General features: G+C 40.9%; 1 protein-coding gene across 1 annotated transcript; it reads right to left on the bottom strand.

Moving 5' to 3' along the window:
• Positions 1–36607: 36607 nt before the first annotated feature.
• On the bottom strand, positions 36608–66382 carry LOC129186218 (SLIT and NTRK-like protein 5). Its single transcript, XM_054784250.1, has 2 exons — positions 65585–66382; positions 36608–64237 (listed from the first exon to the last, which is right to left on the bottom strand). Exon 2 carries the CDS (start codon positions 64177–64179, stop codon positions 61552–61554), a length of 2628 nt encoding a protein of 875 aa, XP_054640225.1. The 5' UTR covers positions 64180–64237; positions 65585–66382; the 3' UTR covers positions 36608–61551.
• Between the last annotated feature and the right edge of the window lie 5707 nt (positions 66383–72089).

The raw sequence follows: 72089 nt of genomic DNA, 5'->3' as shown, positions 1-72089 counted from the left end.
GGCAGAACCGCTGCTTCTTTAAATTGAGAGGGGCCAAATGAGGTGGCTTGGGCATCTGGACAGGATGCCTCCCGGACGCCTCCCTGGGGAGGTGTTCAGGGCACGTCCAACTGGTAGAAGGCGTCGGGGAAGGCCTAGGACATGTTGGAGAGAGTCATGTGTCTCAAGTGGCCTGGGAACGCCTCAGGGCCCGCTTGGAGGAGCTGGACGAAGTGGCTGAGGTGAGGGAAGTCTGGTCTTCCTGCTTAGGCTGCTGTCCCCACGACCCAACCTCTGATAAGTGGTAAAAGATAGATGGATAGTTCATGTTGTAAATCCCAAATCCTTTGTACGCGTACATCCTGGGTCTTATTAATTGAAAACCCATCAAATTAATTTCCATTTTTTGAGGTTGTCTGTTATGATAGCCATTAAAACACTTTTAGCATGCACTGATACAGTAATTCCGTGTTTAGTGCGGTTAATTACTTCCTGACCTGACCATGATAAGTGAATTCCCGCAAAACAGAATTCCTTATCTATAAATGGAATATTTTCGTAGATAGCGCATCGAAAATCTGTTTACGATCTTTCAAATATGGTTTTTATAACATTTTTTATTGTTAAAGCCCTGTAAACATGAAATAACACCCCTATAGTCACCTTTACACTCATAAGAGAATATAAGCCATTTAAGACATAAATAGGACTTGTGCTTGTGTGTGTGTGTGTGTGTGTGTGTGTGTGTGTGTGTGCGTGAAATGTTTCTGGGATGTGCGGACAGGAAGTGATGTCGGGGGTTGAGTTTAAGCTCAATGACGTCCACAACAGCAGCCCGTTTTATTTTTCCTGTTATGATTATGATTATTATGTTATTATTGGGCATGTTCTGAAATAATTAAAAACTGCAATTAAAGCCTGTTGTGCCGGCGACCAAATCTGGTGCGTGTGTTAGTAGTGACCATTGTATAATACTACATTTCATCAATGAATGCCTTATATTTTTATTTTAGTTAATGTAGCCATTTCTATGCTTGAAAATGCTCAATTTAGTCCAGGAAGATTGACCCTCAGTACGCAGAGACGGAAGCAAGGTGCAGGAAAGAGTGTGTTACGGGTGCTGGCACAGGTGCCAGGAGTTTGGACCCCAGAGCAGAGACAAAAAGAAGTTGTATCAAAAAGGGTAATTTAATGACAGCAAAAAAAGCTCACAGATGAGAAAAACAAAGTACAACAAACCTTTTGTCACCAGGAAGCTAACAAAGTACAAACAAAAAGACAAAGTAGCAAATAAGGAAAAAAAGACTTGAAATGCAATTTACTGGTAACAGTTGGCAGCAAGAAAAAACGGCAAAAGATAAATACTAGCAAACGATGCATGAAGGAACAGAGCATGCACAACGCTAGTGAACAACAATCAGGCGAAGGAACTGGCTAGACGGCATGGCTTAAGAAGGCTTGAATAATGATGAGATGCAGCTGCGCCAAACGGGCAGGAGTGAGGGTTACTCTGCAGAGGGCAGCAGACCAAGCAGAGTACAAATCATCCATCCATCTTCTATGCCGCTTATCCTCACTAGGGTCGCAGGTATGCTGGGCGAGAGGCGGAGTACACCCTGAACTGATCGCCAGCCAATCACAGGGCACATATAGACAAACAACCATTCACACTCACATTCATACCTATGGACAATTTCGAGTCGCCAATTAACCGACTCTGGAGTCCACGGAGAAAACGCACTCACAGGGGAAACATGCAAACTCCACACAGCCCAGAGGAGATTCAATCCCAGATCTTCCTGGTCTCCTGACTGTGTGGCCAACATGCTAACCACTAGGCCACCGTGCGGCCGAGTACAAATCATCACAGTACAGGTATTTAATAAAGCATGAACAGATACTTACAGGCATCCTCCATCCATTTTCTATACCGCTTCTCCTCTTTATGGTCGCGGGGGCATGCTGCAGCCTATCCTGGCTGTGAATTGGAAAATGGCAACAAAAGGTAAAGGTGCAAAAAGGCACTGTGGAAAAACATAAAAAAAGATAAGTAACAATGGAAATGTAGCAGGTACGCAGAATGAAGTGACAGCAGGCATGAAATGAAACAACAATGAATCAGCAACGTTCTAACGACTATGCTGGGTTTAAGAATACCACTGAACGTAGATTGCCACCAGCTGCTGCACACTGCCACACCAGTGTCAAGTAGCTGCACATTACATTGATCAGGAAGCAATTCCAAAATAACAGCGCAGAACAGGAACTCAGCCAAAACCCTGTTCTGTGACTCAGGACAGCCCTCCCCCCTCCCATTTTTTCTTTTTGCTACTACATAGAACCTCCTTAAAATCTAACAGTGCAAAGTCTAAATTCTTGCAATTTTTCAATTGGTCTTAAAATTTTGAGTATATTCACAAATTCAACAGAGAGAGAGAGAGAGAGAAAGAGAGAGCAAGAGAGAGAGAAAGGGAAACTACTGGAGTAAGCCAAGATGTCAAGTTCGGCCCATTTAGAAGAATTAATCACTGTGGAGAAATACTTGAGAACAAAGTTACCAACGCATGTCCCGCTGTTGCAGCACCCCTTCAGAGATTCATCAAACTCATGGAATTTGCATTTCATTAAAAATTTGGAAAGTAACAAGGAGGCACCATCCCGCCAAGCCTTCAGCTGATAAATTTCATCTTCCATTTGCCTCCTCTTGTCGCTCTGCTGAGTCGCATAAGTTTTTATAATTGCTGACTGGTAATTGTTTTTTCCCCTCTCTCTCTACTTGCTGTTTAGGAATGAGATAATTATTGTAATAAAATGTTTTTTTGTCACGTATTCCTTTTTTGTTTGCTATGCAAGCTCAATATGTTCCACTTAGGAGAGTTGGGAGTAATTCCAAAACTTTCAGTCTTTGCCTGGGTTCAAATTCTGCCGGATCATTACGATGGCTTGAGTAGGTTCACTTATGGCATGTTTGCCTATGGCAAATAGTTACTTTTCATACAGTGCATCATGGGCATGCTATAGCTTATAAACCAGATCACAATGTTTTATTTTTTCCTGCCCCAGCTGCACACATACAGTAACAGCTGCAGGTTGTGTTGTGAACGATGCACACAGATGGGGCCGTATCCTCATCTCTTTTAACTGGCCACATGCATCCCATGTCCCAGGCATCTGGGCCACATCAAACATGCCACAGTTGTGTCCTCTTGGATGATTGCCTTGAGATAAAGATGGAAAGCCCTAGTCAATGCTTCACCCTACAGGGCATCTAAAGGCACTTCATACAATTTCAATGTGCTTTAATTCTCTCACTGCGCTACTTCATTATGATGCCATTTTGCAGCCCAGAGACTGTAATGCATTTCCCATTGCAGAGCAAATTACTTTAAATTACAATTAGCAAAAAAGGCCCAATTGTGCAGAATCATTTGGGTTAAAACACAACAATTATTTCCAGAGCTGAAGACATGAATAATGTCTGCTCAGTATTCAATATCCAGTGTGGTGCATTAGTGCATGCGCTTACTGGTGAAAATGTTTTTCTACCACAGACTCCTACAATAGATCATTATCATTTTTTTTCTTATCATTTATTTTCTTTTTGCAGAGTATTGTTATATTCCACAGCAAGACTGCCTATAAAAAGTAACATTTGACCCAAGAAGATTGAGTAGAAGGGTTTCATTATCAAGTGATTTTGAAAAGTAAAATCCTTATTGATTTGTATTGATGTTGGAAGTTGGGGTCAAGGGAAGTACAATACAAATTCCAGGTCACCAGGTTTTCTGTCTGATATCAATCCAAAACAATTGCAGGCATTCATCGGCTAACGTCATTCTGAGTTTTGCCGTTTCGTTGTTACGTATGCATTCCCAGCCATCCATCCATTTTCTATACCGCTTCTTCCTCTCCAGGGTTGCGGGGGCATGCTGGAGCCTATACGTATGCATTCCCATACTATATATATATGTATATATCTATTAATTACTTAGTTTTCATCCATAAACACTGGACTCGCTCGAACACGGATACAGAGTGTCTCATTCACAGCTACATGGAGTGGATAACATCACTGATTAATTACCTTTTTGCACTTCATTATGTCTACCAAGCGTAAGGAAGGCTCTTCTGGCAGAAGAGAAAAAGAAAAGCCATCACCAGAGAAGTGAAAATAAACATCAGACACTCTGACAGAGGAGAAACGCTCACCAATATTGGCCGCTCATTTGATCTTAGCCATTCAACTGTAATATCTATCATTAAGGATAAAGATTTCATCCATGACCATGTTAAAGGATCTGCTCCTATGAAAGTGACAGTGATAACTAATCAACATATTCATCTTACTATTGAGGTGGAAAGGTTGCTTGTGCTCTGAGTGAAAGACCAGACACTGTATCCCAACGAGCCTTATGTTGATTCAGGAAGTGATCCTCTACCTTCTACCTCAGCACCTCTGCAGATGTTCCTACAGCTTCTCCTGCCTCTTTTACTTCTTCCTCTGCTGGGGAAATACCAGTTTGTTTCCAGAGATATTTGACACCGATACCAGTCAAGTATGAGTGTCAGTTTTCAGTCAGTCAATCTTCAGAAGACATTTAGCGATCATTGCTGTTTATCAAAGCAATCTTGCTTTGACCCTAAAGATTTTTAAATATATCTGACCCACAATGGTCAAGACTTCCAAGGTCAAATGTGTTATTGATCGCACTGATAAAACTCCCTGTGAACCAGCCATCATGTTGCAGAAGAAGATGTGTAATGTACTGCATATCTCTTATCATACAACCTCATATCAACCAGAGGCCCAGGGAGGGAATGTTCTCACTTAAAACAATAACTACTGTCAAACCACATAGATTATTTAGGAGACAGTTAGACTGTCTGATCAAAGCTATTTAATCCACTTCCCTTGCAAGGACACAATGCCCAGTTCAACTCTAGCTAATCTTAAACATGCTGTACTCAATGTCAGATCTTTAAATAATAAATCATTTTTAATTAATCATTTTATTTCCTTTTACAATCTTGATTTTATATTTTTCCACTGAGACATGGCTCGACAAAAGCACAGCTAACGCTGTCCTGATTGAGTCTAGTCCTCCTCATTTAAACTTTATATCTGAAACACGACAAAACCAGAAGGGTGGGGGTGTTTGTTCCTTATTCAGGGTCAATATACTGACCCCATTATATTACCATTTACAAACCACCACGCATTTCTTTTATTGATGATTTTACTTAATTACTTTCAGTTGTGTGCACCAAATTTGACTGTTTGGTCATTACAGGGGACTTGAATGTGATCATTACTAAGGGTGTTGCTATTTCAAATGTGAATGTTGTGGATGTTGCTTTGTCTGATCACTTTTGTGTTTCTGTGACCTGTGTATTACACTCAAACCAGAAGTTGGATCTGCAGTTATTCAGGGAAGACACAGGGACACAGTTTATGGCAACAATTAAGTTTGAAAACATCCCGTGTTCTAATGTTAATGATCTGTTGAGCTCTTATACATAAAGTGTGGTTAATGTTTTGGATACCATTGCTCCTGTCAAGGTTAGAATGGTTAAGCGTTAGCAAAAGGAACCATGGAGAAAATAAGAGTCTGTCACGGCACAGAAAAGGGAGTGCTGGAGAGCCGAATGGAAATGGTGCAAGTCAAAGCTTCAGATTCAGATGTGTTTTCAACCAAACATTGCGTAGAACAAGGGAGAGTTATTCGACTGAAATCATCACCGACTGTAGTAATTGTTTGCCACAGTTAACAGATTAACAAACTGTCCAGTTTCGCTGCCCTTCTAACTCATTCCTAAATCTAAGTGAAATGAGTTTGCAACATTCTTTCATAACAAAGTTCAAAGTATAAAAAATGCAATCATTTCCACAAAAAAATAACGATTCTGCAGCCAGCTGGACACCTAGAGCTGTCACTTTTCACATGTGCCATTGACAAAATAGTTGAAGAGATCATCTCCAGTCTGAGTCCATCAACTTGCTGCCTTGATGAGTTACCCACTAGATTTTTAAAGTCTGCTAAGCAGTTTGCTACCACAGCTCACTCATCTAGTTAACATCTCATTTCAGACTGGAACATTTCCAAAGGCCCATATCAAACCTGCCATTCTTGGGGAAAGTCTGAAAGGGTTGTATACCAACAGCTTCCTGACTTTCTCCTCTCTAACAATCTGTTTGAAACTGTCCAGTCAGGCTTTAGGCCCCACCACAGCACTGAGACAGCTCTGATCAAGGTGCCAAATGATATCAGTCTGAACACAGACTGCAGGCAAAGTATAATTTTTAGTTCTGCTTGACCTGAGCGCTGCCTTTGACACAGTTGACCATGTGATCTTATTACAAAAGTTAGACAACTGGTGGGAATCTCTGGTACTGCCCAAACTGGTTTGAGTCCTGTCTGCAGGACAGGAAGTACTTTGTTGGATTTGGTAACTGTGTCTCAGACCAAATGGCCATGACCTGTGGTGTTCCCCAGGGGTCAATCCTAGGACCCTAATTGTTCAATCTGTACTGTACATGCTTCCTTTATGGAAGCTAATATGCGGCTGAAATGTGTCCTACCACAACTATGCAGACAAAACTCACACCTACGTGTCACTGATCAAACATATCCGTGAGTGGATGCAAAACTACTTTCTTCAGTTAAACTAAGATGAAACTGAAATCATTGTCTTTGGCCCACAGAAACAAAGAGAAAGTGTTGTCAGTCACCTTGAGACTCTTTCTCTGAAACTTTCTCTTTCTCTAAAACTAACCATCAGGTTAGAAATCTAGGGGTAATAATGGGCTCAGATTTGAACTTTAACAGCCACGTTAAATCAATTACAACTTCAGCTTTTTGCCACCTAAAAACATTGCCAAAATCAAGGGAATGGTGTCTAAGCCAGATTTAGAGAGAGTAATCCATGCCTTTGTCTCCAGCAGGCTCGACTACTGTAACAGCCTTCTCACCGGGCTCATTGAACAAGATGTAAAACAGCTGCAGTACATCCAGAATGTTGCTGCTCGAGTCCTGACTTGAACCAGGAAATATGAGCATATTAGTCCAGTGCTCAGGTCTCTGCACTGGCTTCCTGTCACTCAGAGAGTAGACTTTAAAACAGCTCTGCTTGTGTACAAGTCTCTTCATGAGCCAAAGTACATCTCTGACATGTTAGAGCCACATAAACCATCTCGAGCTCTGAGAAGCTCAGGGAGTGGTCTCCTGTGGGTGCCCAGAGTTAAGACTAAACACGGTGGGGCTGCGTTTCAGTTTTATGCTGCCAAAATGTGGAACAGCCTTCCAAAAGATGTGCGACAATCCTCAGCTTTGGCAATGTTCAAATCCAGGCTGAAAACACTTCTATTCAACCGTACATATCACAACTGAAAGTATCTTATGTGCACTCTTCTTTTTTTAACTTTTTTGTTTTATGGAACAATTTATGGAAATTTATGTAATGATATAAGAATGATTTTATGTTTTTATAAAATGATCATTATGAAGTGATTTTACCCTTCTTTTCTGTAAAGCACTTTTAATTACCTTGTGTATGAATTGTGCACTATAAATAAACTTGCGTTGCCTTGCCTTACTTCATATGATGATTGTCACCAAGCCTTGTACAGGACTTCACTGGCATCGTCCAGCACTACTAGATAGCGACAAAATTGAAAATCTATTTTGTTATCAATGACACTGCTGGAGCTAATCAATTTCAATGAACCCACACTAGGATGTACAATTCACATTTGCATTTTTGCAATCAGTATCATGGTATGGCCATATCAAGGCTCCCAGGCTGCACATCAGTGGAAGGCATTTCAACACATTACCGTCTTGCACTACAGGAAAGAACACTTGGAAAGTATCCCAAATGAGAATTACAACACAGCCGTGTCGGATAAGTACAACCATCAGCTGTGTTTGAGGCAGACTGAAACATGCGAACATAGTTCTTCCTGCCAATACTTCACATTCTGGCACCCGGAGTATATTTGCTTCCACTCACGAGCAAATCACCCAGATAAAATGAAGAGTTTTGTTCTGGCCGTAGCTAAGAATCCACATAGATAAACCTTGTTATATGCAATTAAATGAGGATTGACAAGATTCAAATAAATGCCGGCTTGAGTAAGAAAACGTTTGCTGCCTTAATAAACACTCCCATTGGTGTTTCTCAGTGTCATTGAATTGATTTTTACAACTCAACTAATTTGTAATTTCTGATGAGAAGAGTCAGAACATTAATGACTATGGATTTCCAGAGTGGAACTTGTCAGAGGTTACGTTTTTTTTTTTAAATAAACATACAGCATGCATGCACATGTACTGTGATGAACACTCACTGCTAACACAAAATGAAATATTGTTTTTAAAACTCAAGCTCGGACCATAGCCAGTACTCTGAGACTGATATATTTTGTGCAAATGAGCTCTCCATATGTTATCGATTACAGAAACAAAGTCTCTTAGATTTGTGAGGATTATTTCCTACACAGAGGAAACCCAATCATAATCACAATCTACATCCCTTGCATACAAATAGCAAACCTAGCATACGAGTGTGTACTATTCTCATTTCTGTTAAAACATAGGTTTCTTTCGGAACTGAGCACTTAAATTGCGAATGTAGTGGTATCAATTGGTCAGTTCTCCTTGCTTTAAAAGACGATTAAAGCATGAGATAAAATAGAAACTGAACATAGTTTTGAGTTGTTTTTAGCTTCATTTTTTAAACACCATGCTCAGGGGCATCATCTCTGAGTGCTATATAAATAACCCCCCACTGCCTCTCATCTCCGCCTAAAAGGCCACTTGAAATTTTCAGCAAACACTTCAAGTCACAAGCCTTCTCTACTTAAACAGCGACGCCTCCAAGCCCCACTCTCACAGTGCTTTTGTGTAGCAATTTGAGGTTAGGAGTTCACAAAGTCATTAAATGCTTTTCTAATTATTATTGATTGAGCGCCAAAGGATCGATGCAAATCCAGAGTGCCTGAGAGAAATGGAGACAGCGGTGACGAATGGTGCTCAAGCTTACATGAAGAGGAACTTCTCAGAGTGGTGACAGATAGAGGTAAAGGAAGAGTTGGCCGTCTGTGCTGAAACCTCTCTGTCCTAATGCTTTGTGGGGGGAAAAAAATATCGTGGAACCTCTAATGTCAAATGCATCATACAATGTTGAACTCCTAATTTGAGCACAAATAAAAAGCAAAAGCAAAGAGGGTCGCACGGTGGCCTAGTGGTTAGCATGTTGGACAAACAGCCTGGGGATCTGGAAGATCTGGGTTCAAATCTTTGTTGGGCATACCTGTGTGGAGTTTGCATGTTCAGTGAGAAATTACATCACCTTAATACTGCACAGAGTCAGATGTGTTTTTAGACGAGTATTCGTTACGGATAATGCATTTTTGCTGAGTACGAGCATGTAACGAGTACAGCTCGTCAATATCGGTAATTGTGATGAAGGAAAATCCTCATTGGGTAACTACTTATGTATTTACTTGTCAAGCTCTGTGATGGTCCAGTCACACACAGCGACCGCCCCTCCCTAGACAGACTCACGACAGCCAGAGAGAGGAGTCATGCCTGTCACTCTTTCACACAGACACAATAAAGACAGTGACTCTCTGCTTACTTGGTTTGACTCCAGCTCACTTTCTCTATTTCTCTCTATTTTGGTTTGTAAATTGAAAGTGAGTTGGTAGACTGGTTTCGATACTTACGCGGTGCATTTGACAAGACAGAGTTGAAAATGTCTCGTGTCGCGTTGGTCACTGCCTTCACTCCAGACAGGTTTTTTTTGGGGGGTTTTCCTCAGCTCCTCTCGTATCTAAAGTTACTTGGTAAATTTGTTTCGTTACGTACGCAGTGCATTTGACAAGACAGAGCTGAAGTCAGTTGGAAAACTTTGCTTGAAGTTCTGAATGTGGTGCTTTTGAAAAAACTATAGTGAACAAGGCTGACAGATTATTTCCCTGTTTGCCATCACTGGATGTTTGCATGAATCACCAACTTCACACAAATCATTAAAAAAAATCATTAAATATTAGAGTCTTACATATCACTTATACACATATACAGTATACATATAGCTGAATAATAAACAATAAATATAGCAACTTACGATCAATCCATGTCAATTTCAGACTCAAAATAATGTACCAATTTAAGCCCCACCCATGTCTGGTTAAACCACGCCCACTTCCAGTTTATGTCCCGCCTACTCGGAGTACAGATAGAGATACACATACAGATAGTGGTGTACTCGCTCATCTTTTCTAACTAGTTAGCTCCCTGCAGGGATCCCATAGCTTGTTATGTAAAGGAATAATAGGAATGTACAGGTGATCATCTGGGTGTTGTTTCATATCTACGGGGCTCTAATGATGGTAAATACTGTATTTACAAAGTCATAAACAGGATTTCCATGCACTAACTACTTACCTAATTATCAGAGGAAGGGTTGGTGGGATGGTGCATGTAACCAATTAATCGCAATAAACGAGGGATGATGGTAAATCTAAAAATCTGCAAAGGCCAGCAACAAAAGAGTGTAAGAAAAAGACAACTAACACAGCAATAATGTAGAAAACACAAAAAACAAAGAAGAAACTAACCTGAGTCACAGTAGAGCGTGACAATCCATCTCTAAAGACTGAGTGGTGCTGATAGAAAAAAAAAAATGCTTCAGAAACAATGCATTTTTATTTACAATTAATACTGGTGTTTATAACACCGTTTTAAAATAAAAAATGCAACGACTCACTTTTCTTTTCCATGGCCAACATTTACAAACAGCTTCTAAGCTGTGAAGGTCTATCATTTTAAATAACAACATTGAGTGTACCATGACAATGATATACTTCCTATTTCGAAATGTATAACTACCGTATATATTTTTTGGAGCACAATATGCTCTGTTTGTGGCTTGCAGTCAAAGACACAGAGGGGCACTGGCTAGAGTAGCCTTTGCAGCAGGGGGATTCTTGGCAATCAGCTATTTCATAATCAGAATCGCTCCGTAAAATGGTTTTGTTGTCAAGAAAACGGTTCATCGAATATGCAGCATGGATCAATTGTGCGAGAGGCCAAGATCGGATAAAGTATAAAAAGTATAGAGAAAGGTTAGGCAGTGAGAGCAGTAAGTCTTCTTGGACCTATGAAGCTACTTAATTATCCCTTGTGTATGGTCATTTTGTTTTGAATCCATCCAGAGAGCGCCAAATGCCACATTAGCAACACAGCAAAACAACATTCAGTGTGAGAGGGCTGCAGTACGAGAGAGTAGGCCATCACATCTGCAAACGTCTACAACAGTCAAGTAGGTGTTCAAGCCAGGACTTCTTCACCCCCATGACTAAGGCTTATTTTGCATAAATCTACAAGGTAGTCCTGCAATTAAAGTAATATTTCTGTAGTGGGATATGACAAATATATCCCCAAAGCTAAGGATGCAAGTGTCACCATCACATTTTGACTTCACGGCCTTCTCGAGCTTGATGACCATCACTACAACAAACTGGACACTACGTTGCAGAATTTGTTACTAAAACAGTCCAGCTGGATCTTAAAAGTGGCAAATTTTTAAATCAACCCACCCCAGATACCAGATCCCCCAATGCAAACTTCCAAAACATCACTACTGTGTACAAAACCAGACCGCATCTTACGGTTTCCTCTGGGACATTAACATGTGTTTTGAATTCTTCTCAGCTCCAACATAGGGATATCATTCTCTGAAGTATTTGCTTATGCATGCCAATCTCAATCTGTCAATCAACCAGGTGCTGCTCTGGCTTTCAGGAGCTGTCACTTTGAGCTGCTTGTGCTCATAATGTTAGTGGTGTAGCCCCAACTATTCCTTTCCTGCAGAATTCTATGGTACGTTAAACTTTCTTTCCAACAGATGTGCAACTTTATAATTGTTTTTGACTTTTATCTGTCAAACAGATGCATCAAGGTTTATTTCTTTTGATGAAAGTCTAAACAGTCTATTAAATCATGATAATGAGCTCCTGTTTAAATGCTAATACATTTGGGCATTTGGGATCTCTTTGTCTGCAGAGTCTTGATTGGGTTTGTCTGTCCCTCGCAGACGAAAAGCGTACTCCATCACTCCACATGACTGAGCTTTGCAGAGCATGCCATCATGGTCACACAACTAGCATGTAATTCACATTGGGTTGCCTCCTTAGTGATTCAACCTCTGGTCCCTTTGCATCCAGGAAGGTTTGAACACAACTTAGCCAGGCAACCCTGATGAGCATTTGAACACAAGACTCAATTTATGAAGCATAACATACCACACTCTCCATCTCCTGAAGCCTGATAATCCCCTATATCCTCAAAATATGTAAATACTAAGAACAGTTCAGTACATTATCATAGGGCAGGGGTCACCAACTAGTTCGCCCCCAGAATAACATGACAAAACATACTATATATGTTTAAAATGTATGTAAATATGTATTCTGGCTCTTGGACAAATCAATTGGATTTAGATTAGGGGAACACGCAGGATGGTCCAAAAGAGTGACGTAATTCCTCTGGAATAAGTCCTTTGTCAGTCGGGCATTGTGAACTGCAGCATTGTCTTGTTGAAAAACTCAGTCATTACCACACAGACTTCAGTCATGAGGGATGCTCCCTGCAACATCTCCATATAGCCAGCTGCTGTTTGACGCCCCTGTACAAACTTAACCTCTGTTGTCCATTGAATGAAAAAGCACCCCAGATCATGATTGCACCCCCTCCATTGTGCCCTGTGGAAAACATCTCAGGTGGGATCTCCTTGTCATGCCAGTAATGCTGGAAGCCATCAGGACAGTAAAGGTTACATTTTTTCTCATCAGAGAATAAATCTTTCTTTCTCTTTTCAATGGTCCATGTTTGGTGCTCTTGTGCAAATTCCAAACGGGCAATTTTGTGGCATTGGAAAAGACAGGCCTTTGAGGACATGTTTATTTGTTCTTTAATTGAAAAAATGGCATTGAATGTACATTTTTGCCAAGATTTTGGCTTTTAAAAACGGGGGTCTTAAACTTTTGATCAGCTGAAGAACAGCCTATTTCAGTTTATGGTTGTTTGCAATGTTTGCAATTGTCTCACTCCCATTTCTTCTTTTTGCATTTTGAAGCTCTACTTAGAACTTCCTTAAGGTTTAACAGTCCGAAATGAAAATTCCTGCAACGTTTCAACTGGTGTTAAAATTTTCATCAGGAGTGCATAACATATTGCAGATATATCAGCATATACTGCACAGAGTAACAAATGACAAAGAAAACACAGGGCATGGAACACATTAACCAAACTGCCAAGAATGTTTGTGCCGGTTTGATGATGAATAGAAGAATTTAAACAATTTTACTGTAATTGCTAATAGCTAATATATGCAGTAAGAAAGCCTATGTTGCAAATGTGTTCCACCTTTCATTCTTGACGTCCACGCTATACCGTTTGTTGTTCATAACGGGAGTCTGGGGTTGGTTGTCAGCAACAATACGCAGGTTCCCCCTCAGGATGCCTGTGCACTAAAGCAGCAAAGCTTAAATCATAAAAGTTATAGTGGCCTTCTCTGGGAATGAAGTCACCTTTTACCCTTGCACCACTTAGTCCATTTCAGCACGCCTAGGGAAATATACCTCCGCTCAAACGCATGATTTCAGATTGTTGGTCATAATCACAATCCATAATGATGGATTGTTTGCAAAGCTTGAAGGCATTTAGCCATGCTCCTCTTGTTCAGGGCCTTCAGAACACATAGCACCTCAGAACGCCTCATCAAATACATACCGAATGTTTGATCATTGCCGTCCTTTGCATTTTAAGTGGAAATAACAATACTTGTAAAGGGTGTAGCTCAACCAGCATCAATGTTTGTGTAAGTTAAATATGTACTTGAATGCATGTGTGCAGTGTGTATCTGTTTTCAGGGAAAGTCTTCAGTGTTGGACAAAAAGGGATATTGAGAGAATCATAATTTTGCATAATTGGCATGTCCTTCATACGCATATCATTGCATAAACAGCCCAACACTTGGCAAGTTTACATTCCAGAAATTGCTTCAGATTTTTGTTTGAGGCTCTGTATTGTGAAGAAAGCCTCAAGCTTCACTTTACCTTGCATGTTGTGCTCTTGGAATTATATTACAGTGAAATATTTTAAGACTCTTGTCATTGCTTGATCCTTCAATCACAGTTATATGCTGTTGTTTGCTTTAACCACTTAATTTGATCATTTTATCCGGATTTCCTGACATCTTAAAGGCAAAGGCCCCTACCACTCTGTTTCGCATTTACTTGTCGCCTTCATGAATATGGAGAGCCCCTTTTACCCTTGTTTTCACATGTGGCCTGCTCCTGACCCAGACTGCATCATGCTGATCTTCCAAAAGGCAGAACAACAGGTCACAATGTTAACGCAAAGACTTCTAACCATGATGCACATTGTACGGCACATGACATTGATTCAGAGTCATATTTTTAAGTAAGGCTCGGAAGTATCCAGACCTCATGTTGTGAAGAGTAGAGCTGGATCATTGCTGAGTCATTGAGCTCTTTCAGAAAATGACTACAACATTGCATAGTTGTAGAATTAGTCAGCACACCTAAAATGATAGGTGAAATGAGTAATCTTCCATCATAAAGTTGTGCTTTAATTATAATTTGCAATTATTCATCATCACCATACTCAGGAGTGACAATCAAACGGTTTTCACCAGACCACAAGTACAGTGTAGGCACTTGTACTTGCGTTTGTGTTTATATCAATACATGTTGGGAAGAACTGCATGAAGCCGTCCCCCCACCCCACGCAAAACTCTGGTAAAATAGTTGCAACGGTTTGTGCTTGGTTTGTGTTGTTTTGTGCCGATTAAATGTTTTTGTTGAAATGATTACAGATTATTTCATAGGTCAATCAAAGTTCACCCAGCCCGCCGCTTTCTCCAAATTAAACAAAAAATAGTGACAATCGTTTTGTGCTGGTTTTGTGCTGTATTGCGTCATTAAAAATACCACTTGTGCTGACATACTTTTTTATTTATTAAACATTTTAAGTGTCCATCAATGAAGTAATCACCCCCCAAAATTGTCTAATTCTTTTCTCCATTTATGCTATGTTATGTCGTAAAATGTATTGATTGTGTTATTTTTGTTTTTGGTTTATTGAACATATTAAACCAAATTAGTCAGGATTGTTTGTGCCGTTAAAATGGTCGTTTGTCCTGTCTTGTTTTTTGAGTTATTACAGATTATTTTATTGGTCAATAGAAGTTCACCATTTGATCCAAAACAAACAAAAAAAAAGCAGACAACACAACCAGCACAAAATGAGCCCAAAAATGAGCACGAAATTGCGACTCTTTTTGTTTATGTTGGAGAAAATGGGGCGCTGGGTGAACTTTAATTACCTCTGCCAAGGCGATTATGTTTTTGCCGGTTTTTATCTGTTTATTTGTTTGTTGTCAATGGATTTGGATGAAATTTTCAGGAACTGTCGGAAATGGGATATGGAAGCACTAATTACATTTTTTGGGTGATCTGGATCATTTTTAAAAATATCAAAGACTGATCCAGATAATGGAATAACTCCGGATAATGTGATCCCAAAATAGAGGACCTTTTGGAATTTTCATCACACACCATTACATATCGCCAAGACACTGTGGAATCTGGAGTGTGCCAACGGATTTGTTGTATTTGTTGCAAGAAATGCGATTTTTGTGAATAACTACTGAACTAATATTGATAGCGTTGTGAATCCAATTGCTAACGGCATGCTTTCATGTCCAAGGAATCTAAATATGTAGATAAAATAAATGTAGGATTAATATTTATGATGTAAACCACAATATGGGGGGAACTATGGCGCTTGGTGGAGGTCTGCGCTCCCTGAACCCTTTTCTAGTTGACTTATAAAATAATCCTTAACAACTCAAAAACGAAAACATTTTAATGGCACAAAACAGCACAAACCAAGCACAAATGATTGTGACTATCTTACAAGATTTTTGCATGGCATGGGTGGCAAAATTTATGCAGGTGTTCAGAACACCAACATGTTCTTGACCTGTTCTTTCAAACGGAATTTGTGTCATTCATCAACACTAAAATGACTTCGAAAAACTTCGTAAACTAATACAGAGAAAATTTGGGGTTTTGGTTAGCATTCACAAGAAGAATTAACTGATTCTTGATTCTATGGAATTTAAATGTCTTCAAGTTCACTGCAAGTACAAAAAATAAGATGACGTGTTTGGATTTGGATCCTCTGTTCACATATAATCCAGTTATTTCCTTTCTGTGAGTTAACTTTCAAATTGCTTTAACTCAATTTCAGAAATGTGAAAAAAAAATCACGTCCAAAGCACTTTCATCACAGATTTGCAAGAGACGCAGAGCTGGTGGACAAGTGTTTGCTGCCTTGACAATGTCACTGCTGCGCTCCCATCTGGCCGCGGCGGAACAGTCATATGCTCGGTGTTTTCTACCCGTCGTCTCATTTCACTGTACTTCGCCTTTCATTCTGTCAAACTGTCTCATCCTATACATCGCTGAGGTCTAGTTCAAGAACAACTTGACATCTTTTTATAGGTTCAACACATTTTAATAGTTAAAAAATATATATTTGCTGGGTGGAAGGGAGGACATCCGGCATTTCACTTTAGCAATGTTGGCCTTTAATAAATAATAATAATAATAATAATGCCAAACAACAGATTGCAAATAAGAAAACCTTAATATCCATAACTTATTCGATTTACTTTTCATTGAACCTTTTTTTTTTCAGAACATCTAAAAATAAAATGACACATATCTTGTAAATGCACCTGCTGATGTGAAACGATGGACATGCTGAGGGACAAATGGTCGTCTGAAGACTGATACAAGCAGTTAGTGGTGCTGTGTTGTTGGTCTCAAAATTGAGACCACTTTGGGAAAAACAGGACATTTGTTCACCCTTTCAAATACCTTACAGCAGGGGTCCTCCTGATACTCATGCTTTTTTTTTTTAATAGTTCTGGAAATTGAATTTAATGTAAAAAAAAAAATAATAATAAATAAGGCTTTTTTAATTTGATAAATAATAAACAAAGACATTTCTTTTACTCTGACGTCACATTGGGGTCACGTTGCTTACGCTCCATGCACATGAGCCAAACCACTTATGTGTTTGTGGTGTGCCGGGAGAAGCTGGTTGTTTCATCTTTCACATTAAAATAAAAAGCACCGTAACTAACCAGAACTTTCCAGAATGGTTTTCCCGGCCCGTCTGGGGTTTGACAAAACACAAACCGGTCCGTGGGCTCAGAAAGGTTGGGGGCTGCTGCCTTGCAGGTTTCTAACACAATGCCTCTGGTGTGACAAGTATAGGAGTTGAAGCGGTAAGGTAAACAACCGCAATGGAATAGTTGTTGGAACTCCATTTCCCACAGCACTGTCTACTTCTGTATATTTAATGCTGCCATTGGATGTTTACAAGGGCCCTCGTGGTTTTGTGTAAATAAAGTCCAGAGATTCTCTACTGAGCTTATTTCGTCATGTGATGCATTGTCGTTCTTAAAGACATACTGTCTCCGCATGACACTTTGTCATTAGTAACGGCACCAGTCCCACGTAGTCATTAAAATATCTTTACGCGGAAAAAAGCTTTGAATCTCCCGCTAGTATGTTCCTTCTTTACATCCATTTACGCCACATTCATGTAGCGCACCCCCACGCGACACATGAACAATAAAAGATATGCGCATGTACAGTAGAGGCGCACTCATGATTGAGGGGAACACGTGTTTGTTACCTCCTTATTTGCAATAACTTAATTATATTTGATTCAAACTGGCCCTCCAAAGACCAATAGTTGGTGCTCACCCCCTAGTGGCGGACCCCTATGAGGTCATTTCCTTTCTAAAATGCGCTTGTGCCAAAAAATAGACATCCTACTCGAAATTTACATTTGAACAAGCCTCTCCTTCAGATGAATAGTAAAGTAATAAACAGTAATAGTGATGTCACCCAGCGACAACCCCCCGCAGCTGCTCTGCAGACAGTGGATAATGGAACAACTGCTGCACATCCCGGCAGCAGACACTGGCTCGATGCTCGTACATGGGCTTTATTGTTGTACACAGCTGGAAGGCTTTACGTCCACATAAAAAGGAAAGAAAAACTGCAGATGAGCCACCGGAGCAGGTCAGTATGCTAGCATATTTTCAAAAGGCATATTTCTCTATGCGTTTTGGCCTCGCGTCCACATGCAAACATAGGGTTTTTGTCTTTAAACGGGGAGCTTTTTGAAAACTTTGGCCAGAATTTAGATTTTCAAAAAGTCCGGTTTCAGCGTAAAACTGAGCTTTTTGGTTTGTGTTGTTAGATATTAATATTACACCTTTAGATTCAGTCTCATAGCTTAGTGCATTTTCAGTCTAATAGCTTCTCATAGAAGGCCTTCTTGTCACACACTCACATAGCACAATCAGAGTTGCGCAACAGGCACATATGACTGATGGAAAAATACTCTCATATGAAAAACTTTTAAGTTGTGTCATCATTGACTCACCGATAGCAACACGATCTGAGGAATCAGGAAGAAAGGCTGAAGAGAAGAAGCAGCCGTTAAGTTATTGAATTTCATTTCATGCAGCGGTAGACTTCCTTATAATGCACACGGGTGATTAAAAAAACAAACATTCATTATGTTTCCTGGGCTGCAGGCAAGTATGCGCTGATTTTCTAGATAAAGCACAGTCTTTCTACAGCTAATATCTCATTACACTCGTCCCTTGCTACGGTTCGAATATCGCTCCCTCCATCGTTGGTTGTTTCGCAATTTATTTTTTAGTAACACTGTTACAGGCTGAGCCTGGTCCTTTAAGGATAATTGCACTGTGGGAAGTTGAGTGTTGTAGTTCTGTGCTTTAGCACGAGGTTGCTGTGTCTCTCTCGCTTCCTTCTCTTCTGTCTGCATCGCCCATTCTCTTCTGACCATTGTCCATCAATCTCTTTTGTTCTGTTTCCTGTTTGGTCATCGGTAGCAAACTTGCTAACCGTGTGAGCTGCTTGCTAACCGCCAATAAACAACGGAAGAAGAAGAAGAAGAAGTTAACCGGCTATAGGGCGCCATTATGGAATAAATTAATCTTCGGTTCAAGGAGGAAAATATGACGACAGGAGCAATATGTTTTAACACGGATACAAAAACACAACAGCAAAACGGCGCCAGGATGAAGAGGAACGGTCAGAGGAGTGAAATACGTGGGAGTCACTTAATCATTTCTTGTGTTCAGTCTAGTAGGTTCATCATTCAAATTAAAACAAAATGTGAACTTTGCGAGTGTTTAAACAACAAGAGAAAAACAAGAAAAAATGTTAATGCCCGTCTGAGAAAAGCGTGTAAAGTGTATGGTGAGGGGCTTTACAGCTTTAAAACATATATAATAAGTGTAGATTTCACTTATTGCTAAATAAACGAGGGAACACTGTATTTGTGTATTGAGGGTGATTTTTTTTTCATTGTTTTTTCCGTACATCAATCACACGGCATGCGATCACCTTTGAATTTGGTAGGAACTTCCAGTTTGCAAAAAACGAAAAAAACGCCAAACATGTTTTGAAGGTGAGCTAAGTACAATGATCCAAATCACAACCTACCGGTCTCATTTGGTCCCAGAGACCTGGCAAGTTGTGAAAACGTAATTACAACAGCTCGTTATTAATATGAATCAGTCGGAGGCTCTTGGTAGATGATTATTCATTACCTCTTGCCGCCACGCTCACACAGCTGCCCAAGCAGTGTGTCACTGTCAGTGCCGGCCCATCTGTTTGCCACCGGTGCTTACGGCTACCCAATAAATGACTGAGTGGTAACACGAGGGCTTTCACAAAGGTCAATATGAAGACAAGATTGTCACGTTTATTGGAGGAAATAATTTTCAAAATGATGTTGAAGTGTCGTCGTGTGCAGTAAGAAGGCTGAAAAACACAGGAAAGCAGACACTTCCCAAAAGCGTGGCATGTTTATTAACAGTGTACAGCCTCAAACACGTGTAACACTGGCAACAATTGAAGTAATTGTCACGTCTACAAAAAGGAAGAGACGGTCCCTCTCTAAAGTCTGGTGCTACCTTATCACAGTTCTATACAATATTGTCGATGCCCCACTGTAGGCCAGAGCAGGCACGTGCACAGATGCATAAGCAGCATCACACTAGTATTATACCACAATGTACGTCACCAAACAGACCTGCCCTGCCTCCCTCTCTCCCTTTGTTGAACACGACAAACATCACTAAAGAGCGACGCAAGGCTTTGAGTTTTTTTATTTTTATTTTTAGTAAGCGTTGGATCAGTAGCGACATAATGTTTTCAGCCTCACTAATGTTGTGGTTAATTTAGCACCAAACAATGCAGACAAGGCTTTGAAGTCACAGGTTTCAGGAGTTTTTTTTGCTTTGTTTTGTTTGTTCATTTGTTTTAGGACACATCGGACCAGTAGCGACATAATGTTTTGAGGGGCACTGATGCTGTGGTTAATTTAGCACCAAACAGCGTCAGGGGATTGCACAAACACAGTTACCGCCTGTCCGTCTGATGCGGCGGGTCACAGGAGACTGTAGGCTGCAGCCGGTCGGCAGTCAGCGCTGCATGGCGAGGGGCGGGGCTTGTGAGGTCGGGAAGAAGAGCTCAAATAGAGTAAATGCCCTGTCAGAAATCAAAACATATATGGGGACAAGTGATGACAGAGAAAATAATTGTGTTATTATTATTATTATTATTATTATTATTATTATTATTATTATTATTATTATTCTTAAATGAATAGAAAAAAAATTGTTCCAGCAGAAAGGGCACTTTTCTCATGCAGGGCAAAAGGGGCAGGGGGTCAACCTGTGCATGTGCCTGGGCCAGAGGTTGGCCGACAAATCCCACCTGACATAATAAACCACCCACACAGCCGGATCTCTACATGACAAGAAATAATGATGCTGTCCTTACGATCATCTCCACGTAATCACTTGGGCTCCTTTAGTAAACCAATTAAAGAGCTATTATTGGTTTGGTGAATAATGAATATCATTTAGTACATCTGACAGCTTCATGTCATACACACTCAATCTTCAAAATCACATGTTAATATTTGCTTTATTTATGCAATAAAACATCCGTTCATCTTGGAATAAACATCCATTTATTGCTGCATTCTGAGTGATGTGGGAAACTTTCAATTTAGGGCGTCTGCATTGCTAGTTTGGTGTTTTGCCCCAAAGTATTTGTGAGACGTGTTATTCTGTGTCATGCGTTGTCGGCCTTTTTTTGGGTGGGGGATCATTGAAGAAAAAAAAAAAAAAAAGGCGCAAAAAAAGAGACAGCATCATTTCCACTTCAAGTTCACTTCATTTGTTCACTTGTTGTAGTATTTTGCACCTTTACACCTTGCAGGCAAGCAACATCATTTGTAGTCACTACTGGGAGAGAAACAAAAAAGCAATGCTCAACAGACGACTATACTAACTAGTGAGATAAATATTGCATAAACTTGTTCCTCCTTGGAGGATGCGTAGGAGAACAAATTTGAAAAAAAAAACACTAAGTGAGAAAATGCTGCTTTGGCACGACAATGCTGCATGACTGCATAAGGAGCTCCCACCATACATTCATACGCGTGCCACAGAGAAATTGTCCAAAAATCCAAAATAGCTAACACATACATTACAGATAAAAAGTGAGCATGCGCATGCAATATTAGATGTAAATGTTAGTCAGCTGGTTGGTTGGTCCAGACAGCAATCCATAACAACCAGGTACAGCGCTACCTCGAGTTAAGAACTTAAATGGAAAAGTTTGTATCTGATAAAATAAAAAATTTAAATCCCTGTAAGAAATAAATTAAACATCCATAATTGGTCCCGGCCTTGACAAAAGTCCCTATCTTAGTAAATGGTTGTAAGCTGTGTACACTTTGAATAAAGTATAAAGCTACATAAACATAATAATTAAGCATGAAATAGGATTATAAAGTAAAAAAAAAAACAATAAAATCCACTTTACCTTGTCTGTGAGTCTTCTTTGCGTGCAGCGGACAGTGAGGGATGAGAGGAGAGGATGGATTACTGTTTGGAAGGAGATTTCTCTGGCTACGTTCACACTGCATTGTACGATGCCCAATTTGTAGTTTTTGTTAAAATCCCATTTTTCATGTAGTCCTTGTCGTTACCAAAAAATACCAACTTGTTTCTGTATGTACTGTAATGTGGATGCAATGTAACCGTCAAAGTGACGCGCATGCGCACTCAATTCTGGTGCATTTGTGGCAATTTCAAGGATTTTTTGCAACCAGAGTCAACATTTTCATAACCAATTTATTTTGCGTAGCAGATTAAGAAGGAAGAGGGCAAGATTTTTGGCTATGGCAGTGTGTGGGGCACGCAGAGGAGCGTGTGAATGAGGAGTGGTGGAACATTGGCGTCTGTAATCAGTTCCAAAACATCTTTTTGCCATTGCCACTGTTTTCTGCTCCTTTGTGTGTCAACTCTCTTCGCGTCTCTCTATTCTGGCGGCGAATTGTGACGTTTGTTGCTTTTCAATGACTTATAGGTCGGATATATGCAACCCGAATGTTCAGACGGCAGTAGCATCGGAAACATAGATTTATAGCCACATACAGAAGCAGGCCGAGGTCACATTTGAAAACAATGGAATTGCTCTGTTTACTGACATGAAAAAAAATCACATACAGGTCACAAATGAATTTTAAAAATCAGACTGACCTGCAGTGTGAAGATTCTCTCTGCACCAAGAATCTATCCATACCTGGCAGCGCTTTAGGATTTGTCTATAATGACATATTACGTCATCCTTAAAAAGATTAAGGGACCTACTGGTCACTGCTTTGTCTGGGAAGGAGCTCAGTAGAAAACTCTGAATGTTCTCCCTCCAACCACACGTTTCCTTGATAGTACTTTATTTAAAAATTGAAAAAGAGCGTCAGCCCATGTGTGCCTTGGTGGGGCACTACAATATCATTTGCTGCCTCATCTTCCACCCCTGACGACAGCTCCTTTACTACCGCTAAGCAACACTGAGGCTGTACAAATCTGCTGCTGGGCATACTGCATAGACAAGTGCTTATCCGAGGACTAGGTTTGTATGTGGAGTATTATTTTTGTTCGGGCAGTGGTTTGTACTCTGAAAGTTTGCATGGGAGGTGGGGCGTCGTAACTTGAGGTACCACTGTATCCTAAATGGAGTACAAGGCTAGATTATTTTCTGTCATCCTGTGACTAAGTCAGGATTTTGCAGGATTTTGCAGGATTTTGGCGAACCTTACAAGACCATCCTTCAGTAAGCATCAAATGATTGATTCTGCATTTGTTTGGCTTTTGTCATTTTTTTGGCTTTCTTCCAGCATTTGTTCCAAAAGAAGGACCAATCTCAACAATGGGTACTAAGAAAAGAAAAACATGACAACCACACCTTTATCAGTTTGCATTTAGGTTAAGGCTGTGTTCCACTGCTGTAGATTTGACTGAAAATCCAATGAGTACACACACGGGAATAGGTTATGTGTGACATGAAGACCATGCGATAGCTGGTCTTTCACAGATCACATCAATGATCACATCAATGCGGTGGACACCAATATCAAATTTACTCGCGAGGACACTAAAGAAAACCAACTAGCCTTCTTAGACTGCAAGGTAATTATAGGAAAGGACAGACAGCTACTTACAGAGGTCTTTAGAAAGGCCACACACACTGACCAATACCTGCTTTTTCAATCAAACCATCCACTACAACATAAACTAGGGGTTATTAGGACCCTCCAACATAGAGCGGAACAAATACCAACTAGTGCTGAGGGAAAGAAAAAGGAGACACAACATGTCCAGAGAGCGCTCTCAACCTGTGGGTACCCACGGTGGGCTTTTAACAAATGTCAAAAGAAGAGAGTAGGGAAAGAAACCCAAAAGCCCACAGAAGCAAAAAGGAGAGGAGTGGTAGTCCCTTATGTAGCGGGGGTCTCCGAAAAACTCCAGAGGATCTTATGGCAACACAAAATTCCTACCTATTTCAAACCAGTAAATACCCTGAGACAAAAATTAGTGCATCCTAAAGACAAGGCTCCAAACCAGAAACAGAGCAATGTGGTCTATTCCATCCACTGTAAAGATGAGGAATGCAAAGAGCACTACATTGGGGAAACTAAGCAAATGCTCCAAAAAAGGCTTTATCAACATCGCAGGGACAATGCTAGTGGTCCTCAATCAGCAGTACATCTACACCTGAAAGCTACCAATCACTCCTTTCAGGACAGCGAGGTAAAGATTTTGGCCAAAGAAAACAGATGGTTTGAAAGAGGAGTAAAGGAAGCTATTTTTGTCAAACAACAGAACCCATCATTGAATCGGAATGGTGGTTTGAGGTTTAATTTGGACCCTGTGTTCAGCAGGTTACTGAGACCAAAACCCACAGCTCTTAGTCTTGCAAATGAGGTGAAGGCAGGGCCGAGCCAGAACAATAGAAGCTAACAAGCCAGTATCAGAGTCGTTCATACCCAATTCAGGGAGCGACACTTCCCTTTTATCGTAGGTGTGAATAACAGGATAGGATTATACCACTGCTCCGCCCAGGCTTAGTGTAACGAACCAATAGGAGGAGGGTGTTGGCACACCAATTTCGCCCACTCTTACTGTATTTAAGGCCTAAGCTACCAGCACTTATTAGTTTGCTGACGAAGCTCTTCGGATGAGGAGCGAAACGTCCGACACCTTCTACACAGAAGTACAGATGACGTCTCAAGAAGCCTTTTCCTCGATGGACAACTCCTGTACGACTGAGAGCCTACACAGACGCATGCGATAGCTGGTTGACAGTTTACGACTCGCACTCACCCCCCCTCAACTACCACCACCACCACCATGCATCCGCCTCCACCCATGGTTTCCCCTATTGTCAGAAGTGATCTTGTCTCTTGTTGACTTGCCGTTGTGAGCTGGCAGCTTCTGGTTGAAGGCTGTGACGGGATTTGGAGGAATAGCTGTTATTCCAGATTAAGGATCGAGATACAGATGACAAGTGAATGACAAAGAAGACTTGTGAGAGGGCTTACTTGCAATGTCAAGGTCAAACCGTGTTGGGGAAGACATGCTATTAGTAAAAACTTGTCAAAATGTTTAACGTCATACAGACAAGCTCAGGCACTCACACACACGATGTATTTGTTCAATGATTTATATAATTGCAATATAAAACCCGTATTGCCTGAGCCACCTGAAAGCAAAGTAGACACAGCTTCATCCATTTGAAACCCCACCACTCTCCCAACCAACCCACCAGCACACCCTTCCACACACACGCATCCCACCCGCTACCCCCACCCCCGCCCCTTTCGCACTGAGAGAATATTTTGGGGTGAAGTTCTAAATATGAGCCAAGGATGAGCAAAACACCATATGTTTACCGCGTATTCTAACACTTTCAAAATGCCCTATGTTAGTTTTTAACTTTCATTTATTTTTTCCACAAGATGTTGATGCTATATTACTATTACTAATTACTATTACTAATCCTTACATAAACAAGGGACACATTTATGTTACATTTATGAGGCTCTGCGTTGCATATCAATGCTCATATTAGATGTACAATAAGCCTCAATTGCTGCTATGAGCACACCTGCAACTTTGCTCTGAACAACCGACCAACTTGACCGAGAGGATGCCGCTACTCGGAAATAATCTACTCTAAATACGTTTTTTGCAAAAATGTGACAAGCTATTTATACTATTAAGATCGCTCATTATTTTGTGCAGCTTTTTCCCATGTTGAATGTGTTAGAATGTAAAGCAACTTCTCATTAATTCAAGTTCATGCTGAAAGAATAACACTGGATATCCCAGTCTTTTGACAAAATTGCTACATCTGCACAAATATTTGTTTTCAATTGGCAATTGGGCACCATGGATGGATGAGGTCCTCAAGGCCCTGGATGCTGTGGGCTGTCCTGGTTGACACGACTCTGCAGCATTACATGGACATCGGGGACGGTGCCTCTGGATTAGCAGACTGAAAGAAAAAGCTCTCAATTTACCAGTAGAATTTACTACATTCCTACCCTTACATATGGTCATGAGTTTTGGGTAGTGACCGGAAGGACAAGATTGTGGGTACAAGCAGCTGGGCTCTTTCTTCTTAGTGATATGATGAGAAGCTCCACCATATGGGAGGATCTTGGAGTAGAGCCGCTGCTCCTCCACATTGGGGCGAGCCGGACGAGGTGGCTCAAACATCTCCCAGACAAGTTGGAGTAACAATGTTTCTCAACTGGAGACTAGATCCTGGATAAGAACGGGAAGATGGGTGGATTGATCAATTTGCTTTCACTGGTTTTGTTCCTGTTGTTGTTGTGAATAATTAGTTTCAGAGGAGCAAGGTCTTCATGGAAGGTTAGTGACTCGGGCAATTGAATTCTCCAGTTCAATCTTATCCGCGACAAGCTTAAGAGAGCAGGCGATAACTGATTAGCTGAATGACCGGGTCAGCACATAGAGCGAGTGTGCTCAGAGTGGCAGAGGGTACAGTAGTGAGCTTAAATGAAAGCATGGTTGTGTATATCCATGAGCTCGGTTGCATGTAAAATGCTATGCTTTCATAGAGTTTGACTTGCACTTCTGGGAGGACTATAAGGAACAAAGTGAAAATACGGAAACTGAAATTGTGTTTATGTTCAAAAGTAGCTCACAATTTCGAAAAGGAGCAAGGTTTATATTCACAGAGTTCTAATAACACTCTTTGAGCTTTACAGTCAGCCAGACAGCTATTCCTATTAGCAGTGACCTAACATAAACTTTGAACTTCGAAAGAAGAGGAAGCGCCAACGCATCAAACTTACAGTAAGTATGAAGCCATTCCCGCACTCAAATAATTCCTTGTTGGGAAACAGCAGAAAGAAGACTGGCCTCTTGCAGGGACGTTCTGAAGAGATTGCCTTTCAAAAAGCAACTGCACGGCTGCATGTTGAAGTAATTACACGCTGCTGAGGTGCGTCCACGCATTGCTTGGGAGAACACGGGAGATGATTGTGTGCTCTTGAAGTATTATACTCCTCTGAGCACTCAATTTAAATAATAATAATTCATTATTTACTTTTTTCCCCCATTCCGGAGTGGTTTGACTTCAAAGGGATGAATTGTTCCTCGAGCAGCCAGGTTTCTCCATCTAATTAGCGATTCAATGGGTGCTGCCTATTGAAACGGTGTGCTTTTGTAAACAATCAATATTTCCCTGCTAGAAATAGATATTTAAGAAGAGGACGGAGCTTAAAATCCCAAGCACCATCATCAGTAACAGACTGGCTGAAGTGAAAAACAACATAAAACACAAAGGCAATAAATAATAAAATAACTTCTAAGTATGTTTATTTTGTTATTTTTTGCCACATATAGGGTTTGCCGAGAAACAACCAATCTCAACAATACTTTGTTACACTTCCCATGTGAAATACAACGTGTACCAAATAACTGATTCGAATCAAACATTAACTGTAATTATTTTTAACGTTAATTTGAGGGGGACACTGCATGTTAATGAATATTTCTCCACGTAGTGCATTGAAACAGATTCTAGCCAGAGGCTAATTCCCATACGTAGTCCCTTTACGTATAAACAAACAATATTAAAACACAGCAAGACATAGTAATACATAATAAAACTTACAGTAAACGTACATGTGCAGCACATGAGCAGTATCTTCCATATAACCATCACATTCAATAACATCTATGTATGCATTCATACGCAATCATGCCCACCCATCCCTGGTATCATACACTACCTTTTACCTCATTAAAAGGTTACATGAGGACACGTGAACGTGAACTGTCATGACAAGTCAGAAGAGTACAAAGTAGTCAAAATCATCATCTGTTGCAATGTGACCGTCCATTGGAAAAATGTACATTTATAAGGCTTATTTTGAAGGACGTGATTGAGCATTGCAAAATGCAAAAGTCTATTGCCTTGTAAATTCTGTAAAAGCCATTTCTTTTCCTTAGCCCAGTTCTTGGGACCACGTTGCTATTGGAGAAGTAGTCAGTGATCACACAATTTCAAAAGGTTTTCATATTGCTTTAAAAATCAAGAGCAATATATTTGGTTACAGCACTGAACTCTACATCCACAAGGAAAGTACACAGAGTCTATATAGCAGTTGCCCCCTAGAAAGTGAAAGTTAAGTTTGTGTGATTGAGAACAATGCATCTGTTGTGTATTTCCCAGTATTTGTCCATCAGTTGTATGCAACTGTGCGTGTGTCTAAAGTTATTAGACTTAGGTGTGAAATGACAATAATACACTGTTGGTATAAAAATTAATCCCAATTTCATGGAACGAATACTATAATTTTTTGTTGTAAATGTACGTCAGTGCTTCTGATAGTGTTTAGGCCAGCAGAGAAGGATTTGCTGGCCCTGACTACACACCACAGTAACACTGTAACAAACAACCAAAAAAACGGTCGAAGAATAAGCTTTCATTTTCACTCATGCTTGGTGATTTGTGTCTTGACAATGAACTGTCTGATGCACTACCTGTGGCTATTACATACTAAAGAAACCCTGTGATCTGCTCTGACAAAGTAAAGCTATAATAGTATTTGGAAACCTTCTTGACCTTCTACAAATCTTTGCTGTTCAAAGCTTTATCACAATTTCCAAATGTTATCCATCATTAATGCCCTCAGCCTTTTTAGATTAAATAACTAAAAAATCCTGAAAGTGGACCTTCAATGGACGTTTACCAACCCGCCGCTATGGGAAATGAAGGAAAAAAGTTTGTTTGCCCCTTGGAGTATGTCACATTGTGTTGTGGCATCACCAGAAGCGAATAAAAATAAAAATTATTCCATAAATGCCATTAGCAGCATTGTTTTCTTCTATTGTCCTATTTGTAATATTCCTATTGTACATAAAATGCAATCAAAGGTGATGCATTGTTAATAATATGTCATAATAAATCCACTCAAGCTCGCTTTAACATGGAATGGAAGGCAAACAAAGCCTTGATTATTTAAATGTGTATGCAAATAGTTTTCATGAAGCCAGGATTTGAGGGTTTTTTTTTCCTATTAATGCTGTATTGTCTTATTTGCACCCTTGTCGTTGATGGAAGTAAAAACTTGTGACAAAGGTCTTTGAATGTTTTTTGCTCTGCGTCCCCCCCACCAAAATCTTATCTGCAGATTTCACACGAGTTTCAGCTTCCTTAAGTGACTGAAAAAGGCACAAAAGAGAAGTGACAGTAAACACATTCATGCCTAGTTCGACTCGACTGCTTTGTTATCGTCCTATTTTGCCTCTGAGACTCAGGAAACCTTTGCCGCCAACCTCCACATCACACTGAGGACGGAGGGAAGCTGCCACCAAACACGGCACCCGGCGTGACAAGCAAGACTTTCTGTCAGGTGGATCAAGGGCGTCCAGGAATTTGAGCTAAAGGTGCTTACCAGAAAAGGCATTTTTGAAGGTATGCTGTCGGGGAAAGTGAGGGAGTCAACATTGTTTTCAGAATCAAGTCTATGATTTGAGAACTTACTCAAAAAATATTAGTTAAATAAAATGTATTGTTTTGTTTTTTTACCCCAGCCAAGCTAGTTTTCTGATTGTGTATTTTAGTTCAGTTTATTTGTGTGTTTAAAGGAAACTTTATGGATGAGTTGGGCAAAAGCTAAGTAAAGAACCTGAAGATATTTATATTTCCAAGTAGGAATTCCTATGTCCTTTTCTTCCTTTGTTTATGAGTTGGAGACTAATTATTGCCACTTTTAGGGTCCGAGTGGAGTAGTATCACATTGCTAAACTAGGGGAGAAGAAATCTATTATTACGGTGTAATGTGCGGATAATATGTCTGGAAATGGATAATAGTCTAATAGAACATTATTGTACAGTTGAGCCTTCGTCATTAACACTTTCCAGAAGGTCCCACTCTTAGCAAAACATACAACCACTATGGGTGTCACAAGAGCTTGTGTCATAACATCTCGCGAGATTAAAATGCGACAAGATTTCTCATTCAGAAAAAACTTATCGTGGGCATTAGGCCGGGGATGATAATAAATGAATTCATTCACATCAATGAATGAAAATGAACTGAACAATTTTACCAGCATTGATACGGTATAGTATACGGCCACATAAACAGTGCCGAATAGTGCGTGTAACATAAATAACAGTAGTAAAGTCATTTATCGCTGTCGTCTTGGGAACTAATACCACTAAAGTCTTCCTCTTCCGTGTCAGAATTGAACAGTATCATAATTCCTTCGTCACACATGTCGCTGATCCCTCTCTCTGTCTCTCTAGCTCTCCCATGGAACTCTCAGCTTTCTTTGTTTGAGTTTATATCTGGAAGTTTCTAACTGTTTCCTCGTAGTTGGAAAGGGGTTGTTGACACAAAGCCGTGCGTGCCCTGATGGACGGTCCTTTTCGTCTTATAAATCTGAGACACCACGATGGTCCACCTATAAAATCTTCAATCTTCAATCTTTGCTTTGGCTTTTAGTGTACTGATCTGTACAGTGCAAACACCTCGGCTGTCTGTTCTCTGTGTATGTATCCAGTCTTCAAGCACGTCCTCTAGTTCAGGCCATCTGCTTTTCTTACCTCTAAAATATTTTACTGTTATTTTGCTTTGCGTCAGCTTTTCAACATCTCACCATACAATCACTTATGCTAAGCTTACACAGAGCAGCCCTGTTTCCAACACTGACAGCCAAATCGCTCGCCTTTAACTTGAAAGCGGCATTATATGCGTTTTGTCACGTGTTTTCCATGACGGAAGAGTGGGAATACCGGGTTGTCACTGCGCATGTGCAGAACGTGTCTACATTCGGGCACCGCGTCTACATTCCAGTACAGTACGTGGCGGTATACACCTAAACATTGGCAGCAGCCTGCCATAAAGAAAAAGAAGAAGAACGTCTACATCTGGTTGCTCTTTTCGGCAGTCAGTGTTAGATGGATATATAGATACTTTATTCATGTCCTACGGTATTTTATGTTTTGTTTTATATGCTTTATGGTATCTACTATCTACTATGTTGGACACAAGAAATTATAAGTGACTCACGCATATTCAATCCTCTGACCGTGCTTCGTCCTGGCGCCGTTCCGCTGTAGCGTTTTTATATCCTTGTCAAAACATATTGCTCTGCTCTCCTGCAGTTGTCCTCGTCCTCTTGAACCGAAGCCGATTAGCTGCTTCTTCTTCTTCTATTGTTTATTGGCACTTGGCAAGCAGCTTACACAGTTAGCTATTTTACTAGCGACGGCACGAAGGAGATTGATTGACAATGATCCGCAGCCAATAAGAACGCAGAACACAATGGGCAGGTTCTCCCTTAGCCAATAAGGACTGTTGTGGCTCTATATTTGGCCGGCTATTGTCTACTGTGGGTTCCCAATATGCTTGTAGAGGCACATAAACACTCTGAGCTGAGGTGGGGCTCCACACGTCTTCGACATACAACACCCTCTACTTGTAGCAGTAGTAAATACAATAACAAACACATACAACAGAGCACCGATAGATTTCCCCCTTCAGACGCTAAATTGCACTTAAAAATATCTGCAAATATTCAATTTGGTAAGAAATTATTATGCAGATTTAAACCACAGCCATCGTTAGCTGACAAAAAGTGATGCTCAAATTCAAGCCATTCAAACAGAAGAATGCCAACATCAGACTGGAATAAAAGATATGTAGTATGATTACTTATCTATTTATCAGTGTTCATGTGAAACTTTATCAAAATGTAACCATAATAAATACACATTTTGACCCAGAATTACTGTAAAATGAATTAACCAATTAACTATGTTCAGTATTTGTAAAAGATATGTTGGATGATTACTTATCTATTTATTGGTGCTCACGTGAAATGTTATCCAAAATGTGACCATTCAAAATACACAATTTTGACCCCAAATTACTATAAAATTAATACTAATACTAATTGATTGTGTTCAATATTTCAAGTTAAGTAATATCATAATATGTGTTTTTTAAGTGTGCAGGAGTAGGGGGTACATGGCTTCAGGTCAAATGTCTGAAGGGGTACGCCACTGTAGTTTGGGACCCACTGCTGTTTAGCATATGTGAGCGGATATAACGTGTACACCTGTGGCGCTATGTACATCGCGTGAGTTTTATGCAAGGTCTTTTGGGAAATTGCTGGATGTTTCACGCTATTTCTGCTGGCGTTCCTCTGGAGTTCATGAGAACCACGGTACAGTGGCACCTTTGTGGCCGCCATTGAGTCATAGTGCGTGAGTCCCCCCGGCTACGCCCGCTCTTTTTTACTATACTAACTATAAGATACGGTGTGCTCTTCCTTATGATGGACTATCTTAAAAGCCTTTTCCGAAATACATACAGTATTTAAACTGTTAGTAGTAGTTCTGAAGTAACAAGCTTAGAAAATGATCACACCAAGCTTCATGGCAAATGTAGTTTTTAGCCATAAATTAGCCGCCCCGATGTATAAGCCGCAGGGTTCAAGGTTTGACAAGAAAGTAGCGGCTTATACACTGGAATTTACGGTATATTGTGCATGCGTGTCTGTCCAACCAGGCAGGAAAAGGGTTCACTCTGTGCATTAGTTTTAGCGCCTTGGTTCCATAGAACAACAGCATGAACGGAGTGAGCCCTTTCCCCAGTTATACAGTCTCTTTGTCTCGGTGGGTGGAGGCGGGGCCAGTAACATACAGAGAGAGTGCCGATGAGTGTAACGTTGTAGAAATTAAATTAGTAGATTTCAAAATATTGCCATATGTTTTATTTTCTTTGTCCTTAAAAAAAGTTAAAAGTTCTCGTCTCGTGCTTGTAGACACAATCTCGGGTATCATCTTGCTTCATTAACTGAGTGTTTGGTGACATCCCTAAATATAGTTTTACAATGATAGTTTTACATGCACAAAACAATTCACAATGCATATCTATACATATAAGTGATGAATGAATGGATAAATGAACGTTTAAGGTTACTTTTACCTTCACTGAAGATGTGATTGTTTCTGCCAGGTGGCAGCGAGGTCAGATCAGACACCACCTTCTTGTTTTCCCCTGAGTTATTTCTTGAATTCAACTGTGTTTATCACCCCAAGTCTCTGCTTTGCTTTTGATCACGGCTGCAAAATAACCCAAAATGGAGCAAAATAAAATTGTACATGCCAGGATTTTGATAAAGAAGGCCAGAAACACTATTGAATTCAAGAAATAACTCATGGCAAAACAAGAAGGTGGTGTCCGTGTTGATCTTGGCACATCATGTTTTTGTCCACAATCGCGTCTTCGTTGAAGGTAAACGTAACCTTAAATATGCACGAATCCCTTTCATTCGTCATTTATATGCATTTAGAATTGTTTTTTGCATGTAAAACGAGAATTGCAAAACTTTAAAACCGTATTTTGTGTTAACATTTTTGAGGCTTGTGGCTCAGCTGTGTTAGTTAGCAAAGAACTACAGCGTCAACTGCCGATGACATTAAAGACGGGCGATGGAGCTGACTTCCGGTTCCTGTTTTCATGTATTAGCAAACTGCTAACACGGACATTTTGTGATAAAAGTACATTGAGAACACAGTTGCACTCATGTGTAAGTGTGTAAGTGTGTAAGTGTGTTAATAAGACAACAAGACGTGTGCCATATTATACGCTAACCGGAAAATATACGCAAAACGAGGCAAACATTTCACAAAATTACTGTAAGAACACATTGTATACAATACGAGCGCTTTGGCATGCTCCCGAGTGGCGCATCAGAACATGACCACGCAGAACTGTAAAAGGTATGAGTGTGCATCTGAAATACGGCTAAAACATGGAAAATAACACGAGCTTGGCGAAAGATGCACTTTGAAGCCCTCTCGTACTGAGCCATCAAACACCGCAAACATTTTAGCTCCTTGTATGCTGGCACATGCTTGTCTATCTTATCCTTCAAAGCCCTTCCTCAAAGCTAGGGCGATGGATTAACTACCATTCCTCCTCCAGGAAAGGAGGCTGAGCAGAGGGAAAAATTGACAACTCGACTGTAAATTAGCTGTTTTCGACTTGGGCTCTGGGCTGTTGGTTTCTGATTGTTTTTTTGGTTGTTTTGTTATTATTATTATTTGTCTATCTGTCGTCAGTTCCCTCAAACTCAACAATACCCTACTCAGCATCACTGTTGGAGATCACAGGATCAGAGAGTAATGAGATCCTAGCTCCTGCCACTGCATCCTCATCTGTCTGTCATTCCTCTCTCTATCCCGTGCTTTCTCTCCCCCCGCACAAGCCTCCCCCCCTCTCTCTCTGTCTCTTCCACACCCCCTCGCCGCTGCCTGGTGTGAGACAGGGTGTAATTCATTAGTGCGCTAGCCAAGAAAGGTTTTTTTCTCCTACTGAGAAAAAAGGTGACTGAATCAAAACACAGACCAATACTGTGGTCAAGCCCCCCTATTCACTGCATTGTCCCAGCACTCCACCCACTCAGAAGCCATTGAGGAAGGTCTGACTCAGCTGGGCTCCAAAGCCCCCTGATGGCCTCTGTTCATGGTATGAATGTTGTGCATTGCCTGATAAAGCTCTAAAAAACGGCCATGCAAAAAAGCTCAGCTAATGAATGAGGTGAACATCAATGTCAGGTTACCTCAATGGAGGCTTCATGGCAATCGAGTCTGATGCTGTTGCGCAAATAAATGAGGCACAGATCGGCAATGACTGCAAATCACATGCATCACAAGCAGGAGGCCACACACACACACACCAGCACATATTAATACGCACGGCGCACAGAGAGAGAGCTAATTCTGCCAAGCGGGAGGACGACGACATGGCAACAGGATTGCGTCACAGGCTGATGGCTGGAGGACGAAGTAAAAAGGAGAGGAGGGAGACAGTGTGTTGGCACAGTGGCAAAGGAATTGTAAAGGTAAAAACGATTGTGGTGAGGCAGAAGATATAAAATGTTCTGTGTTCATGAGCACAATCACAGAAAATGTCAAGGATCAAACTGGTCGTGATGCCAGAGTCCAGCTCACACTGAACAAGATAAGCAGTAGAAAATGAATGAATGAACCAACACTATCCACTACAAGGTTGGACAACTGCTGAAGTTCCACGCCCCTGAGATCCTGCAGGTTGGAACTGAAGCCAATATTGGCAGAAAATACATGTCTCAGGTCACACAAAAATTATGAGGTCAAACAAAGGAAAATATATAAAATATTTTCAGGATCGACTGGCAAAGTTCCAAAGAGCAACTGGTCAATCGCGATCGACCGATTGGCATACAGTATGTGCTATATGATTGCCAAGCGTCAATCCTAGACAAGGGTGTCGTCCATCATTCGATAGATTGACCTGGGATAGACTCTAGCTGACCCTGAACAGAAAAGAAAGAGTGGGTGGACTTCACAACAGTGTGAGACGTCCATGCTGGGCTTTAGAAACACTAGAACTCAGGTGGGTCCAAGCTAGCTGTGTTTTGAAGACAAACAGTAGAAAGGAATTCCGCAGCAACCATTGCTGTCATAGTTATTTAGATCATTTGGGCTCAGCGGGGAGTAGTGGATTGTATCTGAGGATCTTCATTGACAAGTTCCTAAGTTTAAACTGTGACAATACTTGATTTGTGTAGCAGCGTGTCTGTGTCCTGTCACTTCTGCTTGCTTATCGGTTGACACCGATTAGCTGTGATGTCAGAGGATTTTATTTCAGGTAGAAAGAGGCAAGTGGGAAAATACAACAGATGATGACATTCCACCAACTGTGATGGCAAAACATAGATCACCAGGAGCACAGGCTGTCTCCTCATGAGAAGTGTGTAACGAATATGACTTTTCTGTGCTGATGCCTTTAAAAATGTCACTTTCTGTCTTTGTCACAACAGGAATAGCCTACCCCAAGAACTGAAAAAAACACAGAAGAAACACAGCTGCCGTCACATTACCTTTCTTTTACTGCAGAATCTCTAAACTGCAAAGACAACTTGTTTGTGTTGCCATAAAAATAAAATATGTACGGTAGTTTCTGCTTACCTAAAGGTGGGAAGTGTCACCCTGAGCTTATAATAAAGGAGTTTAACCAATCCAGAGAGGCCAAAAACCTCCTGCTAAGACAAGGTGTGCAACATCTAACTAAGCAGAAGAGACAGTCATTCAACAGGTGCATAACATACAGAATAACAAAAGGTCAAGTTTTAACTCTCTTTATTTACATCTGTGCCTTCAAATGTCCCTGCAAACAAAAGATCCTGGCTGGTTCCACTTATACGGGTCAGCTAATTGTGCAGAAAGTCCAAAGTTGTCCGCTTCAGTGAGTAGTTCTCTTCTTTTGAATGCACTGACATTAATAGGCAGCATTCAACCCCAACACCAAAGAATGAGCTGTGCTGTTAGTACATTTGTGTATACAGTAACACAATGCTGCTTTGAAAGCAACTTTGAAAATATTTGGTCCAAAGACACTTGCCTTTAACTGGAAGGAAACTTGCAGTGACACCCGTGAAATAATATTTTTTTATTATTCGAGAGTGTGTATACATATATATATATATATATATGCGTCTGTTTAAGTCAGGGCTGTCCAACACTGAGGGTAGCATACTAAATGCAGAGGCCACGTTGATATTTATAATTTTCTAAAAAGGCCAAAAAAAGTTGTACATATATTTAAAGACAAATGTTTTTGTTATTATTAGTGTTGACATTTCAGCTTTTTCCCTTTACATTATGCCTTTTACTGTATTTTTAAATGTTTGCTATTTTTGCTGCGGTCCGCGGTCCTGGAAATTTCTGGAGGTCATTATATAACAGTCTGTCTCAAGGTGTTATTTTAATGAGAACACTAAACTCATCACATAGCAATTTAACACTCAAAAGGTATACCTAATACATATACAAACATCTACCAATACGAGTTTAAAATAAAAAAAACAACTATTTTCAAGTTTCCCATAATGCATCGCAGCTGAGTAAAACATTCATTGGGGTGCTGCAATAATGTCAGCCACCCTCTGGGCTGCAGGCTCTTCTGGTGGACATTTTCTATGCTGCTTGTCCCCCAATGAAATGCTTTGCTCAAACGAAATGATTATGGGAAAAATTATTAATATTATTTTTTTCATTTTAAACTCTTAAACCCTTTGCAATTTCCAATGGGTTGACAATGGGTTCGTTTTTTCATAGCCCATGGTTGACTACAGTCAAATAAAGAGCTACCTGGTCCTCACTGACTCATGCGTGCCACAGTATGCCATTTTATGATGTGGACATGTGCGGCTTATAGTCTGGTGCGGCTTATATATGTACAAACTTATATATGTACAATTTTTCCTCTAAATTTAGTGGGTGCGGCTTATACACCAGTGCAGATTATACACCAGAATTTACGATAATCACAGAAAAATAATTTAATAATAATGATAATGGATTTATTTTATATAGCACCTTTTTATAAGGTACCCAAAGCGCTTCACAGTGAATTTAACTCATTATTCATTCACTTCTCAGTCACACACTGGTGGTGTTAGTCTACATCTGTTCCCGCAGCTGTCCTGGGGTAGACTGATGGAAACGTGGCTGCCAATTTTCACCTACGGCCACTTCGACCACCACCAAACATTCATTCACATTCACACACCAGTGTGAGCAGCACTGGGGGCAAAGTGGGTTCTTGCCGACCTGCTCTACCTCCTGAGCCACCATTTAGTCAGTAAACAGAAATGTAATCCACGCACGCATCCGTTGTTTGTTCTTAAACCTGCCTGGACATTACTAGATGCATTCAATGAGGCAGATTCGAAGGGAAAATGTGTCGTGTACCTGGAAATGACATAATAACAATCACGTTAGTTGAATACTTTGAATGGGAACACGTTTAGTCAACACAATACACATTTCAGTTAAAGAGATCCCAGGTTGGAAGCAGATAACAATTCAGTATATCTTGAAATATGTACCTCTGATTCAATTAGTAATCAATCATTTTCATGTACAAACTGAAATTGGGTTATTGTTTCCTGGTAACTGGTAATGATTCTCCATGCCGAGCAGGTGAGGCATCACGCTCACTCCTGGCTGACAGCATGTGCAGAGAGACAAGCTGGAATATATCAAATGTGCTGAAGTGTCACAGCCAGCAAGTCACAGAGTGGTTCACTTTCCCCGCTGCCACCGCGCTATATGGCGTGTTATCCAGTTTGGGCTCTGACAAGTAGGGACAGTGTGACCGGCAGCATGTCGAAAAGAGTCATCGAAGAAATGCTGCTGCCTGTGGCAGAAATGAGTATTAGTTGAGTATGCACTGCCTTGCAAGACCCTTTTTACCCCATGGAGACAAAAAGCCACATTGAAGTCAGTACTTATTGCACATCTGACACAAATTATAAGCAAAAGGGTGCAGCTACGCGTCATTCTCGTCCTCATTCTCAGTTGCCCTCACCTAAACTGGCACACTGAAGTGAGAAGAGTGTGAGGAGGTGTGATGAGGGAGAGCCACAGATGGTTGTTTCTTCCTCCTGATCATTGTATGAATGTGGGAGGACTGAGGTTTTTTTTTTTTTTTTTTTTTACATACAGTATAATTGAGAGCTCAAGTGGATGGATGGGTGTGTTGTAGCTGTGCAGTCACACGTTTGTGCCTTCAGATAGAATAGAATCTGTATTCATGTAAATTATCATTCTGACTAAATTTTACATTTCACAATGAGCAAATATTAAGGCGGTATTGCTCTTGTGGGTCCATCAGATTCATCGAGTGGAGGATAAAAGCATTTAATGGGAGTCACTGCCAATATGTAGGTGGGGCTAGGAAATGACGGACAATAGTAGAAACAGTAATCCCTCGTCACTTCACACTTGGAATTTTTTGGCTTCACTCGTAGTTTATCACAGTTTTTAAAAATATATCTATTAATTAATAAATCATGATGTTTTGTGGTTGCATCCGGTTTATTATTGGTACAAATTTTACTTATTTTTCCCTTAAATTAAGTATTTTCAAGCATAAATAAATGAACTAAAATACAAATATAAGGCATTCAAAAGATGATCCATATATAGTGTTCTACACCAGTCCGTAGGTAATGTTACTGTAATGTTCACGGAGACACTCAAGCGCCAGGATTGATTGCCGGACAGGCGTTTATTGCAGGTTTGAATAATCTTGCTACAAGCACAATAATCGCTTATAAAAAACACAAGCTACTGTTGCGGCCGTAGGTCACGCCAAGGAAAAATTCAACTCGGCGCTCTGCTTCCCATAGCGCCAAAACACATTGATAGTAACACTCACGGGCGCAAGAGGGCTTTAATAATGTTAAAATCCATACACTGCGTGTACAATTATTAAGCAACTTGTAATACTGATGATTAGTTTTATTATTTAACAATAACAGTGCTCTCGGTCAATCCAAAAGGTTAATAAACCTCAAACTTGAATATTTTAGGAAGTGAGAATATCCCTGTGTGCACAATTATTAGGCAAATATTGGTGTGCAGAATTTTTAGGCAACTCAAAGAAATATGAAAATATTCCCCTCAGAATGATAAACAAACAACACAAACTTTACAAACAAATGTTTCTGACATTTCCCCAAATAAGTCCTTGACCAATATAGCCACCCTTCTTTTCAATAACACGGAAAAGCCTTCCATCCATGGAGTCGGTTTCTTGATCATTTGACCATCAACTCTTTCTGCAGCAGCAACCAAACCCAGAGACTGTTCAGAGAGGTGGACCTTTTTCTTCACTGTAAATCTTACGTTTAAAGGCCCACAAGTACTCAGTAGGATTTAGGTCAGGTGAGCAAGGAGGGCATGTCATTATTTTCGAAGATCTTTTTAAGACCTTTACTAGCTAGCCACGCAGTGCAGTACTTGGATGCATTTGCCAACATAAAAATCAGAGTCTTCTTGAAAGATGCACACTGTTTCCCGTACCACTATGTGGAAAAAAGTGGCAATAGGTTTGGGAGTTGAGTCTGAGTCCATCTCCAACCTGAAAAGGCCCAACAAGCTCATCTTTGAATAATTCCAGCCCTTAACAGTACCCCACCCCCACCTTGCTGGCATCTGAGTTGGAGTGGAGCTCTCTGCCATTGCTGATGCAGCCACGGGTCCATCCCTCTGGTCCATCAAGAGTCGCTCTCATCTCATCAGTCCATAAAACGTTTGAAAAATCTGTCTTCAGATATTTCTTGGCCAAATCATAGCCTTTCAACTTGTGTGTCTTATTCAGTGGGGGTCGGGTTTCAGCCTTTCTTACCTTGGCCATGTCTCTGAGCACTGATCGGCATGTGCCGTACGTATGGACACTCCAGGTAGATGACAGTTCTGGAATATGACAGCATTGGAGGATAATGGGTTCCTGGGAGCTTCACGTTTAATTTTTCTCAAATATTTGGCAGTTAATTTGCATGCTTTTCTTTTGACACGTTTCTTGCGACCCTTTTGTGCACTTGCAACAAAACATTGAATGGTTCTGTGGTCGAGGCCAAATATCTTGGCAATTTCAGCTGCATGCCAATGAAAGATGTTGACTCTTCAGAGTCTGTTAAATCTTGTTTTGGCCCATTTTGCCAGAGGAAAAGAAGCTGCCTAATAACTCTGCACACCTAATAAATGATGGTGATGTCCTAAGGCCACACCCTCACTGAGTACACACATGCACATCACCTGGTATGCTTAAACCCAAAAGGCATTCAAGTTTATTCAGCTTGGGGTTGGAAAATATGCATACAAATACTGACTTGCCTAATAATTGTGCACACAGTCTATTTAGGAGGTTGTAAACAAGTTTTCAATGCTACGAAAATGTGGTACTTATAAATGAGGAATCCTACTCGGCGGAAATGTACTTATCACGGTCGGGTCTGGAACCAATTAAGCGCGATCAACCAGGTATTACTGTATTTGATAATTTACTGCCAAAATATAACACGATGAGATATTGCACAATCCTGCATATAAGTACACACTTCTCCCATAAAGTCTTCTCAATTCTGACGAGGAGTTGATGTGCATATGCTGCAGGGAAAACAATATATACCATCAGAGGCAAACGCTGTGTCCGCTCAAAAACATGTGATGGCTCTCCTGTTTCCAAAAAATATGTGGTGTCTGGTGACGAGCATGACATTGACATCGGTGGCTCCAAATGGTCACATACACACGTCCAATGAAGGCACAAAAAAGGCACTCGCCCTCTTGGCAGGAGATCAGACGTGGGAGGACTGTAATCCCGTGTGGAGCCTCAGAGAGTAGAAGGCAGTAAGCATCCCTTGACAACACAGGAGAAACTGTCAGAAAAAAAACAAAAAACAAAACAAAGGCCGGCGATGGAGCACTAGCGGGAAACAAATTCTGCCAGGAACAAGCTCTTGGAGGCCTTCAGTTGGGGTAAAAATACATACGGAATAAAGATACATAGGGAACTTTATAAAGGATGAAGGTGACAGAGAGAGCAAAGAGAGGGTTGAGGATTAGTGGAATGAGATGGGAATTGTAGATGAAGTCAAATACGATATTATGTTGTTATATTGCAGGTAATCAATAATAAATAAAACACTCCTTACCATTAATGCGTACTCCTCATCTTTCTTTCTTTTTGCCATCTTCTTCATCAAAAGGATTTGTTCTGTGGAATTAGCTAGCTGGCAACTTGATTAAAGGAAGGAAGTTTACTTCTTGACCTCTCAATGACCCAGGTAGGCTACCTAATTATTCAATAATGCTCACGTGTTGGTGTCTAATCCGGAAAATATCAGAAGGACAGCTGGCAGTGGCTCTGGCCAACCACATCGGATGGATGGATTGGTGGTGGCTTTTGGAGGTTTTTTCTGAAGACTTTATAGGTGCATCTCATTACATGCATTCTTAGCTGCCTGTTTTTATCTGTTTTTATATCTTCAGAACACACGGCAAAGAGAAAGACGTGTGTTCATGCCCCACATAAGGATTGTGGATCACGTGCAAAAAAAAAAAAAAAAAGTGCAGCTTTCCTTAACGAGGTTGGACAAGGAAGAATGAAGGAAGAACACATTTTGGCTTTCCCTTCAGTTTGGCTGACATTATGAAATTGGCCTTCTTTGATATTTTATTAATGAATAATACATTCATTCATTCACTCATTTTCTACCACTTATCCTGTTCAAGGTCACCAGTGAGCTGGAACCTGTCCCATGACTTTAAGTGAGAGGCGGCCAGTGACGTGCGGTCAGAGGAGGCATAATGAAAAAGAACAACAACAAAATAATAATATACAAAATACAATAGGGCCTTCACACGGCCGATGGGTCTTAGCGCTCGGGCTCTAATAATTGTTCATATTTGTCCATTTAGAACTGTGTTATAAATGTCTATTCTGTAGGAATCCAACAGTTTTTTTTAACATTTACTTACGTAAAAATGGGTGAATTTACACATTTCCTGATCAAATACAGGACAGAACGCTGGCTTAAGTGCACGAGCTGAGCCTGAGCATCTGAGTGCACTGGATGGGACATGCCCATTTGTGTTTGTCAGCATGTTGACAACATAGTGTTACTGGAAACATTTATTATACACCACGACTTTCTACAGCCTTTTTTGTTATCTTTAATGTAAGCGTGACATCATTAACATACAGAGAAATGTCATACGTGGAGACGCTTGCAGTAATCCCTTCATCCTGAAGAAATGGGGGTGTACGTCAGCTGGAAGGTGCTTGTCGCTGCTGTCCTTCCAGAGAGAGGAAAACATGGCGTCTTTTTATTTTTTATTTTTACAGCAGCACAAGCTGGAACTTTAGCAACAAGTCAAATGCATTCATTATATTTGTATGCTTTGCTGAATGAATTCACTTGACCTCAAAGATGGATGATTATATATTCAAGAGCTCAGCAGTGGGTGACTTTTACAACAAAGTAACGGAGCTTTTCCTGGGGAAGGATAGGCTGCATGCACTTCATAAAAAAATAAGTATTGGAAAACAACATTTTTATTGACTGAAATATTCTCATTCTTTTCTTTTTCTTGTTATCCTGAGCAAAAAAGAAATAAAACTCCAAAGGAGTCAGTGCGGGTGTGAGGAAGGGTACACGTACCAGCCAATGACAGGGCACACATGAACACATTGAAATTCAGCTGTATGTTGGTGTATGCAGTATTACCTTTTTTTCAAGTAAGACACAATTCACATGCAAGGGAATATGCCGACTTCACATGACTTACTAAACCATCAACATGCAACTTTGGAGTCACTCACCGTCCGGCATGCTGAGCAGTTTCCATGTGAACAGCTTCAGTATGGGCAAGTTGTGTGTGTGCAAGTTGTGGGGGGGTGTCAAGGCAGCCAATGATGGCACTGAGAGCGTACATGATTATACCGTGCTCCGTTGTGTGAGTGTGTGTCAAAATGGGTGATGTCTGCACAAGGTGTGAACAGTTAATGATATGTCTCTTATTCGGAACACAGTGTTCTGGTTTGAGTCCATATCAAGTAAATGAACAAAAAATTCCAATTTTTAAACCACAACAGAATCCAGGGATGTGTGTGTGTGTGTGTGTGTGTTGTTTTTTTGTCTTCTTCCCAGCCAATCAAGATAGATGTGTTTCAAGGCTAAATGTGACATTTCCCCAAGGAGACCACTTTTAGAAGAGTAATCCATTTTTGTCACAAACCACTGAGACCAAACACAATGAAAAGCACTCACTCATTGTCTTTCATCTTAATTAAGTCATCCATCACTGCCTGTGTGATGCGAGGGAAGAGTCACGGGCAAAGGCATAATGAGACACTGGGAGACGTCTCCCACCAAGCTGGAGAATCACTTAAAAAAAAGTTAAATGGATTGCTCTCAGGTTTGTCCAACAAATATCTAAAACAAGCTCTCAAACTTGAGTGGCAAGAAAAAGAGCACATATCCTCCCTCCCCAGGCTGGACAATCCAAATTTGGATCTGCACCAAATTGCGCACATTGAGAGATACCCACCTTGTGCCAATACCTGAATGAAAAGTGGAAAGAAAAATACTGGCTCTTTTCATGCATCTCGAGCGTCTCATGAATGTAATTGATTCTTTACCTATGCCCGTGTGGTTAGCATGTTGGCCACACAGTCAGGAGATCGGGAAGACCTGGGTCCGAATCGCCGTTGGGCATCTGTGTGTGGCGTTTGCATGTTCTCCCAGTGCGTGCGTGGGTTTTCTCCAGATACTCTGGTTTCCTCCCAAAAAAGGTTATTTGCAACTCTAAATCGTCCATAGACATGAATGTGAGTGTGAATGTTTGTTTGTCTGCATGTGTCCTGCGAGTCCAGAGTGTACCCCGCCTCTCACCCGAAGTCATCCGGGATAGGCTCCAGTATACCTCCGTGACCCTACTGAGGATAGCGGCATAGAAAATGGATGGATGGATGGTCCATGCCCATGCTTTGACATCGCCGTTTTTCACTTGCACACAATTGTCTATTTATTTTGACATTTTATATTTTTTCTTGACATCATCATTACCAAAGTATATCTGGTACATCCTTGAAAGAATACATACCTATCATGGACAAATCCAGGTTCATTTGTCCAAGTACACATCCATGAGGTTCCACACAGCCAGTTGAATAAATCGTCAAACCATTGGAGGTGAAAACATCACCGCTTCTTGGCAGCACAAACAAAGTGGGTTGGAAAGGAAGCCGGAGGCTTGTGACATTGCTTGTTTGGCAATGCATTCAAGGCTGCAATAAAACCCGATGGACACACCTGGGACACATTTTTTTCACCAGAGCTTTTCTGCGCTGCTGTCACAGGGGAGACAGGCCCCGACTGTCCATCAACAATCCCTTCAAAAGGAAACCGGAGGAGATTTTATTGCATAGAAGGTCTCATGATTGTCACCATTCCCAAACATTCTACCTAGTAGCCATGTTGAAATGTCAAATGTCACTCCCTTTTTCCCTTAGTGAGATCACAAGGTGACGCATGGACCAAGCTAGTCAAGGTCTGAGTCACAATACAGTGACCATTCAGTCTCTCGCTTAATTATAATTGCTATTATTGGTGCACGTGACGTCATTGTGCTGTTCGCTGAAGATCATCGGTGGCAACTGAAGATAGCACGTAAAAAGCGTTAGATCATTTTGTCAGAACACAAAATCAAACATGATTTGATCAGGAAATGTGAAAGCGGCTCTGATAAATTGATTACCTTTTATCATGAGCAAGTTGTTTAACAGCAGAAGAAGTGGACTTGCCAACATTCAGCGCAACGTTAGATGACAACTCCTAAGGGTCAAAGGTGTCTGACTCTCCTTGTAGCACCAGCTGACCTTGAAATGTGTCAATGGAGAGTGTCAAAGAAGCGTCTTCATAAGAGGCAAGTGTTCGTGGACATGCAGAAAGTGTTAGCTGCGAGGACGTGTATGTCCTTTATTTTCTCCCCTTATCGGTGTGCCGTGTAAGTGACATCAAGGCTACATGCATATGAAGTCAAAAAGACACGATCGTAAGCTGAAGAAGTCAAACCAATGGGTGTACAGTATATGCTAAACACAACAAAGTTCATCTTGTTTTTGGAACCTAGGCCTTCAGTGACTGACGTAATCGACCTCTTAATACCACCACTATTACGTTTGGAATTATAGATACAAAAACACAATGTAGCACGCCGTGGCCTTACAGAGCGAGAGAAAATACCATTATTACTGAAGCACAAAACCCAGTTAACCTTTTATCTTCGAATACATCGTCGCTGCTACACTTTGGTTATTTTTCTGCTATTAACGTCGAGCATTACGTAACTTCCAACAGAAATCACTGGTGAAAGTTTCCTGTGAATTTGGCGTTCAGCCTCTACATTACGACATCAATCTAGAGCAGTTCCGGATCAATATTTGTCTAATAACGTCACAAAAACTTTTAAAAATGTAATAAAATACATTATACCCACCAGAGATGCTGATTATTTAAAACAAAAATGCATCCTTTCCAGATTGCTACAGACTGTTTGTCAACCGGTTTTGCTCTTATCGACCAATCAGAAGACGAAAGAAATGCTGATGTTATTGTGGCTGGCCCTGTGAGGCCAATCTGAAATCGGATCGGTGAAAGAAACAGCTTCTTTACTAATACTGTTTAAGTGACATGGGCCAGCACTCCTGATTCTGAAGGCACTGAGCAGATTACACATACAGGAAAAGCTGAAATCTGATTGGCCAAAAACGCATACACGTACTGGGAGCAGTGCAGCCAAGAGACGCACTACGAAATGAAGATAATAGACTTTTGTGAATAAATTAATACAATTTCATGGAACAAAAACTATAATTGAATGTAAATGTCTTCTTCTGATAAGTGTTTAGGCCAGCAGAGAAGGCCCACCACTGTCTCAGAGACTAACTCTACAACATAACATAAGCGCTATGTACAGAGTCACATCAATAACAAAGCCCTTAAAATTGAAGAGCTGACCATGACAATGACAGGGATGCTATTTATTTATTGAAAGTCGAAATGTGAAAATTATAAAACACTGTCAACAAGTAACAATGCATGCGTTGATGCTTAAATCTCGCTTCTTTGAAGGTGAGGCCACTTAATGTAATTTCTTGCATCTATTCTTGTTCTTTAACACCCCTTGATGAGACTGTTTTTAATAAAAAATAAATGTGCAATATGCTACAAAGGCAATTGAAAAAAACACAGAGCGTTAATTCTTTGAAGGTTGCTCGTGAAAAAAGGTGACATCTCGCATATCAGACATGACGGCATTGCATCTTCCCAATTGACCTCGCAAAAAAGCTACACAAAGTTAAAGCGACTGAATTAATATATATGGTTCTTCCTGAGATCTCCCAAGTTTTTCTGAGGTCTGAGTGGAGGGACTAACTAATCATTAAGTCTGTCTTTTTCTGGTAAAGAAGAAGAAATCCCTTTTTGTACTTGACGAGTTCAAATTGTTGCTTCAAAAACCATAACTACAAGCACAAAGACGATCATACATCCACAAAGATAATGTGGAGATGTCACAGTGAGGGGGCTGCACAAGAATGAATGCAGCAAGCAGTTGGTTGGTCCAGTGCCTTGCCTTAAGGCACAAGACACAAACTGGCGCCTCTCCAGCAACTAGGTTGATTGCGACCATCAGTCTAGCTATTGCTTTAAGTTAAAATCACACACACTACATCACAGAAAGAGGGATTTTTAAAGCAATTAGAGCAAGTTTAAGACGCTGCAATGATCAATCTGTGACCAGAAGTGAAATTCAATAGTGTAGAGTGAGGGGGGGCTGCAAAGAAGTGGCCAACATGATGAATATATGTATGGATCCACACATTAGTGGAAAACTGGCCAACAAATACATTTAGGTTGACTGTAGTCGTAGAAGCAGTGACGATTAGTCAGGGCCAGAAAGGCCTTCTCTGCTGACCTGAACACTAACAGTAGCACTGACCTACACTTCCCAATTAAATTCTAGTATCTGTTCATGACATTGACAGTTTATAATTTTTTTGCCCAACAGGTTGGTTGCAATTCTTCCAGTGTGTGTTAAATGTTTTTGTCCAATCAGAATTTAGTGTTCTATATGTCAATGTATCAATCTGGGAGTGCCGGCCCGACGTAACTTAAACTGCCTCTGTTAACCAATCAGATTTCAGATTCGCTACACAGAGCCAGCTAGCAGGCCTACAGTAATGTCAGCATTTTTCCATCCTCTGATTGGTTGATCAGAGCAAAAGAAAAGTAGACAAGCAGTATCTAGAGGTAATGCACACCAAAAGTTGCTTGCCATCGGTCAATAAACAACGGAAGAACAACAGTCTGTAACAATTTGCTAGACAACCTAAGGATAGGTGGACCGACTCTGAAGATATAGTTAGGTTGTCCTAGGGGAAAGTGTTTGGTCTCCGCTGACGACCCAGGTACCAAATGCACCGTCTGCCACTGTAGAGTTATGCTTTGTCTTCTGTAGGAGTCTATTGGAAACAGAGTACATATATCAAACATCTTCAGATTTTCTCAGCCTGTGCAAAACGTGTGACCACGTCGGACGTCGCTGCCTGATTAGCATTCAGCGTTTTTGTCATCAGATCTGAATAGTCTTTGTGGCGCATTGCCCAGTAAATTACCTCCACGCCGTGCATTCAAACTGACTCAACTCAAAGGATTTGCATGAAATTACTCGACTGACAGATACGGGACTGTCCCTGACAATGGAGGCCATTCATGTGATGCTTTTTTTAAAGAATATATATGATAATCTGGTCGCAGTTATCTCAACGGGAGAAATCGCGGAGTGAGCGAGCGAGCATTAGCCATTGTCTGCCACTGGGCTGAAGCTCAGGCTTTAATGGAAGCTATATTCAGAGATGGATTCAAGTCAAGAGATGAATCTTGGCAAATATGTCTAGGGATGATTAGACTTAACACCGGCTGCAAAATCAGGGCATTAAAATATTGTTATTTACACCACTGACTGAAGCCCATCTTTGATGCCGCGATCATCATCTCATTCAAACACACCACACCAGATTAGGGTTTACCGTCACAAACCAGGTAGGGCTAAGATGAAGTGAACAGTTGCACCTGGTGGAAATATGGCATTTTTGGATAACATAAGGTGACCATATTTTAATGACAGAAAACCAGGACACTCGGCCCGGCGATGATCGTGGAAGTTTGCTCAAAGTACTTTTTATTTTCCCATAACTCTTTACGGTGTCACGGGGCGCCACTCTTGCAACGGTCCACCAATTTCTTCCACTGTTGTCGGTTGTGTGCCATTTGCTGGGCCTCAGCAAACGACATCCCGGTGAATTCTTCGATTTTGTCAACCCATCTCTTCCTTGGCTGACCTCTCTTCCTCTTTCCTTCGACATTTCCTTGCAGTATGGTTTTCCATAAGTCCATCTGATCTTGTGATGTGCCCGCACCATTTGAGTTTTTGTTTCTTTATGCTAGTTAAGAAATCGTCACATTCTCCTAAGTGATGTGTTATAAAATTACTGATGCCATTGTTTCAAATTCGGTCTTGATGACCATAAGATTTCGGGAACATCTCATTTCAAAAGCCATTATCTTCTCTTGGTGTTCTTTGTTTAATGTCCAGGTTTCACAAGCATGTGTAAAAGTGGAAAACAGCAGTGCTTTCAGAAATCTGATTTTGTGTTTAATGGTAATTGATTTGTCTTTCCAGAGCTCCTTCATTTTCTTCAAAAGATGCCTTATAAATCCAATTTGTTTAAAGTATGCTTCCTCTGTAAGCATAGAAAATCGTTAATACTACAAATACCATCTATAACCAAAAACACAAATTCCAAAGTAAGAAATTTCAAAAACCGGCATGAAAATGATTCCAAAAACAGAACGACACAGGCACCTGCTTGTTAAGCTTGTTAAGTTTTGGAATGTAACCAATATTTTTCAGAAACTTTAAACCAACGTTGTGCATAACATCCCGATTTCACAAGACGCCAACTCGACAAGTGGATTAACTGAGGATAAAGATGCTGTGATTTTTCTTTGGCTTTTTGAGCCTTTTTGGCAACACTATGTCAGAACACCTCTCAGGGATTACATCACATGCAGCAGACTGCCGCAATTCCGCTCTATTTAATGGCCTAAGGAAAAACAATGACGACCAGGACAATTTCACCACTTAAAAAAAATAAAAATAAATAAAGTCTCAGTTCTCAGTGCTATGGTTGTTCTTGTTCACTGATGTCAACACTGTGCTTCATTCACTCCGTTGGAGTGGCCACCATAGAGCCAAGTGGTACATCTGGCTGTATATACAGTACAGCGTTTTTGATATACACTCAACCCTCACAATATTGCGGTTCGATTATCGCTCCCTCGCTATATCAGAAATTAAAATTTAATACAAAATAATACAAAGATAAAATAAAATAAATGATCGCTGTTTTGTGGTAGACTATTATTAGTCAAAACATATTGAAATACAAGTGATATGTAGTATTCCGGTCACTAGGAGGCAGTAACGACACAAAACATTGAGACATTACCTTACTTTACATTACCTTAACACTGCATGAAGTCATGAAGTCAGCCATGGCATATCCAACATGACAGAGTGAAAAAAGGTTATCCTCCCATTTCGTGTGGAAGTGGTAAGTTTTTGGCTTAAGTTTACAAGAAATACAGGCTACCTGGTTAGCTCACTAGCTTGCCAGCTTGTTAGCTCGCTAGCTTCCTACCTAGCGGCCGTCTCAAGTTACTGCAGCTTAAGAGTTGTAATGTGGTGTAAACAATGAATAATAAGAGTGTAAAGGTGCTAGGGTGCTATTTCATGTCTACAGGGCTCTGATAATGCTAAAAAGATGTATTTAGAAAGTCGGAAACTCTAACTACAAAAATATTCCATTTATTAACATTGAATCCTATATCGCGGTCGGGTCTGGAACCAATTAACTGTTATAAACGAGGGACAACTGTACATAAAGAGCTGAATTCACAAAAAGAAAAGAAAAATCTGAAAAGTATAGACCCTTAGGACATCACTTCATGCATGCATGCATTAACAGCTCATTTTTGTGTGTGTGCATTCCAAAAGAGTATACCTCATTCTCACGTTGAGCTACAATTTTGATTCTATGGTCATCGCCACATTCTAGGGTACCACAAACAATAACCAAAAAAACACACACACAAAAATACAGTTAATCCATTTCCTTCAGTGTTTCAAAAGAAAAATAAAGAGGCAAAGTTTTATTTAAATCAAAGTTTCTATCTCCCACTTTGATGAGGCTGTTTCTTCTGTATGAGTATTCAAAGGGCGGAACTTAAGAGTGTACGCGTGCTGCACACGCGCTTTAGTATGCCGTAGCAGCCGCATTAATGAGCTTTCTGCTTATCATCACTTGCAGAGAAAAGTAAATCAATCACTCCTCTAGCATAGTGACGGGTGAAAGAGGCAAGAGAGGATGCGACGTCAGTCCGTCGGCTTTGTTTACTGCAACAACGCCCAGCGAACGGCTCTCCAGCGGGACACTCGTTTTAATAACAACCAGGCCCCGTATTCAATTCTAATCTATTAATGCTGCTGTTAAAGATGGAAAAGATGAATGCACAATGGCAATCACTGGGCTGTCCCAAAAAGACTGTAAGGATCAAAGTAAAGAGTGAAAATACAGTCCTAAAAAAATGATTTGACCACCCTTGTTTCTTCAGTTCCTTGTTCATTTTAATGCCTGATACAACTAAAGGTAACTTTGTTTGGACAAATATAACAACAAAAATAGCTCATAAGAGTTTCATTTTTGGCAGTGCAAACTAAAGTGATTGTGGTTATTGTCAAGAAAACCGTGGAAGTTGCTTGATATCAGCTCTTAAATGAAACTCTTATGAGCTACATTTGTTATCATCGTTATATTCGTCCAAACAAATGTGCCTTTAGCTGTACCAGACATTAAAAAGGATCAATAAACTGAAGAACCAAGGGTGGTCTGATCATTTTTTCCATGACTCTCTGTGATTAATGTAACCATCTGTCATGACAGCCAGTTTATCATCTGAAAGGTTGCGTCAAGGACGATGACCATGTCGCGATCCACTTTGTATACAATCCGTTTAGTTGCGTTATGGAAATGTACGGGCTATGCGGCTTCACTGTCTTCATTAATCAGAACCCAACGTTCGGTCATTCAGCATCACCAATTTGTATATGCTTCTTTCATCTCCTCTGAGTGTGCTCATTGGCTAACGGCCTGAAATGTTGGTCCCTGAGTCAACAATATGGATGTAGTCAAAGTGGCTTTTGCTGTTTATTCGGCTTCAAGGTGGAAATGGTTGGGGGGAGGCTGGGGGTGGGGGGTGCAATCAAAAGAGTTTTTAAGCATAAGCCATTGGCATGATGAGCAGGGAAGCGGGGCAGAACATCAATAACAGGAACTCGTGGCAGAGTGGATAATTAGCCCTAAGGAACAAAAGATCAATACCTTTTTTCCATGACTTTGTGCACGGACAAAGCAGTTTAGTTCAGGACCTTCAGCTTGTACGGTTGACAAAAGGGCGGCAAGGTCACTTACCAGTCACGGTGTCACTTTTAAAAAGCTATAGTGATTGCATGCTTGCACTAATATACGATTTATGGACAAATTGTTGGGATATAGCTCTTAATCAATTATTCATTTAATCTGTTTGGGCAAGACCCTTATTCTTCCTGAATCTTTATTCTTTATCTTGTCAAGACATTTTGGACAATTCTGTGCTTAGGATCTTACAAATGTTCTTCTGGATTAAAGGACATACAAATCCCCCACACACACCCCAACATCTTGAAGGTGTTCCAAGACGAGGGTGAGGCTATCATATTAGAGCCCTCTTGACATGAAATAACACCCCTATAGTCACCTTTACACTCCTATTACACAATACAGTAGACAAAATAAGAGACAATAAGCCATTTAAGACACAAATACAACTTGTGCTAGCTCCCACAGTGCAATTCTTCTTAAAGGGCCAGGCTCGGCCTGTAACAGCGTTCATACGCTGTAAAAGCACTAAAATTGAACGAAAAAAAACCACAAAACAGCGAAAGGTGAACTGTGACAGAGGTTGTTGGTTTTTTTTTAGAGTCGGAATATTATGAGAAACAAAGCAAAATAAAGTTGTCATAAAAAAAACATGTTGGGGATAAAAAGTTAGAGTATTATTTTATGGGAATAAAATAAAGACGTTTTATGAAGATTATTTAAGAGCAAGTAAGTGGCCCTTGCATCCTTTCATTTTTCAGTATGTGGCCCTCGGTGTGGACACCCCCTGCTCAAGAGCAATGGGGAAATGCATAAAGCAAACAGGTTAACTGATCGTGCCTGAACAAAAATACATCTCTGATTGCAACAACTGCATGCTAACAAGTTTGAAAATGTCAAAAAAAAAACAAAAACTAAACCAAGCCCTTCACATAAGCGTCACCTTTCAGTGAAACTGTGGTGACGAGCCTCGCCAACAGTGTAGAAACTGAGCATCCCTTTTGTTGCACTAAATGAAAAGGCTTTTCATCACCACCATTTTCTCTCGGGGAAGCAATGATGAGTTTCACTGAAGTGCCGCTGCCTGTAAAACAGCTTGAAAGCAACAGAAAACCTACTTTTTTATTTCTTTAAAAATGAGGCTTTTTTTTTTGCAGTATAGAACCGACCCTATCTTAATCACTACACAACTAACCTAAAGAGCACAAATTGATTATTTCAATTTTCAAATTAAGCGTGAACCTACTGGGACCCCAATTTTCTTAGCACTCAAAAGATTACGCTTACTTGAAGTCGCGTTCCCATTTAAAAGTTACAAGCAGGATTTCCAACACAAATGGATGTTTAAGGCACAGTGGCATGCAATTATCTTGATATGAATAATTAATTTAATCACGCTGAGTGGAAAGAAAATGCAGGGGCGTTGATAGCGGCAGTGAAAGCGTTAAGTGCGAAAGCAAACGTGCTAGCATGAGTGGTGCAAATAGCGGCGGCAAAGCAGCATCTTGATGGGATAATGATTTATTTAACAAACACCCAACGCCAAACTGGATGACACAGGTGCATGGAAGTGACAATAAAGCTGATTACATAGCTGTTTGGCGAGGAGTGTTGGGTGTCAACACTGTTGGTTTTCTTTTGCCAAAAGAAGACCAAGCGCGCATTGCGTCTGCACTCGATAGTTTAATGGGAATGGGATTCTGCTCAATGGACGTCAGTACTCCAGCATGTCACATTAAAGTTGCTCCAGAACTGTCCCCCACGTGTGAAGTAGTCTACATTTGAATTTTAAGGCCAACATTTTACGTTCATTTCTGTGCGAAGCGAATGTGTTAACACAACGCAAGAGGCGTCGAGGCTGATTCACCACTATTACAGTCCCCTGAAACGCTGGTAGATTGTCGATAGGGTCACCATAGCAACAGCAATGTACCATTGAAATCACATGGGCACTTTTATTCTAAGGTCATATTACTACTTGTTGATGCTGTAAAATTGCCAGTTTTGCTGAAACGCTTGATTCAATATGAAGAACAAGCATAGTTTGCTGAAAATTGTATTATTATCCTTCCAAATTTAGCAAATTCAAATGACACCCTGGACTGGTCACCCATCAGGCACAGGGGTATGTACCAACAGACAGAATGATAACAATAATAATAATATTAACTTGCCCTTCAAATAACCGGTGATGAATTGAAACCTACGAGCGGAGTCACACGGAGGCTTCCAGGAGGTTAGATTAATTCCTCCCCGCTAATGGTTTAATTTTGGTATAATTCAATAAGCACATATACTCCCACGACACCCCACACATTTATACGAGGTCTATAATCACGTCAGGACAGTTAGATGAGTTGGAAATCTCATGTGGTTTCATTTGCTGCTAACTCCTCCTGTTAGCACACTTGATGAGCATGACGAATCAGATCAGATGCACATGATCCTTGCTTCGGAAGCTTTATATGTTACATGTATTTTATTTATTCTTACTTGGGGAGGAACTCTCTGATTTGTAACTGCGGGCGATGCACTTATTACTTCTCCAGTAGGAGCCAGCGGAAAGAAGAATATGGTGGAAATAAATAATAACATAAAATAAGTTGAAGTGTATTATGAATGGATTTTATGTATGATTCAATTCATTTTCTTAAGTAAAACTCGCTGAATTTGCACATTTCCTGATCAAATACAGTGCAGAAACTTAGCGGGAGGCTGCCGCAAGCGTCTCTACTACCGTTGGATCATGGCGCCTGCCAGTGTCTGTTTGTCAGCATGTCACCAATAATAATGTTGCAGAAACGCTGATTATACACCACGACTTTCTACAGCCTGTGTGATGTCTTCACTTCATCCTGAAGTGGTGCTGGCGTACATGGACTGGAAGGTGCTTGTCGTCCTTCCATAGAGAGGAAAAGCTAGATTTCATTTGTATTAAATCTGGGGATGTCCGATAATATCGGTGGCCGGATATTGGCATAAAAATGTAACATCGGTCAACATATATATTTTTTTTTTTTCAAAGTCGCAAAACATTGCTAAATTTGCTGCCTTGTGTAGTTAATACTTGACACAAGGAATGGCGGACATCCATAACCTCCAATCTGAGCAACATTTGTGGGCGTTTCTCTGCAAAGTTTACGAGTTTATTGTCCCGTGCGCCTGCAGCTGCTGCAGCAGCGAGTCCGCTCGACAGATAAATAAAGTATTTATCGATCATATTACACATATCAGTATCGCTTGATATCGGAAAACGGAAATCGAGAGTTCAAACTCTCATTTGTGTGGTATCGTTTCAACATTTGTCGTGAAAGGTCTAAACAGTTTGTTAAGGTAAGTACACTTACAAGTGGGTAACATCGGAATCGCCACAGGAACATCGTTACACGAACCATTCTACACGTTTCCAACGCTCTTTGCTGATTTCAGGCTCACTCTTATCCAACACACTCGATCCCAATTCAAGCAGTAAGACATTAAATTCAAGTTGAAAACGGTTTTGCCATCTAAAGTTATTTAGCACATACAGTATCTACCCAACGAGTGAGACAAAGCCTTTCTCTTCCCTCCCACTGTTTTATTATGTGCACGCTCACCCAGTGTGCACTCTAATTCCTGACACACAGTCCTTGCCGCACTTTGAAAAGAACAGAGATAGAAACAAAATGGGGGCAGGTGAGAAGAAGTCGTGCATGTTCAGAGAGAGGGAGAGAGCAAAGGAGGACGAGGGGAATCTTGCAGGAAATCGCCTGAGTGGCGTCGGCCCCGCCTTGAGACACACAAGCCACCCACCTACAGGTCTTTATGAGGCATTTGCAAAGCCATCACACACCACGACAGAGGCCCATTTTGTCAATAACAACAGAGCATCTAATTGTGAGCCAGCTTCGACAAGCAAACACATCATCCTTCGTAAGAAAATTGAATGAACCTGCAGGGCAAATAATAAGCGACACACTGAATTCAAAATTCAACACCCATAGCACGGGTCTCTCGTAGAGAAAGTTGTGAGCAAGTTGTCACCATGGAAATGTGCGGCGCTGTCCTTGGAGTAAATGCAACGAGAGCTGAACAATGAAAAGGATGAATATATTGATACCATGAAGAAATAACATGACCGTGTGATCTCGGGTATTAGCTGCAGGAATGGCATAATGCTAGCACTTGCCACAGAAGAAAAATCAAACAGGCTGCATTGGAAGATTGATGTCTTTCAAGATTAAAAGACATTCAGATTACCTAAGAAAGCAGGGGGTCATATTGGACAGATTTATTTCGATGAATACCAGACGCTCAATTAGGATTAAAAACTTGAGGGCTAAGATTGGGTGGGACTCGGTTGCTCGGAGACATTTTGGCCAAATATAGTGATATTCTGCCACAATTTAGAAGTGGTTAGGATTATTTTCAGACTACCAATCAAGGAATGTTTAACGCAACAATGAAAAGGATACGATATCGGCTGCATAAGTTGGGAAGGGCGACGTTGGCTCGGAGTCTGTTGAGTGCTGATGAACATTTGCGCATTTCTGCATGCCTGAAGGATTTCCATTAACCACTCTGATTAAAGTAATCATGGGAATCATCGGAGCCTGTCAGATGCCATGCCTGCCCTCTCAATTACCTACATCTCCTTGAACTCAATTGCTCAGATCAGAGTTGTAAGCGGGTGGTGGGCAGACACTGAAGCATATGGAATGTGTCCACCTCCCATGTGTGTCCACAGAGGCTAGTATTAGCTTAATTATCATGCATACATATGGCTGCCATGCCAGAAGACATTACAAACACCCTTTAATACCGCGACCTGGTATATTAACAATGATAATAGCATTTAGGATGCGCTTCAAGTGATTCAGATTCACATTTTTTTGCGGCCTAGTTCAGGTACGCTCCATATGTTCAGAGTAAAAGCCAGTTCTTTTCTTCACGGTTCTTGGGACCGCATTACTATCAGAGAAGTAGTCAATAATCACATCACTTAAAATGTTTTCAAATTGGATTAAAAAATAAGAGCAATCTATTTGGTTACAGTGCTGGACTCTAGTATTAATGAGGAAAATTGATTAAAATTGGTTAAAATACACAGAGTCTGTCAAGCATTTGCCACGCCCCTCTAGAAAGTGAAACTTAAGTTTGTGTAGAAGTGAAGAGTGAAGCTTACGTGAGTGAAAACAATGTATCTATTGTGTGTCTCCCAGTATTTTTCCATGGGTTACCTGTGAGTGTGAGTGCAACTGATTGTGCTATGTGAGCGTGGGTGACTAAATCTAAAAGTGTAATGATATGTAACAGGAGAAAAAAGAAATATTAAGAATAATAACCTACCAGGATTGTGAACATGTCTTATGGATTTACAAAACAAGGGCCCCACTGAGGCCCTACAAATTAGGAGCTGCAGGACTGCATACTCATGTTGTCACGCTGATTCTGTTTACCAACACAAGTATCTGCCAAACAATATTTTAATTATATAGTAATTGGCCTGGTATTTTTAGTACACTGTTGCAGCAAGACTGGCTGCGAGTTAATGCACCCAAGCCAACATCCTCCGTCTGCTAGTGATGTAGAGTGATGTAGAATGCTGGCAAAAGCTCTTTTTTTGTCACTCCTCTTGCATCTACGAAGGTCAGAACGAGTGTTTTTCAACATATAGAGCAAACTTAGCCTCCACTGGCACACACAACACGTTTTGCCTTGCATAAGCCTCCACGCACGGACCTCCATGGCCATCATTCAGGAGAACTTGTGTAGCATGAGGCTTCACACTCCTACATATTTCACCACAGGCTTGTTTTCAAGGAGATTAAGTGTTTTTTCATCAAATACCGTCGCCATTTTTACCAGTTATTCTTAAACAATTCCAACCACTGACTACAGTGGAAAGCAGCACAACAGAACAGAGAACACAGTCAAAGCTTTTGAGAGATTAATGGAAAGGGATCATAAAACCACCCGTTCTTTTCCGCCTGCATTTATGTCGAGACCTAAAAAGCCCATTGGCTGATTAAAAGCATTATTTTAACTGGCAGGACTCCACACACACACATGCATACGCACACTAACGACTAGCAATGCCCCCATTACTCCAGGATGTTTGTTCATAACAGTGACAAAGCTCGACTTTCAGATTGGACAATGCATACACACTCAGATTAGGTAAAGGTGCACAAGTTTGGTTTTCCTGTTTTATTTTTTCTTTCTTTTTACTGTGTGAATTTAAAGTAATGGCAACATATATCATCTTAAAAAAGCGTAATCAGTATCTGGACACACTTTAAAAAAAAACAAATTTCTTTATATTTTAGGGAATGGCACCCTTGCAGCAGAAACATATAATTATATAATAAAACAAAAACGCTTCCATATCAGAATCTGTCAGCCAAAATTATCTCAAAGGCCACCACAGGCACGCACACACACACACACGCACACACACACACACACACACACACACACACACACACACATCCTGGCTATGATTCACTGCCCCTGCTACACGTCTGTGACACGTCCACAGTTACATTCAGTTCCAGGACTCCTCATCTCCCAAATGGTGCCTTCTGCTCTCATTCGGGTCTTCCATGAAAAGATGGTGGCTCATTTCTTACAGAAAGGTAACCTATTGAAAACTGATATCCAGAGAAATGGACAACTACCAAGGACTTCCTGACGCTTGCGTCGCTTGGAAATTGCCCTTTGCATCTGAATAAACCCACATGTATATTAAATTTAAGTGGGTCAAGTGCTTCATTGTTTCCAAAACCACATGTTCAGCATGTTTCCTCATTCAAATGCATGCACGCATGCAAAATTATGAGCATTTACGGGCATCTACTTAAAATAAAAACAAACAAAATAATAAAACAGTCTTACGTCGGCCCTGATAAAGTTGCCAAGATGTTGAGTGCTGCGCTTTACATAACACTCGCTGATTGCAATACATTGATTTCAGTCATCAGCGAGACTCTGGCTACACCTGAGTGAATCACAGCTACTGTATCTTCACCCATCCACAACATCGCTATGGTCCATTTGAATAAGGGTATTAGATTTGTTGATTACCGAAATGGCTTGAGGTGTTACACTGGGGTTTGTACATTTGCAATGTAACAGCATTTTCTGATGACCTTGACCACAGTCAAATTCAATTTGAAGTGAGCGATTACTATTGATATTTTAGTGGCATTATTAGAATATCCAGTGCTCTTAAAAAAAAAAACACATTACTTACAGGTACACTTGCCGGGGTCATGTCATCAAAAGTACTGCTTTTGTAACACTGCACTTTTTCACCTTGGGAGCAATCCTGAACATCTTTTGGTACCAGGGGAAGATAAAAAGTTACCTTGAATTAGCCAAATGGGGTACATTTACACACAGTGACCCCTTCATTGTATCATGTTTGACATTGTATTGCAAGCTTGTTTCATTGAGGTGATGGTCTTTCTTCTGTGTTGGTGTACCATTGCAGCTCTAAAAGCAGTAGGCCATATTTTACAGAGTTTAGGTCACATCAGTCAAATAAAAAAGCATCATAAACGGGAAAAAAAAAACCCATATATAAGTCGCAATGGACTATATACGCATTTACCGGTATTTACCTGAGCTATCATCAGAGCAAGCTTTTTTTAGCTCCTAACAACATTAAATTCCCAAGACAACGCCAGAGGGACAGTGATATGTTTACACCAACAAGATGACAAACTACAGCTCCAAAGCTGAAGTAAGTCAGATTTTTTTAAGGAAATGGATGCAACAAAGCCTTACCTGTTTAATAAATGTCAGAATGTTGTCAAAGACACTCTTATTATGTGACATGACACCTGGACGCATCCCGGTGTGTAAAAACTGTCGTATTTTAACACCAAAACTTCATTATTGTATTCATAAATGAATCAAAATAGATTGAAAAGCATTGTTTGTGTGTTTAGTTAGTCAGCAGGTGACACAGCAGCTACAGTCTCCAAGCTGGACATAATTAAACAGAACTGCTGTCAAAAATACGTCAATCCACACAGTTATCGTACAATTATAGTTGCACATTACTTACAGACACAGTCTTCCAGGCGGAAGCACATTCGTATTCCATAACAAAAAACATCTGGTATGCCGTGTTTCAATTTGTGTGCCAAACTGCATCCCAAACTCAACCCAGTAAATTACTGTGACCGCAAATTGTCACCAAAAAATGAACAACCAACCAACCACACTTTAATTTCAAAGCCTCACATTAACTTAAATGATGTATTTTTTTTCATATATATATATATATATATATATATATATATATATATATATATATATATGTATATATGTATATATGTATAAGTCGCACCTGACTATAAGTCACAGTACCAAAAAAAATTAAAATTATGATAAAGATGCGACTTATACTCCGGAAAATATGGACATACGGTCTATACACACACACACACACACACACACACACACACACATCATATGACACTCAAAAGGACTGCACCCAGACCCAAAAAGCCTGCCTGATATCATTACCAACAGCCTTGCACTGCTCATATCATGAGAACCGACATCATGTTTATTTGATGACAACAACATAGGTCAATATAGTGCAAGAAGTGCTAAGCAATCCAAAACATAAAGTTGATACGGGATAGAGAATCTGCCAATGCTTGTATAAAAATAGGTGTACATAGACTAAAATAGCATTATTACACAACATAATAAAAAACTTCAAATATGATTTAAGTGTGTTTTTTTTTTTTTTTAGATAACGCTATATTAAGAATGAATACCCAAATTCATTTTAATATAATAATCTCCTTTTATATGAGAGCTCATGAAGTTGCCTTCTAATTTCAAGAAAAGTGCAGAAAGCATACAAAGACACTTCTTCTATTTTTTTCTTCCTCATGAAATGACACAGTCTTTGTAGAACATTAGGGGTGTGCCTCTTTCTCCCCACAAATAAAAAAGCCACTTTACAATGCCGAGCTACACAAAATGAAACTACAAAACAAAAGCCTTTTTTTTTTTTGTCCCAGAGGATGGTGGCGTATGATGACATAGGTAATACTAATGTAGAATCAAAAATTGGATGTTGAAAAGACGCAGGTTATAGCAATAAATACTTACTTACAGACTACAGCAGGAGACAGTCTTAGACAGTTTTATCATCTGCTGTACAGTTGGTTTTGTTTGTTTGTTTTTTTTTATTTGTATTGTTTTGTCCAGGTGTGATTGTATCATCAACATGTTTTTTTCTTCTTTGAGTCTGACGCTATACCCTATGTACGGTTATATTCCTGAAATTGAAGCCGAGTATACCGTTACACCTCAGATTTTGTATTTGTCTTACTCGAACATTGCCATAGAAAAATAAAATTTGCATCATCAATTGTGTTCATCCGCCATTCCTGTAATGTCATGTTGCACAAATAAGAATAACATTGTTCGGCACACCCCGCTTGGACTCCCCCCACTTTCCTCCTGCTTGTCCATGTTTGTGCCAAGGCACGCAAGAAACACAGTTTCCAGGAGGGTTAAAATTGGGCAAAATGCTTCATTGCATGAACAAATTTGCGGCTCAGAACTGGCTAAAGGTGGTTTGTTTCTCAAGAACTTCGAGGTAATCGGGCTCAGACTGCAGTTTTGCTTTTAGCTCCAAATATTCATTTCTGTTGGGCTCCACGTAAACAGTACTGGGCGACGTGCCGTAAAGCACAGTTTCTCTTATCCTGTCTGGGTGCAAGAATTGACGTCTGACATCAAAATTGGGGTTATAGGTGTATGACACCGGGCCTGTGTACTTGTACTCTAAATTGGCCCCCACCGGGAGCGAAGGGATGGATTGATGAGGGGACTGCTTATCCGGCTCAAGGATCCCCCGAAAGAAATGGTCCGCATCCTGGACCGGGGAGGGGTTGTCTCTGGGTTCAATGGTACTGATACTGTACGCAGGGCTCCTCAACATACTGCTATCCCTCTCCTCATCAGGGGTACTCCGATAGGTGACCTTGAGCTCGTGGAGGTCACGGTAATCCTCAACTGCATTTCCCTCTCTTGACCTGTATATGGGGTTTTTACACATGTGTCCCATTGGATGTGGAATATACTCATAGACGTGACCAGCTGGCGCCTTCACTTTTGGGCCCGAGCGGTTACTGTAAAGGCTGTACTGCAAGTTGAAGGAACTCACGTCAGAGTTGTTGGTGCTAGTACGGTCACTCTGTGATTTTTTGCGCTTCTTCATCACCACGACAAATAACCCTGCTGCAACAAAGACTGACATGATGAAGACGAGCAGGAGGCTGAGGATGAGGACTGAAAGGGGCACGGTGCTGCTGGAGGTGTTGAACCTGTGAGAAGCATCTGTGGGGATGACCCGGTCATCCAAGGGCTGCTCGGTAGGGAAGGTCGGTGAGACATAGGCGTCAGAATAGTCGGGGCAAAGCTGCTCCGATGGGATGGAGCGAAGGTCTGTTTTCATGTGCCGTTTGGGTGTCTCACACATGACCTCATTGACTACGGTGCCTGCACTGAGCTGCTCGAGCCATATTTTCATTCCCACTATGTCACAGGAGCAGTCCCAGGGGTTTTCAAATAGATCTATCTGCACCAGTAACTTCAGCTGATCCAAAACACCACTCACAGGGAGGTTTTGGAAATGGTTGTTGCGCAGATTAAGCCGAGATAAGGACAGGCTGGAAAAGATGCCCACAGGTAATGTTTTCAGGAGGTTATTATTGAGAAATAATAGCTGGAGATTGGTAAGGAAGCGGAAAGTGCCCGCATCCACCTCCTTGATTTTATTGTACTCTAAATACAGGTACTGCAAGTTCTGCAACCCAAAAAACATTTCCCCTGTGAGCCTGTCCATTAGATTACCATTTAAATACAGCCGACGCAGATTTGTTAAATCCCCAAAAGCCCTGTCATGGATCACAGTTATCCTGTTGTTTCCCAGGTGAAGCAAATCCAATCCAATGGCGTCGACAAAATCTGATCTTCGTACCACGGGGATGTAATTTCCAGTGAGATACATTTTTTTCGGATTGTATGGCTTGGGTTTTAGGTCAGAGATACTTTCAATCTTTCTTTCTTGGCAGTTGACATTCAATCCAATTTCAGATATCTGCAGATTGCACGTGCAGGCAGTGGGGCAGTCCAAAGGCACAGGAGATTTGGTCTGAAAAGCAATGATAGGGCCATAGTTGTAAGGGCTACCGCCTGGGAGTCGAGAAGTGGGCTTTAACCTAGTTCGGTTAAATTGCCGTGTGCCCTTGGTGGGTCTGGAAGAAGACCGAAAGACAGCCGACGAGGTGGTGGAAGCTGTGACGGTAGCAGGTGTCGTCTGGTAATATCCGTTGGTGCTGCTGGGGGGCGCAGGCCTCACTGTGTCATCTTGTGGCCGCCGCGGGCATAGCTCCTGCTTAGACACTTCGTCCAGGTCCCTCCCATGGAGCCTAAAGGGCGTCTCACACACTACTTCGCCCACGAGAGCCGTGTAGGCAATACTCTCCAGCCAGGCTTTTAGAGCAATCAGCTCGCACGAGCAATTCCATGGATTCTCTTCGAGCTGTAATTCCACAACTTTGTCCATGTGCTCCAGGAGGCCGATGTACGGGAACATTTTCAATCGATTTCCCCGCAAGTCCAAGTGTGTAAGGGGGACATTCCGGAAGATGTTGGGAGGCAGGAAAGAAAGCAGGTTGTCGTTTAGAATCATCACTGTCAGTTGGTGCAGTTTGCTCAAGGTGCTGGGCTCTATGTTGCTGATGTAGTTATAATCAATTTGTAGATATTCCAAACTCTCTAGTCCTACAAATGTATCATCCCGCAGAATGTCTATTTTGTTGTTATTCAGGTGCAGCCTCTTTAATCCCTGGAGTCCGTTGAAGGCACCTGACTCTATCTCTGAGATGTCATTGTTCCCCAAGTGCAGGATGGTCACTCCGGTGTAATTGATGAAATCATTGACCGACAACTTCTTCAGGAGGTTCCCCGTCAGCAGAAGGTGGTACGTGGAGAACTGAACCGGACTGATCTCTGTCAGCCTGATGATCCCGCGGTTCTCGCAGCTGACGGTGAGGATGCCCTCCTTTTCCTCACAAGTGCAGAGGTTGCGGCAGATTTCCCCGTAATTGTCATACATCTCGACCAGCCTCAGAGATGATGCAATCACAAGGATTATTTTCAGGGCCCAGATATGCATGTTTCCTGGGAGAAGGTACCCCAGCTCACTCAAGTGCGATGTCAGTAAGAGGTGTCATCTAGGGAAGGAAAGAAAAAGGATTGGTGCCGTTTTAAACATGTGCAACATTCTCAATTAAAGTCCTAAATTGCAGGAAAATGCACCTCGATGACCACAATTTGGACAAGCTAAGAAAAACAGGCCTAATAACGAGTCATTGATTTTGCCGTGCAGTAAAATCTAACCACATAATGCATAATCCCTTTTAATATTGTACTGTATGTAAGATATGTAGCTTTATAAAAAAGTTAAACACACACATACTGTGCATTTTATATCAACCCTCCGAAAGCAACATGAAACTGCTCATTATCTGCTCTATGCAGTTTAAAACTGCACTCATATGAGAATCAATGAGAATCGAAACATGTATACTTTGCATTGTACCGTATATACAGTACACATATGGCTTTATTGTATGTATGTATGTTTGTTTGTATGTTTGTTGTATGTATACACACACGTATACTCAATCGTGTATATATATATATATATATATATATATATATATATATATAATTTGCTCTGTCACCCAGCACAATCTTAACTCACGTTTCCAAAAAATTTGTCCCTCTCCCCACATACCAGACAACTGTAACAGCGGGAGAATGATCAAATCCAGATCACTCCACCCACACCCTGAATTTAAAAAAAAAAGGCTATCAAACATTTTGAAAAGGAACAAAGTAAAATCAATCCGACTACCTTGAAAAAAAAAAATCGGCAGGGATGACCATCTTAGATACATCACCATCCTTTCCTCGAGCCCTCAGGTGAAAAAAAGACAGCTTGCTCAAAAGGCGAAGGATGTCATCCAAATTGCATGTTATCATGGAGGTACATCATTTTCAAATTAACTATTCTGGCTGGCACCTGCTTCATAGAAGCCTTGATGGATAGTTTCCCTGTCTTTCTCAGAGCCTCTGCACCCCCACCCCCCCGTTGCGCCTTCTCTTTCACACACACACACATAAAACCTCCACGTTCTCTTTAAAATAAAGCAAAAGCCTACACATCAGCTCAGCAAATATTCACAAAAATGTGCCTTCTAAGGGGCCAGCGACATGCACTTTGAGCCTATGTGGTGCCCGTGAATGCGTATTTCATATCCAGAGCATCTTTGCATCCTTGTGCAAAAAAGAAATGCATGTGTGCGTGCGTGTGTGTGTGTGTGTGTGTGTGTGTGTGTGTGTGCAATTTGCAATGCGTAAAATTGCCGTGGGCATAACACAGAGGCAATATTCTTGCCACGACACACAACTACCTTAACACAGAAATCAACTTGAGTGATGCTAAAACCGCGGACAGCTCCTCCACATTCGAAAGCGCATTCAGTATGTTATCCGTTAAATAATGATCCTCTTACCGTGCGATGCCGGTAAACGCCAACGCATCCCGCAAAAAATAAAATAAATAAAAAAAATCACGCCCGTGGCCTTTCTTCTGGTTCCAGTGTCGGCGCAAACATGGATGTCGAAACCCCAACACCGGTGTCAGCTGCAGGAGAACCCTCAAGAGTCAAGTCTCCTCGGTGTTTAGCTCCATAACACAGTCTCATTGACGAGTCAGCTGGCGCTCCGAAACTGGCTCCTGTCTTCTTCCAGCAAATAATTGAGCAGTGTCATCTCAGGGAATAAAAACCACAGTCAAAGTTGTGACACACGGGAAAACAATAGAAGTGGACTTAAATAAAAAAAGGTGAAAGCAAAGAAAGCACAGTAATCCCACATTAGAGGAGACCTGCACCGTGACTTTCATTCATGCGCAAGGAGGGAGCTGCACGAATCTCACCGTCCCTCCCTCCTTTTCCCCGCGTTTGATGCCACTGGTCCTGCGGCGTCCACCAGTCTGCGTCTTGGTGTGTGTTTCCCCCTCACGCCGCGCATCTGGCGTCTAAAATCAGTGCATGTGTCCGTGCAAGGGTGCAAAAATCAGGCAGGATCGCACAAGCTTCCAGCAGCGTTGCAACTAGTGGAACTTGATGTGGGCTGGTTGGCGCAAAACGATGGTGCGCAAGCACATCTACAGCGGCAAACGCATCATGGGGCAATTAACGTCGTGTGGCAGCCGAAGAGTGAGCACAAAAAGGCATAAATCCTCCATTCGCGGTGCTGTCATGACGAGGGAATGAAAAGCGATTTAATGCAATAGTCTTTAAGGGGGTACGGAGAGGCGTAGGGGGGACGGGAGGGAGAAAGTAAGGGAGAGCGTCGGAAAGAGTACCCATAGGGGGCAGCACAGTGATGTTGGGGGGAAAAAAACAAAACATGCTTTTCAAAGTGCCATTTTTGTGTTAAAATCTCTCTCTCTCTCTCTCTCTATATATATATATAGAGACATATATCTCTATATATATAGCTTTAATGCATCATTTACTTTACATGCACAGCTTGGGATTGTATGTTATGGTTTATATGTTTCAGTCACACAAGTTGCATGAAGGGACATTACGTGTTACATGAGTACAAGTCACCATGTCTGAAAAGGAGTAGGAAGAATTGGAGCTCATCTAATCCTACCCCTTCTCCGTGTCTCTTCGGAAAGGCAAGTTGATTTTTAGTGTGCTTTACAGAAAAGAAGGCTAAAATCACTTCATATAGTCATTTCATAAAACATAACATTATTATATACAATTCCATAAAATTATTGAATAACACATACAAGTAAAAAAAATAATAATAATAATAATTCAAAGTGAAGAGTGCAGTTAAAATACTTTGAGTTGCCAAATAAACTGCTGAAAAGAACTGTTTTCGGACTGGATTTGAACATTGCCAAAGTTGAGGATTTCCTCACATCTTCTGGAAGACTGTTGCAGATTTTGGCAGCATAAAACTGAATCGCAGCCTCACGTTTCTGATTATCCATTTACACAACATCGCTTACATGTTGACACTTATGTCAGGAGATCTGAAAGATCCGGGTTCGAATGCGTGTGTGCGTGGGTTTTCCGGCTTCCTCCCACATTACAAAAAACATTTGTTAGATTAATTGGAGACTCTAAATTGTCCATCGGTATGAAAGTGAGGGTGAATGGTAGTTTGTCTATATGTGCCCTGTGATTGGCTGGCGACCAGTCCAGAGTGTACCCTGCCAAAGTCAGCTGGGATAGGCTCCACCCTCGTGAGGACAAGCGGCATAGAAAATGGATGAATGGGTATTTTGTAATTTGCATTTTGTTTACTTCCGGTGTGGAACAAAAAAATGAACGTGTATGTGCAGTGTTGAGAAAAAGGAAGAAATAAAAATGTAAAAATAAAGACAAATAAAAATTGAACATATAATAGGAATAAATGTCGTTTTCATGTTTAAAAAAGAGTTAATGTTAACTGATGAGGGTTGGCAATCCTAGTGCCTTGTATTTTCCCCTGCTTCCTTAAGTCACGTGCTTTCTTGGCAAAGTCTGTGCTGCGTTGCGTTTTGTCAGATGCTCGTTGATTAGACTTTGTTCCTTTCAGCTTGCTTCTCTGCCTAACCAATACCACCTTGTTGTTTTTTTTGTGATGATGGTGATGACGACAGGTGTGGTCTTGTTATTTCGGCCAGACATTGGAATGCATGCATCGATGCCGTTGACATCCGTATCCACCACCTTTTGAGTGCCGAAAGTAGACTTGGGCGATATATCGATTTTATCGATTAATTCAAGTTTTTTATTGCAGACAATTTGAAAAAGAAAAAAAAATGGTTTTGAGACTAACCTTTCGCCCCCAGGAGCCTGTGTAGCTCCCCCCTCAGCCTCGTTGTCTTAAAAAAGATGCACAACCAGCAGCACAACAAACTTATCCCAGCATGTAAAACCAAGGCATACAGCCGAGTGGGAGAAACGTAACTCTTTACGAGGAGAACAAGCCGGCTACAACCAACAAACTCCCGCTAAAAAGCAGCTTAATGTGGTGGAATTTACCCAAGGCACCACGTATGATAAGAAAGGGAGACGATGGCGAGCGATCACTGATGTGGTTGCTTTGCCCATTGCTAAAGATGGGTACCCGTGTGGAAAAAAAAAACTAGGTTTAGCCATTTGCGGAAAACTATAGACCTCAGGTATGTGCTACCTACAGCCACAAGTATTTTGCTGGAGTTGAGTTGCCCCATCTGTACAGTAGTACTCATGAGAAAAACGGCTGGAAGGGGTGTCGTGTTGTTCTGCAACAGCCATACATGAGTATGCACTAATGCTGTACGTTGCGGCATTGTTTGAAGCTCGAGATAAAACACTTCATTGTGTATTTTTCTTCAGATTCAGTCATGAAAGAATTCCTGGTTGTTGTCTTTGGAAATGATGCAGCTTTCAATGTGCGTGTAAACAAGTCTGTTTCCTTTCAAACTACAAAGTGTATTTTTTAAAACAAAAGAACAGCTGGCACTTTAATTCCAGGAGGTGAATAGGGCTTTTATTTTGTTATGTTTTTGATCAAATGTTTTGGATCTCATTTGTACTTATTTTTTTTCACAGAAAGTAGGAAAAAAAATCAGAAAAAAATGGAAATTGAATTTTTTGTGAAAAATACTGGAGATTTTATTTTTATGCCATATCGCCCCGCCCTAGCAGAAAGGCGGCAGGCCGCGTGTTGCTCTGCTGAAGCAACAACTTCTTGTTCTCCTCCTCTGTTATCAGCTGCTCTGGCATACGACCTGCATGTAATGTGCAACCCAGTCACAGTCATGTTGTTCATGTGCATCTGTTCCAAATCATCAATGCTGCTCATTTTTTGCAATATAATGTGATCATTTTGCTATTTTAAGGCATCCACTTTCTCTTTCAGCCCATCTTTCAGTGGTACAATTCTTCACTTCCTTAACGTGTTTCATTGAATACTTAATGTCACCAGGCTGTTTATCTCTTATCTCGTTGAGCCTGCCTCCCCTGTCGTCCAGTCTGTCGTTCAACCTGTATCCCATACTGTTCAACTTCATTATTACATCTTGGAGACTACCTGTTTCCTGGATTTCTTCCACATCCTCTTCTTTCTTTTTTTCTAAATTAGTTTCCTCAAGACAGAACTGCAGGGGGAGCACAATGGCAGAGAACAGCAAGAGAGTTCAAGGTTCAAATGACACCTAGGGCAGGGGCATGGAACTCGTTTTCACCGCAGGCCCTCAGAGGGACGCAGCTTTGCCTGAAATGTGTGCGTAACTGGACTGCTAGAAGACGTTTCCGCTCTCATCCAAGCAGGCTTCATCAGTTCATGCTTAAAGACTAGATAGGACAGATCTAAACTGAGGGGATGGTGCTCGATCCAAGCATTTATTCTCCCACGTTGAGGTACGCCGCAACGAAGACTGGTGTCATTCTTTTGCGGTGCAAAACGACAGTTGTTAAAATGAAGGAAGTGGAATGAGGAGAATTCCAGCCAAAGCACCCCCACCAAAAAAGGGGCATAGCCCACCTCTCAACCTAAGCCAGCTGGGACAGAGTCCAGCTTCTCTGTGAATGTGAACCAGCTTGAAAACTGCAGACGCCAATGAATAAACTACTGTATTAGTTTGAGGCTCCAGGAATGATCTCCTCCCATTTGCATGTCAATTAATCCACAAGACCACTCAGTATACATTTTTTGAACATAATGTGGTATTCACTCGAACATTCACACACACACAAGCTGCCTGCATTCTCCAAGTACATTTAATGCAGCTCGAGAATACATTCCATTGAACAGGCCTCAAATTAATGCAAGAATACTGCTTGAATAAACAGTATTTAGCTCTTAGTAACACATTGTTGCTTTCCAGCTAGTGGAGATGGAATCCGCGCAATAATCTGCATACCCAATTTTACAACGTGATTTACTCACACAAGTAGAATTTGTATCATTGCCCTGCATGGCTACAATCACAATGGCACATGCTCCTCGTGAACATTGACTTAATGCTAGCATCCAATTCAGGAGTGTATGCAGGCTTCAGGTCAAGCAAACAGGCATTTGTCTCCATCTTTTCAACAAGGATGCTTCCAAATGCACGGATTAAGCCTATAGTAGTGCTCACTTACAAGCGATCTGCTTTGAAAGAAACAAATTTTATGCAGGATTAGTCTTAATCCAGTTTTGCATCAAATACTCAGTTGCCATGTTGCGAGAAGTGCATCCAAAGCACGGCTTATTTGGCCCACATTGAAAGTGCTGCCCTGTTACCCTTTTTCACTGCAGAACAAGAAACTTTAAAGCACTTAACAAGAGCCGAGGAAGAAAATCAAATTAAATCGAGCATATGGTGGGCCCGCCATGTCCAAAGAGATTTCCCACTTAGTCTGTATTGTGTGGTAATAAGTCAACTCTTCTGGACTTTTTTAGTATGTGGAGAATGGCAATAAGCGGATGTGGTATGCGTGTCACCTCCCTGAAATTAGTCGTGTAGATGCATGGAATTATCTTTAAGTCTCAGGCTCTGTAATCGTATTAAGAGGGAACTATCCCATGGAGATGGGCAAGCCCGAATCAGAGGAATTCTGGCTAGAATACTATTAGGAAGAAGCTGATGCAGGAGGGTGTTTGCTCCCTGGAAGTCTACAATTGGCATACAAATACGATGTGCGTGTGAATAGACATGCAGCAGCAAGGCTCTCTGATTAATGAAAGCTAATAGGTTCATGCAAACTCCAACACTATTATCATACATCATCTGCATAAAGCATCATATGATAATTACATCTGGGGTTAACTCATTAATGCAAATGAAGGTTCATGCTAAATTTAACAAAATTATATTTTGTGTGAGCCCCCGTGCTGTTTTATTTTTACCCATGTTATGGAACTTTATTCATTTATTTACTTTGTCTGGGAAAGATGTGAGGCACTTGCATAATATCTCTTACGTAACGGAACAATGCTGTGCCAAAATTTTCAGTTCTTTAAATATGTTTGCATTTTATTGCTAATTACTTCGAAAGAAGCATGTAACATGCCCCCGCACCCTTTTGCCCTGTGACTCATTTTACCGTGCTGTTAATTTTGTACGATACCCAGCACAAAACGGCTGAGATAGTTGAGGTCGGAGATGACAAGCTTTCCAACTGATCATTATCAAACTTGTAGGGATTAATCATATAAAGTTCTCGCTGGTTGATGGATCTGGAGTCAAGGCTTACACTGATGCATGATTTTCCGTGTTTGCTTTTTAACTTATCTGCCACAAACAGGGGTTTGGTTCATTATAAAAGGAACTAAGTCAGTAAATTCATTTTTTTTCCTCATTAGGGTCACAGGTCACACCCTGAATTGGTTGCCAGTCAATCATAAAGTAGTTCATAGATTAGATATTAAATTGTGTGAGATAGCTGACTCAAAGGAGAACAGTGAATATTTTTTGGATGGTTATTTTGATTAACCACTCACACCATGGCAGAGTGGTTAGCATGTTGGCCACACAGTCAGGAGATCTGGAAGATCTGGGTTTGAATCTCCCTTGGGCGTCTCTGTGTGGAGTTTGCATGTTCTCCCCGTGCATGTGTGGGTTTTCTCCGGGTACTCCGGCTTCCTCCCTCATTCCACAAACATGCATGTTAGGTTAATTGGTGACTTTAATTGTCCAATTGCCCTGTGATTGGCTGGTGACCAGTCCAGGGTGTACCCAAAGATAGCTGGGATAGGCTCCAATAGGCTCCAACATACCTCGCAACCCTAGGAATAACCCTAGGATAAGCGATATAGGTTTCAGTTTTCCACGACTCTGAACAGGATAAATGGTAGGAAAGGAATGGATGAGTATTACTATGTTGGCCATTTTGATGCATGTTTTGATGGGCTCCAGGTGCAATTTATTAGAACTGATGCTTGCCAGGGGCCGCACGGTGGTCTAGTGGTTAGCACGTTGGCCAACACAGTAACAGCCTGGAGATCGGGAAGACCTGGGTTTGATTCTCCCTTGGG

This window comes from Dunckerocampus dactyliophorus, chromosome 1 (genome assembly GCF_027744805.1).
Source record: "Dunckerocampus dactyliophorus isolate RoL2022-P2 chromosome 1, RoL_Ddac_1.1, whole genome shotgun sequence".
Lineage (NCBI taxonomy): Eukaryota > Metazoa > Chordata > Actinopteri > Syngnathiformes > Syngnathidae > Dunckerocampus > Dunckerocampus dactyliophorus.
This window is presented reverse-complemented; position numbering and strand designations above follow the sequence as displayed.

Excerpts from the sequence above, each read along its gene's own strand:
- LOC129186218 (XM_054784250.1), bottom strand. The coding sequence starts at position 64,179 with ATGCATATCTGGGCCCTGAAAATAATCCTTGTGATTGCATCATCTCTG.